Source organism: Aulostomus chinensis, chromosome 4, assembly GCF_037954235.1.
Source record: "Aulostomus chinensis isolate RoL2024-O1b breed Wild chromosome 4, RoL_Achi_v1.0, whole genome shotgun sequence".
NCBI lineage: Eukaryota > Metazoa > Chordata > Actinopteri > Syngnathiformes > Aulostomidae > Aulostomus > Aulostomus chinensis.
The window spans coordinates 26,250,898-26,321,769 of record NC_141323.1 but is presented as its reverse complement, the minus strand read 5'-3'; the positions used below and the strand labels follow the sequence as shown (position 1 = coordinate 26,321,769).

General features: G+C 45.0%; 3 protein-coding genes and 1 non-coding gene across 4 annotated transcripts; 1 reads left to right on the top strand and 3 right to left on the bottom strand.

The window, feature by feature from the left end:
- Positions 1–7,292: 7,292 nt before the first annotated feature.
- On the bottom strand, positions 7,293–17,284 carry LOC147264585 (uncharacterized). Its single transcript, XM_086202340.1, is given in 7 exon segments — positions 7,293–11,631; positions 11,633–16,206; positions 16,318–16,383; positions 16,496–16,564; positions 16,649–16,783; positions 16,893–17,108; positions 17,222–17,284. Coding segments are annotated over 7 exon segments (8,460 nt in total). The 5' UTR covers positions 17,273–17,284; the 3' UTR covers positions 7,293–8,282.
- A 43-nt stretch (positions 17,285–17,327) lies between these two features.
- On the bottom strand, positions 17,328–18,434 carry LOC147264584 (uncharacterized). Its single transcript, XM_086202346.1, has 5 exons — positions 18,186–18,434; positions 17,974–18,077; positions 17,616–17,888; positions 17,403–17,496; positions 17,328–17,350 (listed from the first exon to the last, which is right to left on the bottom strand). Exons 1-5 carry the CDS (start codon positions 18,286–18,288, stop codon positions 17,328–17,330), a joined length of 597 nt encoding a protein of 198 aa, XP_086058472.1. The 5' UTR covers positions 18,289–18,434.
- A 14,176-nt stretch (positions 18,435–32,610) lies between these two features.
- Positions 32,611–44,718, bottom strand: LOC147264583 (uncharacterized). The gene is made up of 11 exons (XM_086202339.1): positions 44,653–44,718; positions 43,473–43,965; positions 43,262–43,365; positions 42,905–43,177; positions 42,692–42,785; positions 42,520–42,587; positions 42,191–42,406; positions 41,947–42,081; positions 41,793–41,861; positions 41,616–41,681; positions 32,611–41,504 (listed from the first exon to the last, which is right to left on the bottom strand). The coding sequence occupies exons 2-11, from the start codon at positions 43,573–43,575 to the stop codon at positions 33,576–33,578; spliced, it is 9,057 nt and encodes a 3,018-aa protein (XP_086058465.1). The 5' UTR covers positions 43,576–43,965; positions 44,653–44,718; the 3' UTR covers positions 32,611–33,575.
- Positions 44,719–48,025: 3,307 nt separating this feature from the next.
- trnas-aga (transfer RNA serine (anticodon AGA)) lies at positions 48,026–48,107 on the top strand. Its single transcript has one exon. It is a non-coding gene; the product is annotated as a tRNA-Ser (tRNA).
- The last annotated feature ends 22,765 nt before the right edge of the window (positions 48,108–70,872 follow it).

The window sequence follows — 70,872 nt, the reverse complement described above, 5'->3', positions numbered from 1 at the left end:
CGCTATTGAGTTTTGGTGAAATTTTTTTTTAAAATATAAAATTTTTTGCCAGACCGGACGTGCGTGCAAAAATTCAGCGAATTTCATGCATGTTCAGGGGGTGAAATTAAGGTTTAAAGTGGCGGGGAAGAAAGAAAGAAAAATTAAAGCTGCAAGCAGCGTTGTTAGGGCCTGAGCCCCCGCCTAACCGCGGCCGGATCGCCGGCCCGAATCCACCGGTGTAATCGGCAAATCCCTAGGCCTTGTAGTTTAGGAGATACGAGCCTCAGTGCGCTGCACAGTGTGACTGCAGAGCTGAGAGCCGGCCCTTTAAGAGCCCCTCCCTTCTCTGCTCGCTCTCTGCCATCTCTGTCAGAGCTGAGAGCAGAGCTGAGAGCAGAGCTGCCAGCTGGTCCTTTAAGAACCCCTCCCCCGCTGCACTGTGTCTGATCTGTGCTGGAGTGGAGAGAGTGGAGGATTCAGAGAAATGTAGTGTGTAAAAGCTGAATAAGTCGGCATACGTTGGTCAAAAGTCACACAAAATACCATATTTTTGTAGGGATTTTTGTCAGGAATACAGTGGTGTGTTTTTAAAAGCTGTGGAATGTATGGTGTAGATGTGAGAAGCATTTGTTTGAGAGTATGTACCCTGAGAGGACACGCTCTCCCCATAGACTTCCATTGTAAGGCGAAAAGTGTCTCTCCCACTTTGACGGCTCATAAAATCCAAACCGAGCGCGTAGTATATTAGCCTTTAAAGATTTTTGAAGAGCACAGTTGGGAGAGTAATGTGTGAAAGTTTGGAAGCCCTGGCATTTACGGTTCAGGAGGAGATAGATTTTGTTCGGGGCGCAAAATTGTCCAAAATTAGACATTCCTGTCCAAATTGTGGACATCCTGTTACAGTTAGGTCAAGGGTGTGAGTGTATGATTTATCCGTCTTGATGAGACGAGTTCAATGGTGTTTGTCCCATGTCTGTAGGACATTCCTACAGTCTGTGGCGTGGATTTTTGTGTATGTAGGTGGCGCTATTGAGTAGAGCGCCTCTTTTTTTTTTAATTATCGAATTTTTCGCCGCACCCAATGTGCTTACCAAATTTGGTGAGTTTTCATGCATGTTTAGGGGGTCAAATTTACTTTTGAAGTGGCGAGTGTGACTTCGAAACATAATAGGGTCTTCGCCAGGGACTGGCTCAGGCCCTAATTAAAGCTGCAAGCAGCGTTGTTAGGGCCTGAGCCCCCGCCTAACCGCGGCCGGATCGCCGGCCCCAATCCAACGGTGTAATCGGCAAATCCCTAGGCCTTGTAGTTTAGGAGATACGAGCCTCAGTTCGCTGCACAGTGCGAGTGCAGAGCTGAGAGCCGGCCCTTTAAGAGCCCCTCCCTTCTCTGCTCGCTCTCGGCCATCTGTGTCAGAGCTGAGAGCAGAGGAGGATTTGGCAGTTTAACTGTGAAACACAGTCATAACTCAGCATATGTGGGTCAAAAGTGGAATGTAAAGACATCAGTGCGTAGAGTTTTTTGTCAGGAATTCAATGGTGTGCTTTTTGAAGGTGTGAGTGTTTTAGTTTAGAAGCTACAAGTGTTTGTTTGAGAGTATGTACATGAGGGCAGAGACCCTCCAATTGTGGTTTCCATGACTACAGTAAACAAATCTCTGCCATCTGTGCAGGAGTTGAGAGCAGCCGAAAAGTGTACATTTTTAGTGTGTGAAAATCAAATAACTCTGCATATGTTGCTTGGAAGTGGAATATAATACCATATTTTTGTAGAGATTTTTCTGAGGAATCCAGTGGTGTGTTTTGTGAAGCTGTGAGAGTTTTAGTTTAGACGTGAGAAGCGTTTGTTTGAGAGTATGTACCATGAGAGGACACGGCCTCCCCATTGACTTCCATTGTAAGCGTGAAAAGTGTCTCCCCCACTTTGACGGCCTATAAAATGGGAACCGAGCGCGTAGTAGATTAGCCTTTAAAGATTTTTGAAGAGCACAGTTGGGAGAGTCATGTGTGAAAGTTTGGAAGCGATGCCATTTACGGTTTAGGAGGAGATAGATTTTGTTCGGGCGTAAAAAAAGTCCTAATTTTGACAGTTTTGTCCAATTTGTGGACATTGTGTTGTAGATAGGTGAGAGGTCAGAGTGTATGAATTGTTGGTCTTGCTGAGACGAATGCAACGGTGTTGGTCCCATGTCTGTGGGACATTCGTGCAAGCAGTTATAGCGCTCCCAATTTTTTTTGAGTTTTTTTGCTCCCTAGGTGGCGCTATTGAGTTTTGGTGAAATTTTTTTTTAAAATATAAAATTTTTTGCCAGACCGGACGTGCGTGCAAAAATTCAGCGAATTTCATGCATGTTCAGGGGGTGAAATTAAGGTTTAAAGTGGCGGGGAAGAAAGAAAGAAAAATAATAATAAAAAAACTTTGCAATTTCAGATAAAATTTTTGCCACCATTGGTTTCAATGGGGGACCTCACCCCCCTGTCCCCCCCCGGACCCCCCTGTGATGTTTTTAGAGGCCTGTGATGCTCCTAAGTGTGTTTTTTTACTGCTTTTAGCGCTGACTTCGTGTCTCTCTGACTTCGAAACATAATAGGGTCTTCGCCCAGAAGTACCTTCTGGCTCAGGCCCTAATTAAAGCTGCAAGCAGCGTTGTTAGGGCCTGAGCCCCCGCCTAACCGCGGCCGGATCGCCGGCCCCAATCCAACGGTGTAATCGGCAAATCCCTAGGCCTTGTAGTTTCGGAGATACGTGCCTCAGTTCGCTGCACAGTGTGAGTGCAGAGCTGAGAGCCGGCCCTTTAAGAGCCCCTCCCTTCTCTGCTCGCTCTCTGCCATCTCTGTCAGAGTGGAGAGCAGAGGATGATTTGGCAGTTTTACTGACAAACACAGTCATAACTCTGCATATGTTGGTCAAAAGTGGAATGTAAAGACATCAGTGCGTAGAGTTTTTTCTCAGGAATTCAATGGTGTGTTTTTTGAAGGTGTGAGTGTTTTAGTTTAGAAGCTACAAGTGTTTGTTTGAGAGTATGTACATGAGGGCAGAGACCCTCCAATTGTGGTTTCCATGACTACAGTAAACAAATCTCTGCTATCTGTGCCTGAGTGGAGAGCAGCTAAAAAATGCACATTTTTAGTGTGTGAAAAGCAAATAACTCTGCATTTGTTGCTTGGAAGTGGAATATAATTCCATATTTTTGTAGAGATTTTTCTGAGGAATCCAGTGTGTGTTTTGTGAAGCTGTGTGAGGTTCAGTGTAGATGTGAGAAGCGTTTGTTTGAAAGTATGTACCATGAGAGGACACGGCCTCCCCATTGACTTCCATTGTAACGTAAAACGTGTCTCCCCGACTTTGACGGCTTATAAAATCCAAACCGAGCGCGTAGTATATTATTCTTACTGAACTTTTAATCAGCACAGTTGGGAGAGTAATGTGTGAAAGTCTGGAAGCGGTGCCATTTACGGTTTAGGAGGAGATAGATTTTGTTCGGGGAGGAGCAAAACTCCTCATTTTGACAGTTTTGTCCAATTTGTGGACATTCTGTTGTAGATAGGTCAGAGGTCAGAGCGTATGAATTGTTCGTCTTGATGAGACGAATGCAACGGTGTTGGTCCCGTGTGTGTGGGACATTCGTGCAAGCAGTTATAGCGCTCCAAATTTTTTGCGAGTTTTTTGGCTCCCTAGGTGGCGCTATTGAGTTTTTTCAAATTTTTTTTTTTAAATATAAAATTTTTCGCCGGACCGGACGTGCGTGCAAAATTTCAGCGAATTTCATGCATGTCTAGGGGGTCAAATTAAGCCTTAAAGCGCAGCGGAATAAAGAAAGAATAATAAGAAAAAAACGGAGCAATTTCAGATATAATTTTTGCCACCATAGGTTTCAATGGGGGACCTCACCCCCCTGTCCCCCCCCGGACCCTCCTGTGATGTTTTTAGAGGCCTGTGATGTTCCTAAGTGTGTTTTTTTACTGCTTTTAGCGCTGACTTCGTGTCTCTCTGACTTCGAAACATAATAGGGTCTTCGCCCAGAAGTACCTTCTGGCTCAGGCCCTAATTAAAGCTGCAAGCAGCGTTGTTAGGGCCTGAGCCCCCGCCTAACCGCGGCCGGATCGCCGGCCCCAATCCAACGGTGTAATCGGCAAATCCCTAGGCCTTGTAGTTTAGGAGATACGAGCCTCAGCGCGCTGCACAGTGTGACTGCAGAGCTGAGAGCCGGCCCTTTAAGAGCCCCTCCCTTCTCTGCTCGCTCTCTGCCATCTCTGTCAGAGCTGAGAGCAGAGGAGGATTTGGCAGTTTTACTGTGAAACACAGTCATAACTCAGCATATGTTGGTCAAAAGTTGAAAGTAAAGACATCAGTGCGTAGAGTTTTTTCTCAGGAATTCAATGGTGTGTTTTCTGAAGGTGTGAGTGTTTTAGTTTAGAAGCTACAAGTGTTTGTTTGAGAGTATGTACATGAGGGCAGAGACCCTCCAATTGTGGTTTCCATGACTACAGTAAACAAATCTCTGCCATCTGTGCTAGAGTGGAGAGCAGCTGAAAAATCCACATTTTCAGTGTGTGAAAAGCAAATAACTCTGCATATGTTGCTTCAAAGTGCAATGTAATCCCATATTTTTGTAGGGATTTTTCTGAGGAATCCAGTGGTGTGTTTTGTGAAGCTGTGAGAGTTTCAGTGTAGACGTGACAAGCGTTTGTTCGAGAGTATGTACCATGAGAGGACACGGCCTCCCCATTGACTTCCATTAAAACGTAAAACGTGTCTCCCCGACTTTGACGGCTTATAAAATCCAAACCGTGCAACTTATGTAAATTTTTTTCTCAACTTTTAATCAGCACAGTTGGGAGAGTAATGTGTGAAAGTTTGGAAGTGATGCCATTTACGGTTTAGGAGGAGATAGATTTTGTTCGGGGAGGAGCAAAAGTCCTCATTTTGACAGTTTTGTCCAATTTGTGGACATTCTGTTGCAGATAGGTGAGAGGTCAGAGCGTATGAAATTTTCGCCTTAATGAGACGAGTCCAACGGTCTTGGTCCCATGTCTGTGGGACATTCGTGCAAGCAGTTATAACGATTCAATTTTTGTTTTACTTTTGTAGTTCTGTAGGTGGCGCTATTGAGTTTTTCCAGATTTTTTTTTTTAAATATCGAATTTTTCGCCGGACCAGACGTGCGTGCCAAATTTCAGCGAATTTCATGCATGTTCAGGGGGTCAAATTAAGCGTTTAAGATGTCGCGGAAGAAAGAAAGAATAATTAAAGCTGCAAGCAGCGTTGTTAGGGCCTGAGCCCCCGCCTAGCCGCGGCCGGATCGCCGGCCCGAATCCAACGGTGTAATCGGCAAATCCCTAGGCCTTGTAGTTTAGGAGATACGAGCCTCAGTTCGCTGCACAGTGTGAGTGCAGAGCTGAGAGCCGGCCCTTTAAGAGCCCCTCCCTTCTCTGCTCGCTCTCTGCCATCTCTGTCAGAGCTGAGAGCAGAGCTGAGAGCAGAGCTGCCAGCTGGCCCTTTAAGAACCCCTCCCCCGCTGCACTGTGTCTGATCTGTGCTGGAGTGGAGAGAGTGGAGGATTCAGAGAAATGTAGTGTGTAAAAGCTGAATAAGTCGGCATACGTTGGTCAAAAGTCACACAAAATACCATATTTTTGTAGGGATTTTTGTCAGGAATACAGTGGTGTGTTTTTAAAAGCTGTGCGATGTATGGTATAGACGTGAGAAGCATTTGTTTGAGAGTATGTACCCTGAGAGGACACGCTCTCCCCATAGACTTCCATTGTAAGGCGAAAAGTGTCTCCCCCACTTTGACGGCTCATAAAATCCAAACCGAGCGCGTAGTATATTAACCTTGAACAACTTTCAATCAGCACAGTTGGGAGAGTAATGTGTGAAAGTTTGGAAGCCCTGGCATTTACGGTTTAGGAGGAGATAGATTTTGTTCGGGGCGCAAAATTGTCCAAAATTAGACATTCGTGTCCAAATTGTGGACATCCTGTTACAGTTAGGTCAGGGGTGTGAGTGTATGATTTATCCGTCTTGATGAGACGAGTTCAATGGTGTTTGTCCCATGTCTGTAGGACATTCCTACAGTCTGTGGCGTGGTTTTTTGTGTATGTAGGTGGCGCTATTGAGTAGAGCGCCTCTTTTTTTTTTAATTATCGAATTTTTCGCCGCACCCGATGTGCTTACCAAATTTGGTGAGTTTTCATGCATGTTTAGGGGGTCAAATTTACTTTTGAAGTGGCGAGTGTGACTTCGAAACATAATAGGGTCTTCGCCAGGGACTGGCTCAGGCCCTAATTAAAGCTGCAAGCAGCGTTGTTAGGGCCTGAGCCCCCGCCTAACCGCGGCCGGATCGCCGGCCCCAATCCAACGGTGTAATCGGCAAATCCCTAGGCCTTGTAGTTTAGGAGATACGAGCCTCAGTTTGCTGCACAGTGTGACTGCAGAGATGAGAGCCGGCCCTTTAAGAGCCCCTCCCTTCTCTGCTCGCTCTCTGCCATCTGTGTCAGAGTGGAGAGCAGAGGAGGATTTGGCAGTTTAACTGTGAAAACCAGTCATAACTCAGCATATGTTGGTCAAAAGTGGAATGTAAAGACATCAGTGCGTAGAGTTTTTTCTCAGGAATTCAATGGTGTATTTTCTGAAGGTGTGAGTGTTTTAGTTTAGAAGCTACAAGTGTTTGTTTGAGAGTATGTACATGAGGGCAGAGATGCTGCCTTTTGGTTTCCATGACAACAGATAACAAATCTCTACCATCTTTTTTAGACTGAAGGGCAGAGGAGGATTCTGCCAGTTTTACTGTGAAAAACAGTCATTAACTCTCCATATGTTGGCCAATAGTAATATTTAAGACCATCTTTTTCAGTTGTGACTCCAAGTGCTGAGCTGACAGCATTGATCCGTCTGCCTGTCATCTTCTGTCCTACCTTTGTCTAAGTTTGATGTGCTTCTCCTAGTGAAGGTGTTGAATGACATCATCAATCCCAGGGTGATGGAGAAGTGCTCCTCCATCCATGTTGGTATCAAAGTGGTGAGAGTTGAAGTTGAGGAGGTAGAAGCTCCAGTTGGACCCAAAGTGTGACTGCAGATGTGACAGCTTCATATTGACCCTTGTGTTCATCATTGTCTGTGCTACCTGTTGGCTGTCACTTTACTGTGGTTCTTCCAGTTCAGTTGCTGAATATCATCAAGCATGAATGTGGCAAAATCCAGCATTGAAAACAGGACATTTGACTGTGGATTAGAAAGTTCAACATTCATTGTCCATGTACACTGTTATTGTGACAATAAAAGACAGACATCAGCTGTGGTGAACATGTGAATTTATTAACTGATTAATTTGAACAAAACGTCAATTAGAGACAGTCACTGCATGTGTAACAAAATGTAAATTATAAATCTGAAGTCAAATAAAAATGCATTTAGAACATACAGTGAACATAATGAAAGTAATTTAGAACTTAAATGAAATTTCTCCCCGTTGGGGTTCAATGAACAAACTATTTACAAGTTTAGTGAAAGAAACCCAACATTCCCACATGAGCAAGCACTTGGCAACGGTGGTGAGGAAAAACTCCCTTTTACAGGAAGAAACCTCAGGCAGAACCAGGCTCAAAGTGGGCGGCCACCTGCCTGGACCGGTTGGGGTTGAGAGGGAGAGGGAGAGAGATGGGGCTGGGGTGGAGAGGGGAGATAGACTTGGGGGTGAGGGGCGGGGGCAGTGGGAGAAGAGGAGAGAGATACAGAGAGAGAGAGAGAGACAAAGAGGGAGGGGGCTGGGAGGAGAGACAACAGGCAAAAATACATACAGAATACATTTATAAAACATTCATAAGAGACCAACAGCAATAATGTGACAGACAGTGACTCACAACAACTATAAATGACCAACAACTATAAATATCAACAACAACAACAACGTGCTGTGACCCATGATTGTCACGCAGCACCAGTGGAACCATGATTCGTGGAGCTAAACTACCAACTCATAGTCACTACAAAACTGCAGTAAGTGCAGTGCGTGACAGTGGAATAAGTTAATAATAAATACATGAATAAATACCTTAAAAACCGTGCATGTCAAGACATGCACAGAATAAATAGCCAAAGTTAAAAAGGTTTAAAAAGTTAAAAGGTTAAAAAGGGCACAGAGAGGTGGAGTGGGACTTTCTACACTAACAAATGCCAACAGTCATGCCAGGCTTCCTATCAACAACAGGTCCGAGTCAACTTGTCCTACCAGCACACACAGAGCCAACTGAGCTGACATGAGGCTAGTATTTGACCTGGGACAGCCATGTAGCTTTGACACTCAGTCATCCTGGTGGTCAGAATCGCCCTGGAAATCCTCAAAGTCATCCAAGCTAAACAAACTGGCGAGGTCATCGAACTCCCCCTGATCATCTGAAACAGAAAACCTACACAGGATCCCTTCGTGATCGCTGAAGTAGGCTGGCCAGACTGCACATTCCACGTCGTACTGTGACGTTTTAACGTAAACGTGGTCAATTAGCGTCCCCTTTTCTGTGGTCTCTTGTGTCACGTGTTGGGTGAACCCTTTTTCTTCCATAAATTTACAAATTGATGACCCTTTCAAAATGTTCTCGTTAAAGTCTCCCATGACTACAACAGTGTTACTTGTCGGAGTTAACCAGTCAAGCAACCTCCCCACATTGCCTTTGAACAGCAAATTTGGATACGCTGGTGGACGGTAAATGACGGCCAGGGAAATGCTCAATTTTTTGTGCAGGCACACCAAGCACTCCAGATTGAAATCGGGTACCTGCAGAATGTCGACGTCCGAATGGGCTAAACTATACAGGCCGACGCCACCGCGTTCTAACTGCTGGAATTTGGAGAATGTGGGGTCAGCGGCGCTGTAACACAGAGACCGAGGACGACTGTGGAAATCGTAGCCAGAGATTTGCACACAGTCCAATGAGGACTGTGCAGTGAGCCATGTTTCTGTGACAGCAATGCAGTTAAGCTGCAAATGCTGCGTGCAGGACACCAAGTCTAGCAGGTGGCGACTTAAACTTTGTACGTTCATCAAATACACCGCGAACTGTGTATTTGATGAAGGCTGCTCAATCAAAAATGGAGGCATGCTAGCCATGGCCTCCTTAATGGTGTCCTTGCAGTAAATGGCCTTTTCTTCAAAGTCCTTGATGATCAGTCCCGACAAGGCCCTAACACGACTGAGAGCTACATACGCCTGCCCAGGTGCAAATACCTTCTTTAAACACACAACAGCCTGGTCTACAGTCAACCCCTGTACTTTGTGGACTGTACAAGCCCACGCTAGCCTGAGGGGAAACTGCACCCGCACACAACCGCGCTTCCTGGTCTTCTCCCTGTCTGGTTCAATAGCAGTAGAATGCCTGTATTCTACTGCTGCGTGTGGACGCTCTGTCCTCCTCTGTCTGCCAATGTTTTCGTCATCGAACTTGACGTAAATTCTCAGAGGAAATGTGGGGTCGGGGCCAAATTCAATGTAGGTGACAGTGCCACACGCGCCATTGACCAGACCGTCCTGGACGTCGACGTTACGACAGAGCATGACTCTGGCGTTTTTGGCCAAACACAATTTAGATTCCAAACACGTGCCCTGCCCCTTGCTAATGATTCCAGGTTCCAATTTGCCGGTTTTGCGGTTCGGCGTAAAGTCTTTAGCGTCAATTTCAACATAATCTGGGCACGTGCGGAACAACTGGTTCAAATTAAATTCTTCCACTTGCACATTTGTGGTGAAAATATGCAAGGCCGAGCTATCTTCCCCTGTCTCTCGCGATTTCAAAATTTGGACGTCGCCGTCTAACATGGGGGTTTTCTTGGAACGCACCCGAAGCCTGTTCAACATCTCAGCAAAGGAGCTGTCCTTCTGTCTGACGACAGTGGTCAGCTCCACCACGCTAAAGTGGCACCACAGGTCCACACCAACCTGACCAGCGTACAGCGGCTTCCCTTTAACGGGAGGCAACTGGTAGAAGTCACCGACGGCTATGACGCTAACATTACCAAATGGGGAAAAGTCACCGGTCTGTTTTAGCTGCCTCAACCTGCCGTGGACGTATGCCAACAGATTGTGATCAACCATGCTAATCTCATCAATGATGACAATTTGGAGGTCTCTAAATGTGGCCCTTAGAGAGTTCAGTTTGTCTTCTCCCAAGGGTGTGTAAGGCAAGCTGGAGTGTGTGCCAATACTCAGCGAGTGATGAATTGTTGCTGCATTTAAAGTGTATGCAGCTATGCCCGTGGAGGCCATTAACAGAACCGAAATGCTATCTGGTTGATGACAAAGTGTTGCCAGCAGTCTCCCGGCCTCGTACTGAATGGCCCTAATTAAGTGACTTTTCCCCGTCCCTGCACCGCCTGTCAAAAACACATGCAGAGGCTCTGGGTTCTTACCCATGGCCTTCTGCAGACACCACTGTCTAACTTTGTTGAAGACAGCCATTTGCGTCTCGTTCAGAGACCTAACTAAGGCCAAGCCGTCACTTCTGGGCAAAATGCTCCTGTTCCTCTCCAAAAACACATCTGTTTTTGGTTTGGCAGCCGCCAAATCGGGAACATTTTGTAAGGCGTCGGCCAAATGCTCATCAGCATTTTCGCCTTGCCTTTGCTCTTTCATCTCCTCTAAACACTCGATGCGTTCCGCTTCCAGCTCAGGACAGAGCTCCCCCCAAACATCCTCATCGACCTGACCTTGCTGAGCAATCTCCTCAGCGTGATCCAACTCAGGACAATCGACCTCAAACCTGGCCCTGTTCTCATCGACGACGCTTTGAACCGGCTTCAACGAACCGTCCCTGAACCTAACCTCTCCATCCTTATAGAACTGACTGAACAGATGAAACCCCTCAGGTTTCAGATCTGCGTCAATTCTGTAATGGAGATACATCTGAAGCAGACTCTGATAGTGTGCTTCCTCTTGCTTTTCTAAATCAAACCGCATGTAGCGCACAACAGCGAACTGAGACCGCGTTCTCCTCGAGATGAAGCCAAGTCCATTCTTCAGTTGAATCATGTTCTTGGACTTTTCATTCTTGCTGAGAAGACGATACTCAGACGCAAACGTAGCCATACACATGTCCTCGAACACCTGGTCATCTGGCCTGCTCCTATACCTATCAACGATATTTGGCATCCACATATCCTCTGACCTCATGTCACCACAAGCAGCTTTCTGCCTCAACACACTGAGGGGTAAACTCATCCTAACTACATTTGCCCCTGTTGGCACAAACACGACCTTTCTGGAACACTCCCTCAGATGCATGTTCGTTAGCCTGTACACCGACTCCTGGGCACAAACGTCCCTGTTGTGCAAATACACACTTCCTAGTTTTTTCAAAGCCTCTCTAGCAGAGAGATTTGATTGTTTGGATGCTTCTTTTTGTGCGTTGGCCAATAAAAGCCCAATTTCTCTCTCGGCTTTGGTTATATACGAAATGATATAAATGATTACTGCATAGGCATCGGTGACAAAGCTAATGTCCATGTTAGCATTCCAGCACTTCAACAATTTCTTATTATACTGGTTCACCCAGACGTCCTTTACCCCTCTTTTATAGACTACCCTAGTCTTTGTGTGCAGGCGCTTATAAGCCAGCTCAAAAATCTCCTGATTAATGCCCAGAGTCTGGAACAACTTCTCCTGCGTCCGCTTTTTTAACAGCCTTCTTCACGGCTTTCAAAATGGCGTGTGCCGTCTCCTTATTAATGGGATTCGTGTCTTGAAAACAATTACAGACCGGCACGCTTGTTGACTGAGGATTCTCTCTTGCCTTCGGATCACAGGTACAGGTTTTAATTTCCGTTTTACAAACAAAAGTTCGTGCCGAAACAACTTTTGGGAAATGGAAGCGACACGTTCCGTGTTTCAGACAGGATTTGGTGTGTCGCCTGGAGTGGGCTTGAACCGATGCCACGATAGCCGATAACGTGTCATCGTCAGGGTTTAAGTCGCAGGTGACATATTGGTCAATAAATGCCACCACCTCCTCATCTGTGTTCTTATCAATTTGGGGAGCCCCCTCAATCCAAAACAGACAGTGGACATGAGGGGAGCCGCGCTGCTGAAATTCTACCCTATAAAAGTAATCTGTGATTTTGCCAATCGGTTGTGAAGGAGACTTGAGAACCTCATTCAAGAAGCAATGCCACCTGTAGTCAAACATCCTCGCGGCTGTCACGGGGTTCCTCCGCAACAGCTCGCACCTGTCTGCCCACTCCAAATCCTCTACCGTCTGCGTTCTGCCCTCCTGCTTCAGGATACTGGTCAGGAGATTCTGCCAGCGCAGATCAGCAGACGAAAACGAACAGAACCACGTCGGAATCCCAAGCTGACGGACGCATGCTAACAGGTCCTTTTGAACAGACTGCCAAAAGGCAGGCGTTCCTCGAATGGGCTTCAGAAATCTGAAGCCCTCGTCGACCTGCAACATCTGCTTCAAAGTGTCCTCGTTCATCAGCATCGCTGCGCTAACCTTCTGGGACTTGTGACCTGCCCTACCCTTACGCCCTGCCACGGAAACTTTAGAGGACACTTGCTCAGTCTCAGACATGTACTGACTGAAAAAAATGTACTCAACGTTGCCGGAATAGCGGCCATCCGCATGCATAATCCGGTTGTTGAAGTACCGCGTCAATGTCAACGCTTGCGAGCGCCCGTCGTGAAATGTTTTCCTTCCCAGAGGAAACAAGACGGGGAAACACTTGGCCTCGTTCGTGTGGTCAGAAAGCAGCCTAACTGGACTATTCCCTTCCGCAGGCGCCACGTTGATGATGTCCTCGAAATACTGGTCTAATGCTTCCTGACCAATATCAACAGGCATAAGACAAGTGTCCTGAAACATGCAGTGCTGCTGTCTGTCATGCAACAGTTCATCTTGAATTATTTCTGTTGAATCATCTATCACGTCGTCTTGACCACCTGACGGAGCTGTCACAGCACCCTCTGAAACGACCTGCTTCTGCTCACAAGACTCTGCCCCATCTACGACAGCTCCGTCCTCACCGTCAGACTGAACCTCCTCAGTCTCGCCATCGTCCTGGCGACAAAAGTCATTGACCCAATCCTCATTGAAGTCAATGTCCTTGTAGAAAGGATTATTCCTTTTCAAAAAGTGCAGCGCCTGTCTTACTCGTGTACTGTCGACAAACTGATATCGATAATGGCCTTTGTAGGTCAACTTGCGTTTAAGTTTGACCTGCATCATGGACCCTTCCACGCTAGTCCTAGGCAACACATTGGTTGTCTGCACGACATTAGCCGGAACGCATGTTACCGGCCCATGTACTCCGTTCTGCCCCCCTTTGGGCAATGCCAACAATTTCATGAACGGAATATGCAGCGCAATCAAGTGTTGCTCCAAGCTATTCAAGCATCCCAGTTCCGGCGGAATGGGATCCGGTGTCAGGTTGTTGACCCAACACTCAGCTGGAATCTGCCCTTTGGAAATCTTACTGTGACACGTATGGCAGATCCAAAGTTCCCCTCTACAAGCTGCCAACACACAAGGAACAACACAATCACTACAACACCTATGCAAATACGTGTCACTTATGCATCGGTTAGCAACCGCTACTCTAGCAGAATTTCCAGCGTACATTTCGTAACTACAACCCAGCACCTGAGTTCTGAACAACAACCGATGACAGACACAACAAATGAACTCAGGGCCGTCTCTAACCTTCTCCAAGAATCGTTCCATGACAAAGTTGAAGTCTTGAGACTTTACAGCTGTTTCATTTCTACTCTGTCTAACCGTAGCAATAACTTTCTGCTTAAATTGTGGACTGTGATGGTACTTTCTCTTAATACTGTGGCTACTCCTGGCTCTAACTTTCTGTTTGTGCAGAATATTTTCGTTATATTTAATGAAACTCCTGTCTTTTACACATTGTCTATGTAGCATGTTTTCTCTATATTTTTGCACGCTCCTTGCTTTAACTTGCTGTCTATGTTGGACATTGTGTTTATATTTTTCCAAACTTTTTGATTTAACATGCTGTCTGTGCTTAATGTTTAGTCGATATTTTACCAGACTTTTGGCTTTACTTTTTTCCTTTACTTTCTGTCTATGCTGGGTGTTTTGCTTGTACTTTGTGATACTTGTAGTTTTACTCTTTTGTTTTACATTCTGTTTATGTTCTAAATGTGTGTGATACTTAATGCGATTTTGTAATTTTTTCCTTTCCCTATAGTGAACACTTTGAGAATATGGTTTTCTGCAAGTTGTGGTGTTTAGGTTCCTAATCATCATACTCAATTTTTGCTGTGTCCTTTTCTTTTCTGTCAAGTATTTTGATATCTTAGATGTAGTCTTAACTTTTATCCTCCTGTCATCTAACACAGCCTTATCAATGTCAAGACCTTTGTCGGAGACAACAATTGGAAAGTTACACTCTGTGGATGATATGCCAACAACATCCTGCATTCTAGTCCTCAAGGTGTAAGATGTTCCATCCACAACTTTACAACAACCATAACAGGTCTGTTGTCCAGGCTTAGACACACAGACCACATTCTCAAAATGCCTGTCCAGGATGTTTTGTAAATAAATGCACTGTGAGTGCAACAGGTCACTGGCACTGCTATACTTAATCCAACGTCCATCCACAAACGTACAAACACTAACTGCTAACAAATCTGCTGTGACCTGTATTTCCACCTCTGTGGCCCAAGTGTTCACATATTTCATCCTGGACTGCTGGAGGTACTGTGACACAGACGAATACTGTCTTCTCAAAAGAGAGACATATTTCTGAGCATTTCTCTCCAGCTCTTTACAAACAGCTGATCTAATCGTCCGATGGTGCTTCTGAGAGCCACTCACTGCCTGAGAGATGGCCCTGAAGAAGCAGTTCCCATCAGCAACGATCCTCTCATTCTTACATGGAGGACCGATCAATCCAACTTCTGAGGAGAGTGGAGGATTGACCTTGTCAAAGTCAATATTTAACTTATGACACACAGCCTGACAATTACGCACACCGAGAGGACAAAACAGCAGCGCGTCGTTTGTGACAGCGCTAATAAATTGTATGTCTGTTTTAAGGTTACAGTCTTCAAGCGTCTTTAATTTCTTTGACACGTGGGTGTCAGGAGAAATGTTGCGCTTTGTGCCATAAGTACCGTGTGGTCCTTCCTGTGACACAGTGCTGAGATTAGAAGACGAAGTCTGGTCAGCAATGTTAGACATAGCCAGACTTGTAGGTACAGTAACAAAACCATCGGACATGCTGGAGTCATGTACTTTTTTTTCAAAAGTAGACTGTGTTGCTTCACTTGCCTCAACAATACAAATTTGTCCAGATGGAACTGGATTTACATCCAGACACACAACAACACCACAGAGTTCAAAGAGTTTTTGGTTTGAACTGAGAGTCTCAGCCAAACAGCAGATGTAATGATACAGGTCCTCAAGACATGCAAAATGCAGAACCACACTGGTACCACGGCAATGTGACAAGCCACTATAATTACGTGAGTGACTGTCGACAACAGCAAACTGTCCATCCTGATGGATGATGGAAGTGGTGTTGCCACACAGTGTCATAAGACATGTGCTGTACTCACTGAAGATCCTGGCCAGTCCATCACGCAGACTGATAAAGACACCAAAGTCAACCAGGTCCCCTTCAGTCACACCAACTTCACCCAACAACACATCCCCAAAATGGAAACTGCATATCTGTCCATCAACTTCCAAGTGCTGTGGCAGATCAGGAACAGATAGCAGGTTTGAGGGATGTGTAAAAGAGCCACTGTCACGCAGGAAGGTGTATAACTGATCTCCTTCAATTAAGACCTGATCCAGATCACCTCTTTTCCAGGAGAAGACAGTGCTGTAAGTGTGTTTGGCTATGCTGACCAAAGCAATAGCCATACACTGCAGTCCTCCATACTTAAACTGCTCATGTCCCTGGTGAAATGAGCCCTTGACAACCTTGCCTACCTTAATCCCTCTGCTATTAGGAGCCACCATTGCCACATCATTGCCATTGGAATCTGCATTAGCTGCTTTCACATCATGCACAGAGAACATAGAGAAATCAAACTTAGCTTTGCCGGGCGTGTGCGTCGTCTGCGTTGGCTCCTGGACAGTCGCTTCCGTCAGCAAGGCAGGGCGAGCTGCGGCAACCTCCCTCTTCGAACCCTCTGGCACCACGGCAGCAGTCAGTGGCACCGCAGACTCCTCCACGCACGCCTTGGCTGCCGCCTCCCCCTGATAGAAGACGAAAACAGAATGTTAAATGTAAATGAAGTAGGAGAGGAAATGTTGGTGATTTGAATGAGCAAGAAGAAGTAAACTGTATGTAATTAAAGCAAGGCTAACCTGCTGCGCTGCTGGACGGGGCTTGGAGGCAGACACGGTCAGATGGGCAGGTGGTGTTGCCAGCACCTAAATAAAAGCAAAGGAGAGTCAGCACAAAAAAAGTGGATTCATAGGTTTAAGTAAAAATGCAGGTATAAGTTATATTGCAGTTATTGGAAGAAAAGATAAAAACACCAACCTGTCGCTTTCCTCCTTTGGGCTTTGAGGCAACACGTTGTCGCTGGCGCTTCCCGTACCCAGGGGAAGGCTGAACAAAGGAGAGAATTATTGTTTACAACATCTGATATGCATGTAGGCTTGAAACAGTACATGTAATGGGTGGTATAGTTACCTGGCCAGCTGGTGGAGCTGCAGTGCAGCCGGAGCCAGAAGAAGGTGAAACCTTCTCCATGGCATCCAGCATGTCACTGCTGAACCACACCGGGTTGGACGGGATGGGAGACTGTCGGGCCGGAGGTGTACCAGTCTTTCAAACAGAAATCAAAGAGGGGAAGGAGGACAAATATTAGTTGTTGTTGGTGACAAGAAGGTTTAAGAAATGTGCATTTGGATAATGTAGTAGTTTAATACATTACCGCGCATGCCCGTCCAACGAGGGTCCACTCCCGGGGGTCACGACGACGAGGCACAGGAACGTGTCCCGTCACGATCACCCTTGGAGACACCCTCACACGTGGCGATGTGCGGGGTGACACGGTGGGCTGTGGTGGAGGGGGGGCGAGCTGACGGACCGCGGCGTTCCACAGCAGGTCCACCACAACCGGCATGCCATCGGAGTCGCTGAGATGCACCTGAAAGACAGGAAAACATAGCAGATTTGAATGGCGTAGGGTCACGTAGCATGGGAGAAGAGGGCAGTTAAAGCACATGACATATGTAAACGACGACATAAAGCTGTACTTACACCGTCGTGGCACCACAGCTCCAACCGATGGACTGGGAGGTGCTCCGCCATAGACACGTATGGGATACCTAAAAGATGTGTAAGCATAAATATGTATGATAATGGTTCAATGCACATTCAATAGTAGAACTTTTAAGTATGAATGTGATTGGAGAAGGAGATGAGGAAAAGTTTAACATACCCATGCGCGCTGTGACACGGCGGTATTCCTGACGTAGCAGGTCCTGCAAGGCCGGATCGATGGTTAAGCGTGGAGGGAAATCCATCACTAACACCTTGAAGGGCAAAACGAAACAAATGTGATGTATGACTGTATAAAATGACATAAGTAACAAGTGTGACTGTGTAGGAGGGAAGTCATAATAGTAACAGTATATGACAAACAGAAGCTCACCGTCGGCCAGAGGCTGCTGACTGTGGTCAGGAGAGCACTGAAGTCCAACGCCGCCTCACCAACAGTCCTGCTGGCTGTGAGGTTGTTGCTGGGGGCCCCCACGCACACCAAGTCCGGGGTCCAGGGGAGGGCGGCATGCATGACCTCGGTCCTGAGGTCAGAGGCGGCTCCACCTGGAACAGATAAGAAGCCAAAAGTGAGAGAACCCTGCGGCATACTTACGAACCCGTCGACGATGGCACGCAGGTGGGAGTCTCCGAGGACGAACACCATCTGTCACAGAAGCACATGTTTAGAACAGACAGCAAGTATGAGTGCATAGATGTGTGCAATGATGTAGAATGAGAAAGATCAGTACCTTCTGGCCGGGGGACTGTGCAGGAGTGACCAACTTCACGGAGTGGTTGGTGTAGAGTGAAGTTGGCCATCTCCGCACGCGGTGGCGGCGTCCGGTACCGCGCCCTGTTAGGATGGAGATATGTTAGAATGAGAGGCAAAGGCAGACATGGTTTTTATAGCACATGTTAAGAGTAGCAGGAGTTTGGTACTTCAAAAAGTGTTGATACATACGAGCAACAAACTCGGGGACAGGTGGCCCAGGGGTCCAAGGCTCCCGCTGCGCCATCCTCCGCTTGGCCGCCTGGGCAAGCCGGTGGGACTTGGAACGGGGCATCTACAAAAGAGAAGTGTGCATTAATTAAGCATTCACAGGCAAAGTGCACAAGTATAGAATGGTAGTTGTACTCACAAACAGGAGGGACGTGATCTTCAGAAGTGGGTGAATTAAACAAGAAGTTAAACTTACCTTGGTTGTGGGAGATGAGCAACCAGTAAATGTAGAGTGAGTGTGTGTGTGTGTGTGTGTGTGTGTGTGTGTGTGTGTGTACCAAAGCAAAAGTGGTCAAGTAGACAAAAGTTATGTGTTTCAGTAAAGTATGTAGCTGTGTGTGTGTGTGGATTGTTCAAATTCGAGATTTCCTGAAGAAGAGTTGTTGTAGATGAAGGACAAAGCAGCAGAGCAGCAAGGGACAAGTATGGATCTGTAACATAAAGATGAAGGTGTTTGAATATAATTATAGCAATAATGTAATAGTAAATAATATATATTGTCATACATACTGTAAAGTATTACAAGTAGAAATAAGATGTAGATATAGAAAAGATGTGCAATACAAATATGTATACACACATGTAGGCACATATATACACATGTATACAGACAAAATATGTATGTATATACACAAAACCATATTTTTTCCATTTATATGTATACATATACATACATACACACATATATACACATACATACATACACACACACATACATACATACACACACATACATACATACACACATACATACGGAAAAAATTATGTAAATGACCAACGAGGAGCTAGCGGCCGAGTCGCGGTGATGCTAAATGACCGACGAGGAGCTAGCGGCCGAGTCGCGGTGATGCAAAATGGCCGACGAGGAGCCAGCGGCCGAGTCGCGGTGATGCAAAATGGCCGACGAGGAGCTAGCGGCCGAGTCGCGGTGATGCGAAATGGCCGACGAGGAGCTAGCGGCCGAGTCGCGGTGATGCGAAATGGCCGACGAGGAGCTAGCGGCCGAGTCGCGGTGATGCGAAATGGCCGACGAGGAGCTAGCGGCCGAGTCGCGGTGATGCGAAATGGCCGACGAGGAGCTAGCGGCCGAGTCCCGGTGATGTGAAATGGCCGAGCAGGAGCTTGCGTCTTTGTAGCATGAAGACTGCGGAGATAGGGGTTGTAAGTGCATGATAACATTACTGTATTAACGGAGCACATGTAAGTAGCGGAAATAGTGTCGAATAACCAAATGAAAATACTGAATTAATAGCAACCTGACTAAAGCTAACAATAAGTCATGCTACAGAGAAGACAGTACTTACCTCCAGTCGCGAGAGCAAGAGAAAATGGTGACCGCAGCCGTCAGCTTTTATCAGCTCGTATGAGGAGACGTCACCGAGTGCTCTGTGGCACAGCAACTGATTGGCAGAGAGGTGGCATGATGACACGTCATGAAGTGCATTGTAGCACAGCAACTGATTGGCAGAGAGCTGTCAGATCTGACCATTGAGGAGAGAGCTGAGACTTCACAGAGCCTTGTTGCTAGGGTTTGAGAGCCCCTCCCTTCTCTGCTCTCTCTCTGCCGTCTGTGTCAGAGTGGAGAGCAGAGGAGGATTTGGCAGTTTAACTGTGAAACACAGTCATGACTCAGCATATGTTGGTGAAAAGTGGAATGTGAGACCATATCTGCGTAGATTTTGTGAGGAAATAAATGGTGTGCTTTATAAAGGTATGGGGGTTGTATTGTAGATGTTGAAAGTGTTTGTTTGAGAGTATGTACCATTAGGGAAGATATGCTCCCCTTTTGGTTTACATGACAACTGACAACAAATGTCTGCCATCTGTGTCAGTGTGAAGAGCAGATGCGGATTTTGACATTTTTAGTGTGTGAAAAGCAAAGAGCTGTGCACATGTTGCTTAAAAGTCGAAACTTATACCACATTTGTAGATGGATGTTTTTCTGAAGACGTGTGATGTGTATTTGTGGGTTGTGAACTTGTGTTTGAGAGCATGTAGTTTATGGAGAAGTAGCCTCTGCCTTTCCTATCACAGGTGACAGCTGTTGCTGTAGATGCACCTCCCTGGCTGCTGTTAGTTATTTGTGTGAGAGTGGAGAGGATAGGTGCAGAGTGGAGGAGCAGCTGCACCTCCACTCTACTGCTCTCTGTTATTTGTGTGTGTGAGTGGAGATGTGAGATGTGTTTGTGAGCATGTAGTTTACGATGAGATAGCCTGTATGTATCCTAGCACAGGTGACAGCTGTCGCTGTAGCTGCACCTCCCCCTGCTGGTGTGTGTTATCTGTGTGAGAATGGAGAGGTGCAGAGTGGAGGTTTCCATAGCAACATAAAACAAATCTCTGTCATCTGTGTTAGAGTGAAGAGCAGATGAGAAATGGACATTGTTAGTGTGTGAAAATCAAATAAGTCTGCATATGTTGCTTCAAAGTGCGATGTAATACCATATTTTTGTGAGTGAGAATTGTGCAGTTTTGGACGGAGAGTGGAGAGCAGAGGAGGATTTTGGCAGTTTAACTGTGAAACACAGTCATAACTCAGCATATGTTGGTCAAAAGTGCAATGTAAAGACATCAGTGCGTAGAGTTTTTTGTCAGGAATTCAATGGTGTGTTTTTTGAAGGTGTGAGTGTTTTAGTTTAGAAGCTACAAGTGTTTGTTTGAGAGTATGTACATGAGGGCAGAGACCCTCCAATTGTGGTTTCCATGACTACAGTAAACAAATCTCTGCCATCTGTGCCTGAGTGGAGAGCAGCTGAAAAGTGTACATTTTTAGTGTGTGAAAAGTAAATAACTCTGCATTTGTTGCTTGGAAGTGGAATATAATACCATATTTTTGTGGAGATTTTTCTGAGGAATCGACTGGTGTGTTTTGTGAAGCTGTGACAGTTTTAGTTTAGACGTGAGAAGCGTTTGTTTGAGAGGATGTACCATGAGAGGACACGGCCTCCCCATTGACTTCCATTGTAAGCGTGAAACGTGTCTCCCCGACTTTGACGGCTTATAAAATGGGAACCGAGCGCGTAGTATATTAGCCTTTAAAGATTTTTGAAGAGCACAGTTGTGTGATTAATGTGTGAAAGTTTGGAAGCGATGCCATTTATGGTTTAGGAGGAGATAGATTTTGTTCGGGGAGTAGCAAAAGTCCTGATTTTGACAGTTTTGTCCAATTTGTGGACATTGTGTTGTAGATAGGTCAGAGGTCAGAGCATATGAAATGTTCGTCTTGATGAGACGAGTGCAACGGTGTTGGTCCCGTGTGTGTGGGACATTCGTGCAAGCAGTTATAGCGCTCCAAATTTTTTGCGAGTTTTTTGGCTCCCTAGGTGGCGCTATTGAGTTTTTGAAAAAATTTTTTTTTAAATATAAAATTTTTCGCCAGACCGGACGTGTGTGCAAAATTTCAGCGAATTTCATGCATGTTCAGGGGGTCAAATTAAGTGTTAAAGCGCAGCGGAATAAAGAAAGAATAATAAGAAAAAAACGGAGCAATTTCAGATAAAATTTTTGCCACCATTGGTTTCAATGGGGGACCTCACCCCCCTGTCCCCCCCCGGACCCTCCTGTGATGTTTTTAGAGGCCTGTGATGCTCCTAAGTGTGTGTTTTTACTGCTTTTAGCGCTGACTTCGTGTCTCTCTGACTTCGAAACATAATAGGGTCTTCGCCCAGAAGTACCTTCTGGCTCAGGCCCTAATTAAAGCTGCAAGCAGCGTTGTTAGGGCCTGAGCCCCCGCCTAACCGCGGCCGGATCGCCGGCCCGAATCCAACGGTGCAATCGGCAAATCCCTAGGCCTTGTAGTTCAGGAAATACGAGCCTCAGTTCGCTGCACAGTGCGAGTGCAGAGTTGAGAGCCGGCCCTTTAAGAGCCCCTCCCTTCTCTGCTCGCTCTCTGCCATCTGTGTCAGAGGGGAGAGCAGAGGAGGATTTGGCAGTTTAACTGTGAAACACTGTCATAACTCAGCATATGTTGGTCAAAAGTTGAATGTAAAGACATCAGTGCGTAGAGTTTTTTGTCAGGAATTCAATGGTGTGTTTTCTGAAGGTGTGAGTGTTTTAGTTTAGAAGCTACAAGTGTTTGTTTGAGAGTATGTACATGAGGGCAGAGACCCTCCAATTGTGGTTTCCATGACTACAGTAAACAAATCTCTGCCATCTGTGCTAGAGTGGAGAGCAACCGAAAAGTGTACATTTTTAGTGTGTGAAAAGCAAATAACTCCGCATATGTTGCTTGGAAGTGGGATATAATACCATATTTTTGTAGAGATTTTTCTGAGGAATCGACTGGTATGTTTTGTGAAGCTGTGAGAGTTTTAGTTTAGACGTGAGAAGCATTTGTTCGAGAGTTTGTACCATGAGAGGACACGGCCACCCCATTGACTTCCATTGTAAGCGTGAAACGTGTCTCCCCGACTTTGACGGCTTATAAAATCCAAACCGAACGCGTAGTATATTAGCCTTTAAAGATTTTTGAAGAGCACAGTTGGGAGAGAAATGTGTGAAAGTTTGGAAGCGATGCCATTTACGGTTTAGGAGGAGATAGATTTTGTTCGGGGAGTAAAAAATTCCTTTTTTTGACAGTTTTGTCCAATTTGTGGACATTGTGTTGTAGATAGGTGAGAGGTCAGAGTGTATGAATTTTTCGTCTTAATGAGACGATTCCAACGGTGTTGGTCCCATGTCTGTGGGACATTCGTGGAAGCAGTTATAGCGCTCCCAATTTTTTTTTAGTTTTTTTGCTCCCTAGGTGGCGCTATTGAGTTTTGGTGAAATTTTTTTTTAAAATATAAAATTTTTTGCCAGACCGGACGTGCGTGCCAAAATTCAGCGAATTTCATGCATGTTCAGTGGGTGTAATTAAGGGTTTTTTTGGCGGCGGAACCGGAAAGAATAATAATAAGAAGAAGAAGAAATTAAAGCTGCAAGCAGCGTTGTTAGGGCCTGAGCCCCCGCGCGGCCTACGGCCGCGTCCTTGACACCGGCCCCAATCCAACGGTGTAATCGGCAAATCCCTAGGCCTTGTAGTTTAGGAGATACGAGCCTCAGTGTGCTGCACAGTGTGAGTGCAGAGCTGAGAGCTGGCCCTTTAAGAGCCCCTCCCTTCTCTGCTCGCTCTCTGCCATCTGTGTCAGAGCTGAGAGCAGAGCTGAGAGCAGAGCTGAGAGCAGAGCTGAGAGCAGAGCTGCCAGCTGGCCCTTTAAGAACCCCTCCCCCGCTGCACTTTCTTTGATCTGTGCTAGAGTGGAGAGAGTGGAGGATTCAGAGAAATGTAGTGTGTAAAAGCTGAATAACTCGGCCTACGTTGGTCAAAAGTAACACAAAATACCATATTTTTGTAGGGATTTTTGTCAGGAATACAGTGGTGTGTTTTTAAAAGCTTTGCGATGTATATTGTAGACGTGAGAAGCATTTGTTCGAGAGTATGTACCCTGAGAGGACACGCTCTCCCCATAGACTTCCATTGTAAGCGTGAAATGTGTCTCCCCCACTTTGACGGCTCATAAAATCCAAACCGAGCGCGTAGTATTAAAACCTTTGACGATTTTTGAAGAGCACAGTTGGGAGAGTAATGTGTGAAAGTTTGGAAGCCCTGGCATTTACGGTTTAGGAGGAGATAGATTTTGTTCGGGGAGTAAAAAAAGTCCTGATTTTGACAGTTTTGTCCATTTTGTGGACATTCTGTTGGAGATAGGTGAGGGGTCAGAGTGTAAGAATTGTTCGTCTTGATGAGACGAGTCCAACGGTGTTGGTCCCATATCTGTGGGACATTCGTGCAAGCAGTTACAGTGCTCCAAATTTGTTGCGAGTTTGTTGGCTCCCTAGGTGGCGCTATTGAGTTTTTGCAAATTTTTTTTTTTAAATATAAAATTTTTCGCCAGACCGGACATGCGTGCCAAATTTCAACGAATTTCATGCATGTTTAAGGGGTGTAATTAAGCGTTAAAGTGCAGCGGAAGAAAGAAAGAATAATAATAATAATTAAAGCTGCAAGCAGCGTTGTTAGGGCCTGAGCCCCCGCGCGGCCTACGGCCGCGTCCTTGACACCGGCCCCAATCCAACGGTGTAATCGGCAAATCCCTAGGCCTTGTAGTTTAGGAGATACGAGCCTCAGTGCGCTGCACAGTGTGAGTGCAGAGCTGAGAGCCGGCCCTTTAAGAGCCCCTCCCTTCTCTGCTCGCTCTCTGCCATCTCTGTCAGAGCTGAGAGCAGAGCTGAGAGCAGAGCTGCCAGCTGGCTCATTAAAAACCCCTCCCCCGCTGCACTTTCTTTGATCTGTGCTAGAGTGGAGAGAGTGGAGGATTCAGAGAAATGTAGTGTGTAAAAGCTGAATAACTCGGCCTACGTTGGTCAAAAGTAACACAAAATACCATATTTTTGTAGGGATTTTTGTCAGGAATACAGTGGTGTGTTTTTAAAAGCTTTGCGATGTATATTGTAGACGTGAGAAGCATTTGTTCGAGAGTATGTACCCTGAGAGGACACGCTCTCCCCATAGACTTCCATTGTAAGCGTGAAATGTGTCTCCCCCACTTTGACGGCTCATAAAATCCAAACCGAGCGCGTAGTATTAAAACCTTTGACGATTTTTGAAGAGCACAGTTGGGAGAGTAATGTGTGAAAGTTTGGAAGCCCTGGCATTTACGGTTTAGGAGGAGATAGATTTTGTTCGGGGAGTAAAAAAAGTCCTGATTTTGACAGTTTTGTCCAATTTGTGGACATTCTGTTGGAGATAGGTGAGGGGTCAGAGTGTAAGAATTGTTCGTCTTGATGAGACGAGTCCAACGGTGTTGGTCCCATATCTGTGGGACATTCGTGCAAGCAGTTACAGTGCTCCAAATTTGTTGCGAGTTTGTTGGCTCCCTAGGTGGCGCTATTGAGTTTTTGCAAATTTTTTTTTTTAAATATAAAATTTTTCGCCAGACCGGACGTGCGTGCCAAATTTCAACGAATTTCATGCATGTTTAAGGGGTGTAATTAAGCGTTAAAGTGCAGCGGAAGAAAGAAAGAATAATAATAATAATTAAAGCTGCAAGCAGCGTTGTTAGGGCCTGAGCCCCCGCCTAACCGCGGCCGGATCGCCGGCCCCAATCCAACGGTGTAATCGGCAAATCCCTAGGCCTTGTAGTTTAGGAGATACGAGCCTCAGTGCGCTGCACAGTGCGAGTGCAGAGTTGAGAGCCGGCCCTTTAAGAGCCCCTCCCTTCTCTGCTCGCTCTCTGCCATCTGTGTCAGAGTGGAGAGCAGAGGAGGATTTGGCAGTTTTACTGTGAAAACCAGTCATAACTCAGCATATGTGGGTCAAAAGTGGAATGTAAAGACATCAGTGCGTAGAGTTTTTTCTCAGGAATTCAATGGTGTGTTTTCTGAAGGTGTAAGTGTTTTAGTTTAGAAGCTACAAATGTTTGTTTGAGAGTATGTACATGAGGGCAGAGAAGCTCCAATTGTGGTTTCCATGACTACAGTAAACAAATCTCTGCCATCTGTGCCTGAGTGGAGAGCAGCTAAAAAATGCACATTTTTAGTGTGTGAAAAGCAAATAACTCTGCATTTGTTGCTTGGAAGTGGAATATAATTCCATATTTTTGTAGAGATTTTTCTGAGGAATCGACTGGTGTGTTTTGTGAAGCTGTGAGAGTTTTAGTTTAGACGTGAGAAGCATTTGTTCGAGAGTTTGTACCATGAGAGGACACGGCCACCCCATTGACTTCCATTGTAAGCGTGAAACGTGTCTCCCCGACTTTGACGGCTTATAAAATCCAAACCGAGCGCGTAGTATATTATTCTTACTGAACTTTTAATCAGCACAGTTGGAAGAGTAATGTGTGAAAGTTTGGAAGCGGTGCCATTTACGGTTTAGGAGGAGATAGATTTTGTTCGGGAGTAAAAAAAGTCTAAATTTTGACAGTTTTGTCCAATTTGTGGACATTGTGTTGTAGATAGGTGAGAGGTCAGAGTGTATGAATTGTTCGTCTTGATGAGACGAGTGCAACGGTGTTGGTCCCATGTCTGTGGGACATTCGTGTTAGCAGTTATAGGGCTCCCAATTTTTTGCGAGTTTTTTGGCTCCCTAGGTGGCGCTATTGAGTTTTTGCGAATTTTTTTTTTTAAATATAAAATTTTTCGCCGGACCGGACGTGTGTGCCAAAATTCAGCGAATTTGATGCATGTTCAGGGGGTCAAATTAAGGTTTAAAGTGCAGCGGAAGAAAGAAAGAAAAAAAAGAATAATAAAACGCAGCAATTTCAGATATAATTTTTGCCACCATAGGTTTCAATGGGGGACCTCACCCCCCGTCCCCCCCCGGACCCTCCTGTGATGTTTTTAGAGGCCTGTGATGCTCCTAAGTGTGTGTTTTTACTGCTTTTAGCGCTGACTTCGTGTCTCTCTGACTTCGAAACATAATAGGGTCTTCGCCCAGAAGTACCTTCTGGCTCAGGCCCTAATTAAAGCTGCAAGCAGCGTTGTTAGGGCCTGAGCCCCCGCGTGGCCTACGGCCGCGTCCTTGACACTGGCCCCAATCCAACGGTGTAATCGGCAAATCCCTAGGCCTTGTAGTTTAGGAGATACGAGCCTCAGTGCGCTGCACAGTGTGAGAGCAGAGCTGAGAGCCGGCCCTTTAAGAACCCCTCCCTTCTCTGCTCGCTCTCTGCCATCTGTGTCAGAGCTGAGAGCAGAGCTGAGAGCAGAGCTGCCAGCTGGCCCTTTAAGAACCCCTCCCCCGCTGCACTGTGTCTGATCTGTGCTGGAGTGGAGAGAGTGGAGGATTCAGAGAAATGTAGTGTGTAAAAGCTGAATAAGTCGGCATACGTTGGTCAAAAGTCACACAAAATACCATATTTTTGTAGGGATTTTTGTCAGGAATACAGTGGTGTGTTTTTAAAAGCTGTGGAATGTATGGTGTAGATGTGAGAAGCATTTATTTGAGAGTATGTACCCTGAGAGGACACGCTCTCCCCATAGACTACCATTGTAAGGCGAAAAGTGTCTCCCCCACTTTGACGGCTCATAAAATCCAAACCGAGCGTGTAGTATATTAACCTTGAACAACTTTTAATCAGCACAGTTGGGAGAGTAATGTGTGAAAGTTTGGAAGCCCTGGCATTTACGGTTTAGGAGGAGATAGATTTTGTTCGGGGCGCAAAATTGTCCAAAATTAGACATTCGTGTCCAAATTGTGGACATCCTGTTACAGTTAGGTCAGGGGTGTGAGTGTATGATTTATCCGTCTTGATGAGACGAGTTCAATGGTGTTTGTCCCATGTCTGTAGGACATTCCTACAGTCTGTGGCGTGGTTTTTTGTGTATGTAGGTGGCGCTATTGAGTAGAGCGCCTCTTTTTTTTTTAATTATCGAATTTTTTGCCGCACCCGATGTGCTTACCAAATTTGGTGAGTTTTCATGCATGTTTAGGGGGTCAAATTTACTTTTGAAGTGGCGAATGTGACTTCGAAACATAATAGGGTCTTCGCCAGGGACTGGCTCAGGCCCTAATTAAAGCTGCAAGCAGCGTTGTTAGGGCCTGAGCCCCCGCCTAACCGCGGCCGGATCGCCGGCCCGAATCCAACGGTGTAATCGGCAAATCCCTAGGCCTTGTAGTTTAGGAGATACGAGCCTCAGTTCGCTGCACAGTGCGAGTGCAGAGCTGAGAGCCGGCCCTTTAAGAGCCCCTCCCTTCTCTGCTCGCTCTCTGCCATCTGTGTCAGAGCTGAGAGCAGAGGAGGATTTGGCAGTTTAACTGTGAAACACAGTCATAACTCAGCATATGTGGGTCAAAAGTGGAATGTAAAGACATCAGTGCGTAGAGTTTTTTGTCAGGAATTTAATGGTGTGCTTTTTGAAGGTGTGAGTGTTTTAGTTTAGAAGCTACAAGTGTTTGTTTGAGAGTATGTACATGAGGGCAGAGACCCTCCAATTGTGGTTTCCATGACTACAGTAAACAAATCTCTGCCATCTGTGCAGGAGTTGAGAGCAGCCGAAAAGTGTACATTTTTAGTGTGTGAAAATCAAATAACTCCGCATATGTTGCTTGGAAGTGGAATATAATACCATATTTTTGTAGAGATTTTTCTGAGGAATCCAGTGGTGTGTTTTGTGAAGCTGTGAGAGTTTTAGTTTAGACGTGAGAAGCATTTGTTTGAGAGTATGTACCATGAGAGGACACGGCCTCCCCATTGACTTCCATTGTAAGCGTGAAAAGTGTCTCCCCCACTTTGACGGCCTATAAAATGGGAACCGAGCGCGTAGTAGATTAGCCTTTAAAGATTTTTGAAGAGCACAGTTGGGAGAGTCATGTGTGAAAGTTTGGAAGCGATGCCATTTACGGTTTAGGAGGAGATAGATTTTGTTCGGGCGTAAAAAAAGTCCTAATTTTGACAGTTTTGTCCAATTTGTGGACATTGTGTTGTAGATAGGTGAGAGGTCAGAGTGTATGAATTGTTGGTCTTGCTGAGACGAATGCAACGGTGTTGGTCCCATGTCTGTGGGACATTCGTGCAAGCAGTTATAGCGCTCCCAATTTTTTTTGAGTTTTTTTGCTCCCTAGGTGGCGCTATTGAGTTTTGGTGAAATTTTTTTTTAAAATATAAAATTTTTTGCCAGACCGGACGTGCGTGCAAAAATTCAGCGAATTTCATGCATGTTCAGGGGGTGAAATTAAGGTTTAAAGTGGCGGGGAAGAAAGAAAGAAAAATTAAAGCTGCAAGCAGCGTTGTTAGGGCCTGAGCCCCCGCCTAACCGCGGCCGGATCGCCGGCCCGAATCCACCGGTGTAATCGGCAAATCCCTAGGCCTTGTAGTTTAGGAGATACGAGCCTCAGTGCGCTGCACAGTGTGACTGCAGAGCTGAGAGCCGGCCCTTTAAGAGCCCCTCCCTTCTCTGCTCGCTCTCTGCCATCTCTGTCAGAGCTGAGAGCAGAGCTGAGAGCAGAGCTGCCAGCTGGTCCTTTAAGAACCCCTCCCCCGCTGCACTGTGTCTGATCTGTGCTGGAGTGGAGAGAGTGGAGGATTCAGAGAAATGTAGTGTGTAAAAGCTGAATAAGTCGGCATACGTTGGTCAAAAGTCACACAAAATACCATATTTTTGTAGGGATTTTTGTCAGGAATACAGTGGTGTGTTTTTAAAAGCTGTGGAATGTATGGTGTAGATGTGAGAAGCATTTGTTTGAGAGTATGTACCCTGAGAGGACACGCTCTCCCCATAGACTTCCATTGTAAGGCGAAAAGTGTCTCTCCCACTTTGACGGCTCATAAAATCCAAACCGAGCGCGTAGTATATTAGCCTTTAAAGATTTTTGAAGAGCACAGTTGGGAGAGTAATGTGTGAAAGTTTGGAAGCCCTGGCATTTACGGTTCAGGAGGAGATAGATTTTGTTCGGGGCGCAAAATTGTCCAAAATTAGACATTCCTGTCCAAATTGTGGACATCCTGTTACAGTTAGGTCAAGGGTGTGAGTGTATGATTTATCCGTCTTGATGAGACGAGTTCAATGGTGTTTGTCCCATGTCTGTAGGACATTCCTACAGTCTGTGGCGTGGATTTTTGTGTATGTAGGTGGCGCTATTGAGTAGAGCGCCTCTTTTTTTTTTAATTATCGAATTTTTCGCCGCACCCAATGTGCTTACCAAATTTGGTGAGTTTTCATGCATGTTTAGGGGGTCAAATTTACTTTTGAAGTGGCGAGTGTGACTTCGAAACATAATAGGGTCTTCGCCAGGGACTGGCTCAGGCCCTAATTAAAGCTGCAAGCAGCGTTGTTAGGGCCTGAGCCCCCGCCTAACCGCGGCCGGATCGCCGGCCCCAATCCAACGGTGTAATCGGCAAATCCCTAGGCCTTGTAGTTTAGGAGATACGAGCCTCAGTTCGCTGCACAGTGCGAGTGCAGAGCTGAGAGCCGGCCCTTTAAGAGCCCCTCCCTTCTCTGCTCGCTCTCGGCCATCTGTGTCAGAGCTGAGAGCAGAGGAGGATTTGGCAGTTTAACTGTGAAACACAGTCATAACTCAGCATATGTGGGTCAAAAGTGGAATGTAAAGACATCAGTGCGTAGAGTTTTTTGTCAGGAATTCAATGGTGTGCTTTTTGAAGGTGTGAGTGTTTTAGTTTAGAAGCTACAAGTGTTTGTTTGAGAGTATGTACATGAGGGCAGAGACCCTCCAATTGTGGTTTCCATGACTACAGTAAACAAATCTCTGCCATCTGTGCAGGAGTTGAGAGCAGCCGAAAAGTGTACATTTTTAGTGTGTGAAAATCAAATAACTCTGCATATGTTGCTTGGAAGTGGAATATAATACCATATTTTTGTAGAGATTTTTCTGAGGAATCCAGTGGTGTGTTTTGTGAAGCTGTGAGAGTTTTAGTTTAGACGTGAGAAGCGTTTGTTTGAGAGTATGTACCATGAGAGGACACGGCCTCCCCATTGACTTCCATTGTAAGCGTGAAAAGTGTCTCCCCCACTTTGACGGCCTATAAAATGGGAACCGAGCGCGTAGTAGATTAGCCTTTAAAGATTTTTGAAGAGCACAGTTGGGAGAGTCATGTGTGAAAGTTTGGAAGCGATGCCATTTACGGTTTAGGAGGAGATAGATTTTGTTCGGGCGTAAAAAAAGTCCTAATTTTGACAGTTTTGTCCAATTTGTGGACATTGTGTTGTAGATAGGTGAGAGGTCAGAGTGTATGAATTGTTGGTCTTGCTGAGACGAATGCAACGGTGTTGGTCCCATGTCTGTGGGACATTCGTGCAAGCAGTTATAGCGCTCCCAATTTTTTTTGAGTTTTTTTGCTCCCTAGGTGGCGCTATTGAGTTTTGGTGAAATTTTTTTTTAAAATATAAAATTTTTTGCCAGACCGGACGTGCGTGCAAAAATTCAGCGAATTTCATGCATGTTCAGGGGGTGAAATTAAGGTTTAAAGTGGCGGGGAAGAAAGAAAGAAAAATAATAATAAAAAAACTTTGCAATTTCAGATAAAATTTTTGCCACCATTGGTTTCAATGGGGGACCTCACCCCCCTGTCCCCCCCCGGACCCCCCTGTGATGTTTTTAGAGGCCTGTGATGCTCCTAAGTGTGTTTTTTTACTGCTTTTAGCGCTGACTTCGTGTCTCTCTGACTTCGAAACATAATAGGGTCTTCGCCCAGAAGTACCTTCTGGCTCAGGCCCTAATAATAATAAAACGCAGCAATTTCAGATACAATTTGTGCCACCATTGTTTTCAATGGGAGACCTCACCCCCCTGTCCCCCCCCGGACCCCCCTGTGATGTTTTTAGAGGCCTGTGATGCTCCTAAGTGTGTGTTTTTACTGCTTTTAGCGCTGACTTCGTGTCTCTCTGACTTCGAAACATAATAGGGTCTTCGCCCAGAAGTACCTTCTGGCTCAGGCCCTAATTAAAGCTGCAAGCAGCGTTGTTAGGGCCTGAGCCCCCGCCTAACCGCGGCCGGATCGCCGGCCCCAATCCAACGGTGTCATCGGCAAATCCCTAGGCCTTGTAGTTTAGGAGATACGAGCCTCAGTTCGCTGCACAGTGTGAGAGCAGAGCTGAGAGCCGGCCCTTTAAGAGCCCCTCCCTTCTCTGCTCGCTCTCTGCCATCTGTGTCAGAGTGGAGAGCAGAGGAGGATTTGGCAGTTTAACTGTGAAACACAGTCATAACTCAGCATATGTTGGTCAAAAGTTGAAAGTAAAGACATCAGTGCGTAGAGTTTTTGAAGGTGTGGGTCTTTTAATTTAGAAGCTAGAAGTGTTTGAGAATATGTACCATGAGAGCAGAGATGCTCCCTTTCTGTTTCCATGACAACAGTAAACAAATCTCTACTATCTGTATTAGATTGAAGGGCAGAGGAGGACTTTGCCAGTTTTACTGTTAAAAACAGTCATTAACTCTCCATATGTTGGCCAATAGTAATATGTAAGGCCCTCTTTTTCAGTTGTGACTCCAAGTGCTGAGCTGACAGCATTGATCCGTCTGCCTGTCATCTTCTGTCCTACCTTTGTCTAAGTTTGATGTGCTTCTCCTAGTGAAGGTGTTGAATGACATCATCAATCCCAGGGTGATGGAGAAGTGCTCCTCCATCCATGTTGGTATCAAAGTGGTGAGAGTTGAAGTTGAGGAGGTAGAAGCTCCAGTTGGACCCAAAGTGTGACTGCAGATGTGACAGCGTCATATTGACCCTTGTGTTCATCATTGTCTGTGCTACCTGTTGGCTGTCACTTTACTGTGATTCTTCCAGTTAAGTTGCTGAGTATCATCAAGCATGAATGTGGCAAAATACAGCATTGAAAACAGGACATTTGACTGTGGATTAGAAAGTTCAACATTCATTGTCCATGTACAGTTATTGTGACAATAAAAGACAGAAATCAGCTGTGGTGAACATGGGAATTTATTAACTGATTAATTTGAACAAAAGGTCAATTAGAGACAGTCACTGCATGTGTAACAAAATGGAAATTATAAATCTGAAGTCAAATAAAAATGCATTTTTAACATACAGTGAACATAATTAATGAAAGTAATTTAGAACTTAAATGAAATTTCTCCCCGTTGGGGTTCAATGAACAAACTATTTACAAGTTTAGTGAAAGAAACCCAACATTCCCACATGAGCAAGCACTTGGCGACGGTGGTGAGGAAAAACTCCCTTTTACAGGAAGAAACCTCAGGCAGAACCAGGCTCAAAGTGGGCGGCCACCTGCCTGGACCGGTTGGGGTTGAGAGGGAGAGGGAGAGAGACGGGGCTGGGGTGGAGAGGGGAGATAGACTTGGGGGTGAGGGGCGGGGGCAGTGGGAGAAGAGGAGATACAGAGAGAGAGAGAGAGAGACAAAGAGGGAGGGGGCTGAGAGGAGAGACAACAGGCAAAAATACATACAGAATACATTTATAAAACATTCATAAGAGACCAACAGCAATAATGTGACAGACAGTGACTCACAACAACTATAAATAACAAACAAACACTATAAATATCAACAACAACAACGTGCTGTGACCCATGATTGTCACGCAGCACCAGTGGAACCATGATTCGTGGAGCTAAACTACCAACTCATAGTCACTACAAAACTGCAGTAAGTGCAGTGCGTGACAGTGGAATAAGTTAATAATAAATACATGAATAAATACCTTAAAAACCGTGCATGTCAAGACATGCACAGAATAAATAACCAAAGTTAAAAAGGTTTAAAAAGTTAAAAAGGGCACAGAGAGGTGGAGTGGGACTTTCTATTCTAACAAATGCCAACAATCATGCCAGGCTTCCTATCAACAACAGGTCCGAGTCAACTTGTCCTACCAGCACACACAGAGCCAACTGAGCTGACATGAGGCTAGTATTTGACCTGGGACAGCCATGTAGCTTTGACACTCAGTCATCCTGGTGGTCAGAATCGCCCTGGAAATCCTCAAAGTCATCCAAGCTAAACAAACTGGCGAGGTCATCTAACTCCCCCTGATCATCTGAAACAGAAAACCTACACAGGATCCCTTCGTGATCGCTGAAGTAGGCTGGCCAGACTGCACATTCCACGTCGTACTGTGACGTTTTAACGTAAACGTGGTCAATTAGCGTCCCCTTTTCTGTGGTCTCTTGTGTCACGTGTTGGGTGAACCCTTTTTCTTCCATAAATTTACAAATTGATGACCCTTTCAAAATGTTCTCATTAAAGTCTCCCATGACTACAACAGTGTTACTTGTTGGAGTTAACCAGTCAAGCAACCTCCCCACATTGCCTTTGAACAGCAAATTTGGATACGCTGGTGGACGGTAAATGACGGCCAGGGAAATGCTCAATTTTTTGTGCAGGCACACCAAGCACTCCAGATTGAAATCGGGTACCTGCAGAATGTCGACGTCCGAATGGGCTAAACTATACAGGCCGACGCCACCGCGTTCTAACTGCTGGAATTTGGAGAATGTGGGGTCAGCGGCGCTGTAACACAGAGACCGAGGACGACTGTGGAAATCGTAGCCAGAAATTTGCACACAGTCCAATGAGGACTGTGCAGTGAGCCATGTTTCTGTGACAGCAATGCAGTTAAGCTGCAAATGCTGCGTGCAGGACACCAAGTCTAGCAGGTGGCGACTTAAACTTTGTACGTTCATCAAATACACCGCGAACTGTGTATTTGATGAAGGCTGCTCAATCAAAAATGGAGGCATGCTAGCTATGGCCTCCTTAATGGTGTCCTTGCAGTAAATGGCCTTTTCTTCAAAGTCCTTGATGATCAGTCCCGACAAGGCCCTAACACGACTGAGAGCTACATACGCCTGCCCAGGTGCAAATACCTTCTTTAAAGACACAACAGCCTGGTCTACAGTCAACCCCTGTACTTTGTGGACTGTACAAGCCCACGCTAGCCTGAGGGGAAACTGCACCCGCACACAACCGCGCTTCCTGGTCTTCTCCCTGTCTGGTTCAATAGCAGTAGAATGCCTGTATTCTACTGCTGCGTGTGGACGCTCTGTCCTCCTCTGTCTGCCAATGTTTTCGTCATCGAACTTGACGTAAATTCTCAGAGGAAATGTGGGGTCGGGGCCAAATTCAATGTAGGTGACAGTGCCACACGCGCCATTGACCAGACCGTCCTGGACGTCGACGTTACGACAGAGCATGACTCTGGCGTTTTTGGCCAAACACAATTTAGATTCCAAACACGTGCCCTGCCCCTTGCTAATGATTCCAGGTTCCAATTTGCCGGTTTTGCGGTTCGGCGTAAAGTCTTTAGCGTCAATTTCAACATAATCTGGGCACGTGCGGAACAACTGGTTCAAATTAAATTCTTCCACTTGCACATTTGTGGTGAAAATATGCAAGGCCGAGCTATCTTCCCCTGTCTCTCGCGATTTCAAAATTTGGACGTCGCCGTCTAACATGGGGGTTTTCTTTGAACGCACCCGAAGCCTGTTCAACATCTCAGCAAAGGAGCTGTCCTTCTGTCTGACGACAGTAGTCAGCTCCACCACGCTAAAGTGGCACCACAGGTCCACACCAACCTGACCAGCGTACAGCGGCTTCCCTTTAACGGGAGGCAACTGGTAGAAGTCACCGACGGCTATGACGCTAACATTACCGAATGGGGAAAAGTCACCGGTCTGTTTTAACTGCCTCAACCTGCCGTGAACGTATGCCAACAGATTGTGATCAACCATGCTAATCTCATCAATGATGACAATTTGGAGGTCTCTAAATGTGGCCCTTAGAGAGTTCAGTTTGTCTTCTCCCAAGGGTGTGTAAGGCAAGCTGGAGTGTGTGCCAATACTCAGCGAGTGATGAATTGTTGCTGCATTTAAAGTGTATGCAGCTATGCCCGTGGAGGCCATTAACAGAACCGAAATGCTATCTGGTTGATGACAAAGTGTTGCCAGCAGTCTCCCGGCCTCGTACTGAATAGCCCTAATTAAGTGACTTTTCCCCGTCCCTGCACCGCCTGTCAAAAACACATGCAGAGGCTCTGGGTTCTTACCCATGGCCTTCTGCAGACACCACTGTCTAACTTTGTTGAAGACAGCCATTTGCGTCTCGTTCAGAGACCTAACTAAGGCCAAGCCGTCACTTCTGGGCAAAATGCTCCTGTTCCTCTCCAAAAACACATCTGTTTTTGGTTTGGCAGCCGCCAAATCGGGAACATTTTGTAAGGCGTCGGCCAAATGCTCATCAGCATTTTCGCCTTGCCTTTGCTCTTTCATTTCCTCTAAACACTCGAGGCGTTCCGCTTCCAGCTCAGGACAGAGCTCCCCCCAAACATCCTCATCGACCTGACCTTGCTGAGCAATCTCCTCAGCGTGATCCAACTCAGGACAATCGACCTCAAACCTGGCCCTGTTCTCATCGACGACACTTTGAACCGGCTTCAACGAACCGTCCCTAAACCTAACCTCTCCATCCTTATAGAACTGACTGAACAGATGAAACCCCTCAGGTTTCAGATCTGCGTCAATTCTGTAATGGAGATACATCTGAAGCAGACTCTGATAGTGTGCTTCCTCTTGCTTCTCTAAATCAAACCGCATGTAGCGCACAACAGCGAACTGAGACCGCGTTCTCCTCGAGATGAAGCCAAGTCCATTCTTCAGTTGAATCATGTTCTTGGACTTTTCATTCTTGCTGAGAAGACGATACTCAGACGCAAACGTAGCCATACACATGTCCTCGAACACCTGGTCATCTGGCCTGCTCCTATACCTATCGACTATATTTGGCATCCACATATCCTCTGACCTCATGTCACCACAAGCAGCTTTCTGCCTCAACACACTGAGGGGTAAACTCATCCTAACTACATTTGCCCCCGTTGGCACAAACACGACCTTCCTGGAACACTCCCTCAGATGCATGTTCGTTAGCCTGTACACCGACTCCTGGGCACAAACGTCCCTGTTGTGCAAATACACACTTCCTAATTTTTTCAAAGCCTCTCTAGCAGAGAGATTTGATTGTTTGGATGCTTCTTTTTGTGCGTTGGCCAATAAAAGCCCAATTTCTCTCTCGGCTTTGGTTATATACGAAATGATATAAATGATTACTGCATAGGCATCGGTGACAAAGCTAATGTCCATGTTAGCATTCCAGCACTTCAACAATTTCTTATTGTACTGGTTCACCCAGACGTCCTTTACCCCTCTTTTATAGACTACCCTAGTCTTTGTGTGCAGGCGCTTATAAGCCAGCTCAAAAATGTCCTGATTAATGCCCAGAGTCTGGAACAAGTGGTCCACGCTAGCATAGGCCACTTCTCCTGCGTCCGCTTTTTTAACAGCCTTCTTCACGGCTTTCAAAATGGCGTGTGCCGTCTCCTTATTAATGGGATTCGTGTCCTGAAAACAATTACAGACCGGCACGCTTGTTGACTGAGGATTCTCTCTGGCCTTCGGATCACAGGTACAGGTTTTAATTTCCGTTTTACAAACAAAAGTTCGTGCCGAAACAACTTTTGGGAAATGGAAGCGACACGTTCCGTGTTTCAGACAGGATTTGGTGTGTCGCCTGGAGTGGGCTTGAACCGATGCCACGATAGCCGATAACGTGTCATCGTCAGGGTTTAAGTCGCAGGTGACATATTGGTCAATAAATGCCACCACCTCCTCATCTGTGTTCTTATCAATTTGGGGAGCCCCCTCAATCCAAAACAGACAGTGGACATGAGGGGAGCCGCGCTGCTGAAATTCTACCCTATAAAAGTAATCTGTGATTTTGCCAATCGGTTGTGAAGGAGACTTGAGAACCTCATTCAAGAAGCAATGCCACCTGTAGTCAAACATCCTCGCGGCTGTCACGGGGTTCCTCCGCAACAGCTCGCACCTGTCTGCCCACTCCAAATCCTCTACCGTCTGCGTTCTGCCCTCCTGCTTCAGGATACTGGTCAGAAGATTCTGCCAGCGCAGATCAGCAGACGAAAACGAACAGAACCACGTCGGAATCCCCAGCTGACGGACGCATGCTAACAGGTCCTTCTGAACCGACTGCCAAAAGGCAGGCGTTCCTCGAATGGGCTTCAGAAATCTGAAGCCCTCGTCGACCTGCAACATCTGCTTCAAAGTGTCCTCGTTCATCAGCATCGCTGCGCTAACCTTCTGGGACTTGTGACCTGCCCTACCCTTACGCCCTGCCACGGAAACTTTAGAGGACACTTGCTCAGCCTCAGACATGTACTGACTGAAGAAAATGTACTCAACGTTGCCGGAATAGCGGCCATCCGCATGCATAATCCGGTTGTTGAAGTACCGCGTCAGAGTCAACGCTTGCGAGCGCCCGTCGTGAAATGTTTTCCTACCCAGAGGAAACAAGACGGGGAAACACTTGGCCTCGTTCGTCTGGTCAGAAAGCAGCCTAACTGGACTATTCCCTTCCGCAGGCGCCACGTTGATTATGTCCTCGAAATACTGGTCTAATGCTTCCTGACCAATATCAACAGGCATAAGACAAGTGTCCTGAAACATGCAGTGCTGCTGTCTGTCATGCAACAGTTCATCTTGAATTATTTCTGTTGAATCATCTATCACGTCGTCTTGACCACCTGACGGAGCTGTCACCGCACCCTCTGAAACGACCTGCTTCTGCTCACAAGACTCTGCCCCCTCTACGACAGCTCCGTCCTCACCGTCAGACTGAACCTCCTCAGTCTCGCCATCGTCCTGGCGACAAAAGTCATTGACCCAATCCTCATTGAAGTCAATGTTCTGGTAAAAAGGATTATTCCTTTTCAAAAAGTGTAGCGCCTGTCTTACTCGTGTACTATCGACAAACTGATATCGATAATGTCCTTTGTAGGTCAACTTGCGTTTAAGTTTGACCTGCATCATGGACCCTTCCACGCTAGTCCTAGGCAACACATTGGTTGTCTGCACGACATTAGCCGGAACGCATGTTACCGGCCCATGTACTCCGTTCTGCCCCCCTTTGGGCAATGCCAACAATTTCATGAACGGAATATGCAGCGCAATCAAGTGTTGCTCCAAGCTATTTAAGCATCCCAGTTCCGGCGGAATGGGATCTGGTGTCAGGTTGTTGACCCAACACTCAGCTGGAATCTGCCCTTTGGAAATTTTACTGTGACACGTATGGCAGATCCAAAGTTCCCCTCTACAAGCTGCCAACACACAAGGAACAACACAATCACTACAACACCTATGCAAATACGTGTCACTAATGCATCTGTTAGCAACGGCAACTCTAGCAGAATTTCCAGCGTACATTTCATAGCTACAACCCAGCACCTGAGTTCTGAACAACAACCGATGACAGACACAACAAATGAACTCAGGGCCGTCGCTAACCTTTTCCAAGAATCGTTCCATAACAAAATTGAAGTCTTGACACTTTTCAGCTGCGCTTTTTCTACTTAATTGAGCAGTGGAAATAACTTGCTGTTTAAATTTGGAGCTTTCATGATACTTCCTTTTCCCAATTTCCTTATTTTTGGCTCTGACTTGCATTCTATGTTTGACATTTGTTTGATATTTAAGGAGTTTTGTGTTTTTAAGTTTCTGTTGATGCTGTAAATTATTTTTAAACTTCAATAAACTTCTTGTTTTAATGTTTTCTCGATGGTGGATATTGTGTTTGTATTTAGCAACACTTTTGGATTTAACACTTTGTCTGTACTGGATGTTTAGTTTATACTTTATCATGCTGTTTACTTTACTTTTGTCCTTTACTTTCTGTCTGTGATCAGTGTTGTGATGGTAGTTTTTCAGACTCCTCGCTTTACTGTTTGCTTTTACATGCTGTTTATGTGCCAATACTGCATGATATTTAATCCGAGTCAGTAATTTTTTCCTTTCCCTATAGTGGATATTTTCTGAATACATATGTCTGTAAGACAATCTATGTTGCTTTCTGATCAACATATTCAATTTTTCACGTGTCCTTTTCTTTTGCGTCAAATATCGTGATGTACGAGAAGTAACATTAACTTTTACCTGATTATCATTTTGCACAACCTTATCAGTGTCAAGACCCTTGTCAGAAACCACAAATGGAAAGTTATATTCTACAGATTCTATGTCAACATCCTTCATTGTAGTCCTCAAGGTGTAAATTGGCACATCCACAAGTTTACAACAACCATAACATGTCTGTTGTCCAGGCTTAGACACACAGACCACATTCTCAAAATGCCTGTCCAGGATGTTTTGTACATAAATGCACTCAGGGTAAAAAAGGTCACTGGCACTGCTATATTTAATCCAACGTCCATGCAGAAAAGTGCAAACACTAACTCCTAACAAATCTGCCGTGACCTGTATTTCCACCTCAGTGGCCCAAGTATTAACATATTTCATCCTGGACTGCTGGAGGTACTGTGACACAGAGGAATATGGTCTTCTCAAAAGAGAGACATATTTCTGAGCATTTCTCTCCAGCTCTTTACAAACAGCTGATCTAATCGTCCGATGGTGCTTCTGAGAGCCACTCACTGCCTGAGAGATGGCTCTGAAGAAGCAGTTCCCATCAGCAACGATCCTCTCATTCTTACATGGAGGACCGATCAATCCAACTTCTGTGGAGAGTGGAGGATTGAACTTGTCAAAGTCAATGTTGAACTTTTGACACAAAACCTGACAAGTACGTACACCGAGAGGACAAAACAGCGTGTCATTTGTGACAGCGCTAAGAAATTCTACATCTGTTTTAAGCATACAGTCTTCAAGCGTCTTTAATTTCTTTGACACATGGGTGTCAGGAGAAATTGTGCGCTTTGTGTCATGAGTACCGTGTGGTCCTTCCTGTGACGCAGTGCTGACATTAAAAGATGACGCAATGTTAAACATGGCCAGACTTGTAGGTACAGTAGGAAGACATTCCGAGATGGTGGAGTCATCATGTACGGTTTTGTCAATAAAGATGGACTGTCTCGCTTCACTGGCCTCAACCATACAGCTCTCTCCAGATGGAACTGCATTCACATCTGAACACACAACAACACCACAGAGTTCGAAAAGCTTCTGGTTTGAACTGAGACTCTCAGCCAAACAGCAGATGTAGTGGTGCAGGTCATCAATACCTGCAAAATGCAGAACCACACTCGTACCACGGCAATGTGAGAAGCCACTATAATTCCGTGAGTGACTGTCGACAACAGCAAACTGTCCATCCTGATGGATGATAGAAGTGGTGTTTCCACACAGTGTCATAAGACATGTGCTGTACTCACTGAAGATCCTGGCCAGTCCATCACGCAGACTGATAAAGACACCAAAGTCCACCAGCTCACCTTCAGTCACACCAACTTCACCCAACAGTACATCCCCAAAATGGAAGCTGCATATCTGTCCATCAACTTCCAAGTGGTGTGGCAGATCAGGAACAGATAGCAGATTTGAGGGATGTGTAAAAGAGCCACTGTCACGCAGGAAGGTGTATAACTCGTCACCTTCATACAAGACACGATCTACATCACACCTCTTCCAGGAGAACACACTGCTGAAAGTGTGTTTGGCTATGCTGACCAAAGCAATAGCCATACACTGCAGTCCTCCATACTTAAACTGCTCATGTCCCTGGTGAAATGAGCCCTTCACAACCTTGCCTACCTTAATCCCTCTGCTATTAGGAGCCACCATTGCCACATCATTGCCATTGGAATCTCCATTAGCTGCTTTAACGTCATGCAAAGAGAACATAGAAAAGTTGGTCTTAGCTTTGGTGGTTGTCTGCGCTGGCTCCTGGACAGTCGATTCCGTCAGCAAGGCCGGGCAAGCTGCGGCAACCTCTCTCCTCCGACCCTCTGGCACCACGGCAGCAGTCAGTGGCACCGCAGACTCCTCCACGCACGCCTTGGCTGCCGCCTCCACCTGATAGAAGATGAAAAGAGAATGTTAAATGTAAATGAAGTAGGAGAGGAAATGTTGGTGATTTGAATGAGCCACAAGAAGTAAAGTGTATGTAATTAAAGCAAGGCGAACCTGCTGCGCTGCTGGACGGGGCTTGGAGGCGGACACGGTCAGATGGGCAGGTGGTGTTGCCAGCACCTAAAGAAAGAAAAGGAGTGCAAGTACAAAATAAGTGGATTTACATGTATAAGTCAAAATGCAGGTGTAAGTTTTATTGCAGTTATTGGAGGAAAAGATCCAAATACCAACCTGTCGCTTTCCTCCTTTGCGCTTTGAGGCAACACGTTGGCGCTGGCGCTTCCCGTGCCCAGGGGAAGGCTGAAGGAAGGAGAGAATTTTTTTTTTACAACATCTGATATGAATGTAGGCTTGAAACAGTACATGTGATGAGTGGTATAGTTACCTGGCCAGCTGGTGGAACAGCAGTGCAGCCAGAGCCAGAAGAAGGTGAAACCTTCTCCATGGCATCCAGCATGTCACTGCTGAACCACACCGGGTTGGAGGGGATGGCAGACCGTCGGGCCGGAGGTGTACCAGTCTTTCAAATAGAAAGCAAAGAGGGGAAGGAGGATATATATTAGATGTTGCTTATGACAAAAAGCGTAAGGAAATGTGCATTTGGATAATACAATAGTGAAATACATTACCGCGCATGCCCGTCCAACGAGGGTCCACTCCCGGGGGTCACGACGACGAGGCACAGGAACGTGTCCCGTCACGATCACCCTGGGAGACACCCTGACACGTGGCGATGTGCGGGGTGACACGGTGGGCTGTGGTGGAGGGGGGGCGAGCTGACGGACCGCGGCGTTCCACAGCAGGTCCACCACAACCGGCATGCCATCGGAGTCGCTGAGATGCACCTGAAAGATAGGAAAACAAAGCAGACTTTAATGGCGTAAGGTCACGTAGCATGGAAAGAGAGGGAAGGTAAAGCACACGACATATGTAAATGATAACATTAAGCTGTACTTACACCGTCGTGGCACCACAGCTCCAACCGATGGACTGGGAGGTGCTCCGCCATAGACACGTATGGGATACCTGAGAGATGTGGAAAGCAGAAATACCTAGTATAATGGTGTACTCTACATTAAATAGAAGTATGCAATTGATTGGACAAGAAAATGTGTAAAAGTTTAACGTACCCATGCGCGCTGCGACACGGCGGTATTCCTGACGCAGCAGGTCCTGCAAGGCCGGATCGATGGTTAAGCGTGGAGGGAAATCCATCACTAACACCTTGAAGGGCGAAATGAAACAAATGTTAAGTGTGAATGTAAATAATGACATAAGTAACAAGTGTGACTGTATAGGAGGGAAGACATAATAGTAACAGTATATAACGAACAGAAGCTCACCGTCGGCCAGAGGCTGCTGACTGTGGTCAGGAGAGCACTGAAGTCCAACGCCGCCTCACCAACAGTCCTGCTGGCTGTGAGGTTGTTGCTGGGGGCCCCCACGCACACCAAGTCCGGGGTCCAGGGGAGGGCGGCATGCATGACCTCGGTCCTGAGGTCAGAGGCGGCTCCACCTGGAACAGACAAGAAGCCGAAAGAGAGAGAACCCTGCGGCATACTCACAAAGCCGTCGACGATGGCGCGCAGGTGGGAGTCTCCGAGGACGAACACCATCTGTCACAAAAGCAATTTTTTAGAACACACACCAGCATGAGAGCATAGATGCATGCAATGATGTAGAATGAAAAAGATCAGTACCTTCTGGCCGGTGGTCTGTGCAGGAGTGACCAACTTCACGGAGTGGTTGGTGTAGAGTGAAGTTGGCCATCTCCGCACGCGGTGGCGGCGTCCGGTACCGCGCCCTGTTAGGATGGAGATATGTTAGAATGAGAGGCAAAGGCAGACATGGTTTTTGTAGCACATGTTAGAGTAGCAGGAGTTTGGTATTTAAAAAAGTGTTGATGCATACGAGCAACAAACTCGGGGACAGGTGGCCCAGGGGTCCAAGGCTCCCGCTGCGCCATCCTCCGCTTGGCCGCCTGGGCAAGCCGGTGGGACTTGGAACGGGGCATCTACTAAAGAGAAATTTTGAAACTAAGTGTTCACAGACAAAGCGTACAAGTATAGAATGGTAGTTGTACTCACAAACGGGAGGGCCGTGATCGTCAGAAGTGGGGGAATTAAAGAAGTGCAACTTACCTTGGTTGTGGGAGATGAGCAATCAGTAAATGTAGAGTGAGTGTGAGTGAGTGAGTGAGTGAGTGAGTGAGTGTGTGTGTGTGTGTCTGTGAGTTCGTGAGCGTGTGTGAACAAATGCAAAAGTGGTGAATGAGACAAAAGATGTGTTCAACAAATGTAAGTAACTATGTGTATGTGTGTATTTTTCAAAGTAGAGTTTTCCTGAAGACGAGTTGTAGATGTAGTAGCACAAAGCAGCAGAGCAGCAAGGGACAAGTGAAGATCTGTAAAGTAAACATGAAGGTGTTTTTACAACATAATAGTAGCACGAATGCAATGAATAATATTGTGACATATACTGTTAAGTATTAAAAGAAGAAATATGATGTAGATATAGAAAAGATGTGCAATACAAACATGTATACACACATACATGTAGGCACATACATGCAATCATACACATATATACATACTTACACAAATAAAAATACACAAAACCATATATGTAGATAGATTATGTAAAATGGCCGACGACGAGCTCGCGGCCGAGTCACGGTGATGCGAAATGGTCGAAGAAGAGCTAGCGGCCGAGTCGCGGTGATGCGAAATGGCCGACGAGGAGCTAGCGGCCGAGTCGCGGTGATGCGAAATGGCCGACGAGGAGCTAGCGGCCGAGTCGCGGTGATGCGAAATGGCCCGCGACGAGCTAGCGGCCCAGTCACGGTGATGCGAAATGGTCGGAGAGGAGCTAGCGGCCGAGTCGGGGTGATGCTAAATGGTGGAAGAGGAGCAAGCTTCATTGTAGTTAAGACGGCGGAGATAGGGGTTGTAAGTGCATGATAACATTACTGTATTAACGGAGCACATGTAAGTAGCGGAAATAGTGTCGAATAACCAAATGAAAATACTGAATTAATGGCAACATGGCTGAAGCTAACAATAAGTCTTGCAACAAAGAAGACAGTACTTACCTCCAGCCGAGAGAGCAAGAGAAAATGGTGACCGCAGCCCTCAGGTTTTATCAGCTCCTGTGAGGAGACGTCACTGAGTGCTCTGTGGCACAGCAACTGATTGGCAGAGAGGTGGCATGATGACACGTCATGAGTTGCATTGCAGCACAGCTACTGATTGGTAGAGAGCTGTCAGATCTGACCATAGAGGGGAGAGCTGAGACTTCACAGAGCCTTGTTGCTAGGGTTTGAGAGCCCCTCCCTTCTCTGCTCGCTCTCTGCCGTCTGTCAGAGTGGAGAGCAGAGGAGGATTTGGCAGTTTTACTGTGAAACACAGTCATAACTCAGCATATGTTGGTCAAAAGTGTAATGTAAAGACATCAGTGCGTAGAGTTTTTTCTCAGGAATTCAATGGTGTGTTTTTAAAGATGTGAGTGTTTTAGTTTAGAAGCTACAAGTGTTTGTTTGAGAGTATGTACATGAGGGCAGAGAAGCTCCAATTGTGGTTTCCATGACTACAGTAAACAAATCTCTGCCATCTGTGGCAGAGTGGAGAGCAGCTGAAAAATGCACATTTTTAGTGTGTGAAAAGCAAATAACTCTGCATTTGTTGCTTGGAAGTGGAATATCATACCATATTTTTGTAGAGATTTTTCTGAGGAATCGACTGATGTGTTTTGTGAAGCTGTGAGACTTTCAGTGTAGACGTGACAGGCGTTTGTTCGAGAGAATGTACCATGAGAGGACATGGCCTCCCCATTGACTTCCATTGTAAGCGTAAAACGTGTCTGCCCGACTTTGACGGCTTATAAAATCCAAACTGAGCGCGTAGTATATTAGCCTTTAAAGATTTTTGAAGAGCACAGTTGTGTGATTAATGTGTGAAAGTTTGGACGCGATGCTATTTACGGTTTATGAGGAGATAGATTTTGTTCGGGGAGGAGCAAAAGTCCTCATTTTGACAGTTTTGTCCAATTTGTGGACATTGTGTTGTAGATAGGTCAGAGGTCAGAGCATATGAATTTTTCGTCTTGATGAGACGAGTGCAACGGTGTTGGTCCCGTGTGTGTGGGACATTCGTGCAAGCAGTTATAGCGCTCCAAATTTTTTGTGAGTTTTTTGGCTCCCTAGGTGGCGCTATTGAGTTTTGGTGAAATTTTTTTTTAAAATATAAAATTTTTCGCCGGACCGGACGTGTGTGCAAAAATTCAGCGAATTTCATGCATGTTCAGGGGGTCAAATTCAGCGTTAAAGTCGCGGCGGAAGAAAGAAAGAATAATAGCCAAAAAAACGCAGCAATTTCAGATATAATTTTTGCCACCATAGGTTTCAATGGGAGACCTCACCCCCCTCTCCCCCCCCGGACCCCCCTGTGATGTTTTTAGAGGCCTGTGATGTTCCTAAGTGTGTGTTTTTACTGCTTTTAGCGCTGACTTCGTGTCTCTCTGACTTCGAAACATAATAGGGTCTTCGCCCAGAAGTACCTTCTGGCTCAGGCCCTAATAATAATAATAATAATAAAACGCAGCAATTTCAGATATAATTCTGCCACCATTGTTTTCAATGGGAGACCTCACCCCCCTGTCCCCCCCCGGACCCCCCTGTGATGTTTTTAGAGGCCTGTGATGCTCCTAAGTGTGTTTTTTTACTGCTTTTAGCGCTGACTTCGTGTCTCTCTGACTTCGAAACATAATAGGGTCTTCGCCCAGAAGTACCTTCTGGCTCAGGCCCTAACAAGAAAAACAAGACTCCCAACTGTCCCCTGACCAGAGAATTGTGACGAAGGCCCTCTGGTGGTTCGCACTATGTGCACTTGCAACTTCTCGGATGTTGTGTAAAGTTGCCATTTGCTCCACAAAAGCAGTGATTTTGCTCCAAAATAGAACCAAAACAATATTTTGTCTGTTGTTTTTTTGTTTTTTTTTTTTTTATAAGTAGTAAATTACCTCTTAACCAGCTCCATTTGTCTTCGTGTATGTCCTTTTTAACAGACACTTGTATTGATCATGTATATTTCAGGGCATCCTCTTCGTATGAAATACTTCACTTGATAAGGGCCCGTAGATCCGTCTCTGTGATGTTTGGCTGCTGTCTTCTCCCCCTCTGTCCCGTCATTATGGTCCAGCTGCCTTGCGCCATCACTCTCTGTAGTCTCTCGGTCTCGTCCTCCTCCTCCACCTGAATCCCCATATTCCTCAGCATGGGTGCAGCATCCATTAATGTGGCAAACGTCTTTGTCCCGTCTTCCAGAAAGACTTTCAGCTGTGCAGGATATGGAGATTGTGCCTTCACGTTCTTCTCCTTTAGTTTCTTTATAACTTCCCTTACTTGTTTCCTCTTTTTTTGTACTTCATTTGTGTAATCCTGGTTAAAGTAGACGTTACGTCCCTCATACGTGAGCTTTTTCTTCCATGCTTCTTGAATCAGCCGTTCTTTCACCCTGTAGTTGAGGAAGCGAACAATTATTGCTCGCGGGGGGGTCGTGTTTTCTCTCGGCTTCGTAGTCAGTGATCTGTGCGCTCTCTCGAAATGAACCGCCATTTTATCAGGGAAGTTCATTGAGGACTGAATAAAATGAGTCACAAATCCTATGGTGTCGTTTTTCTCAGCACCCTCTGGGATTCCGTGTATTCTTATGTTGTTTCTTCTTGATCTTGATTCCAAGTCCTCGCATTTCGCGGACAGCCTTGCCTCGTGTTGAAGTAGAAAAGTGACCATTCTTTCCAGCCTCGCCGTCCGGCCTTCCGTGTCGTTAATCCTCTCTTCCATCTCATCTGACCGCTGCTCCAACTGAGCCATTTTCTCCCCCATTTTAGCTATTTTAGCTTCTAGTCTTGCTAAGGCTCCTTTGTTTTCCGTCACCGCGTCTGCATGTTCTTGGCGTAGTTTACGGAGCTCCGCTAATATCATCGATACCTCGTCTCCGGACATCGCCATCCCCGGTGCGGCGCTCCGCGCTCCACCGGCGCCTGTATCATTCGCATTTTCTTTCTTAGCTGACTTCCCTTTTTTGTCCATTTTATTTCTCTTATCTTTAGTCTCTGATTATCCGCGTCCTCGACCCCTTTCTGCTGCTAATATCACGTTAAAGAGCTATTTTTACATTAGTTTTCTCTCGGAGCAATTCTCCCTCGTGTCTTCTACATCATGGCGTCACCGGAAGTCCCTTCACATGATTTTCATTCAGAAACAATAGAATTGTCAAAAACCACAACAGTTTTCAGCTTGCTGGTAAACAACACACACACACACACACACACACACACACACACACACACACACACACACACACACAAATAGTTTGTGTTTGTGAGAAGATAAAAAAAAATCTACTGTGCTTTGATGAAGATTAATTGTTGAATATCAATCCTCTACTCATGTGTGTGGGAGTGTAGTTGTTGTGGCCGAGTGGTTAAGGCGATGGACTAGAAATCCATTGGGGTCTCCCCGCGCAGGTTCGAGTCCTGCCAACAATGTTGAACTGCTGTTCCAGAGGAGACAACATCTGCTCCTACTGTAGGTCCATGTGTCAAAGGTTTTCTTTCAAGGGCTGTAGCAGCTGATGATGAGGGAGAGAGAGAGGATTGGTAGCATGTTGTCTTGTCTCAACCATTCTGGTGTTGACCAAAATCTTTGTTGATACTCCAGTGGTGGTGAAGGTGATGGAAATGTTCCAAGTGGGACGGTTCCATGTTCAACCAGTTTCATCTGGAACTGAGGTGGAGCTTAGGGTTACGTAGGAATAGGTTTGGTTTAGTCCCTGGGAATGTCAGTTGGTGTGTGTGTGTGTGTGTGTGTGTGTGTGTGTGTGTTTACTTGCAGACTTTCCCTTGTGACAGCTGATTTGGTTTGGAATCCATCTTAGTCAGGACATTTTGAGAAATTCTATCATGTAGTTGGAGTTACTTTGATTTACAACACTGGAAAAAAAATCCCCTCCCCTCCAAAAACCCTCCTCTTCAACTTTGTACCCAAGTTCTACAATTCTACAATTCTACAATTTCATTTAGCAGACGCTTTTGTCCAAAGCGACGTACAACACAAGCCAGAATTTAGACTTAATTAAGGAAAAGTCCATAGGAAGCGCAAAAGTGCTTCAGTTGTGATTTGGTCACAGGTACCGCCATCTAGTGGCAGAAGAAGTGTCGCCCCCCCCCCTCCCTTTTTTTTTTGTCTTTTTTTTGACAGACATACAACATCACACAACACAGTTAGTGCTACATAATCACTAAGTGCTGGGTCTTGGACCCTCTGACTTATTCTACCCCACAGCACAAAGAGGAGAAGAGTCAGGTCAAGTGCCTCGGTGCTCTCTGAACAATTGAGTCTTCAATTGTCTCTTAAAAGTAGAAAGGGACTCAGCAGAATGCATAGAGTTGGGTAGTTTGTTCCACCATTTGGGAACAACAGAAGAGAAGAGTCTGGCTAGAGATTTGGAGCAGCGTTGGGCTGGAAGCACCAGGCGTGCTGCTGCATTCTGGATCATCTGCAGAGGCTTGAATGAGCATGCAGGGAGGCCTGCCAGAAGAGAGTTGCAAGTTGTCTCCTCATCAGGCACCACAGGATCCAGTAGGTTCAGTTAAAACAAGTCATTAGAGATTTAAAAAAATGTCCATCAAACACAAAATAAGGCTTCAAATAGGTTTCCAATTTTACTTCATGTTGACACATTTTGTCCATTTAACATCAGGACTGCTCCCTGATCGTCTCCATGACCTCATCCCAGCACCAGAGACTTTGCTGTGACACAACAGCAGACAGCAACAAGGACTGCTGCAGTGCACTTGGTAATTGGATGCACTGAAGTCATCCATTCATGTCAGTGATGTCACTTGGCAGGACTGTCATTGCCGTCTCATTCTAGAAAAGAATCCAGACTCCACATGTGGCTCCCATGATAACTGATGGACCTCTGGTTGGAGGCTGGACGATGATGTTTGGTCTGGGGGGGTTAAGATGGTGGGGGCTGTTTCAGTTCTAGTGCTGAAGGCTTTCGCCATGACAGTCAGACTCTCAGCTGTCCCTCATGTTCCCTCAAATGTGCAGTGTGGACCTCACACTCTGAAATTAGCCTGAAAACTCTTCATGAAAAGCAGGAGACTCAGAGTCTCTGTGGCTCAATCGGTCAGCGTGCTTAGTTAGTCTTGGTTTTCAGAAATCATACAGCATACAAATAATAGCAGGTTGAAACACATTTATTTAAAAGAATTTAACATGGTCACACACACACACACACACACACACACACACACACACAGAGCCTGTCTTTGGTATAAAATGGTCTGTCACGTTCTCTCACATTGCACAACAACAAAACAAACAAAGACGGCCATGTCCAGTGTGGTCCTGGATATGACGACTGGACTGCAGGGTCCCAGTATCACTGTGACAATTCTTTTACTAGCTATGACCTTGGACAAGAACTTCTCAGGAGGAAACTTATCATGGTGGCACAGTGAAGAAAACTGGACCTGAGCTGCCTGCTGAAATCTTGCAGGTGAAGGACAGAGCTCCACCTCTTTGACAGACACCACCACTGTTGGCTCATGTTGTCAGTTTTTGACACACACGCATCTAAACACACACACACACACACACGCATCTAAACACACACACACACACACACACACACACACACACACACACATGCATGTTCTTGCACACAGAGACTTTTCCTCTGTTTTTGTTTTTTACTGGTTTTGAACCAGTAGTTGGTTTCTGTTGGTTTGATTTGCTTGACTGGTTGTTGTTTGTTTGACCTTGCAAATCCATATTTTGGGTTCTGGCTTGTTCTGCTTTTCATTTTGTGTTTGTATCATGTGAAAGTGACATAATTAAGACAAAAGACACTGTTAGAACAGAAAGATCCAGAAAACCCACCAACCAGAGGTTTGTCTGGTACAGATGTGGAATTATTGGCTCACACAATGTTGAGGCAACTGGGAAGAAGACAAAAAAAAAAGGCTTGTGTGATTCAGACATTCATCAAAAATGGTCCTGTCGAACTGTTCAATGTGTCATGACTTCAGAAGCTCAAATCCTCTCTAAGTTCTAGTGAGAGTGGAAGAGATTATAAAATGAGAGAAGCAGGGCCCTCACTCAGAGCTGAAACAGCTCAGTTGGGAGAGCGTTAGACTGAAGATCTAAAGGTCCCTGGTCCCATCCCAGGTTTCAGCAGAGGAACAGCATTGACTTTACTTTCCAGTGGAGGAACTGCAGACATGAAGGAAACTACCATCTTGTCCTGTGCATTCTTATGACATTAAAGACATTTTTGGAGCCTCTTGTTGGATTTTGCCACAGAGAATCAGAGCCAATCAAAAGCATGGTGGACTTTAACATGGAGGATTGAACAAGTCAAGAAAGCAGCAGTTTGACCTTCACAGGTGTTTCTTTTCCTGTCTAAATGCTGTAGAAAGAGCCTGAGTAGCTCAGACGGTAGAGCATCAGACTTTTAATGTGAGGGTCCAGGGTTCAAGTCCCTGTTCAGGTGCTGTGGATGTTCCAGTGTTTGACAACCTGGTAGTGGATGAAGTTTAGTGTTGAACAAACTGTCTTCATCAAAAGTAGAAGTGTTCTTGTCTTGCCACTGTGAGACTGTTGCTAGAAAAGTGACCAATAATAATTTCATGTGGCATGAAATTAACAAAAGACCCACATTAATGGTTGCAGGGGGGCTGGAGCCTATCCCAGCATCTACGGGCGAGAGGCAGGGTTCACCTGTGAGCTCTGTCAGGTATGAAGGAACCTGACTGTTGAGGACGTCAGACCTGCAAAGACACAAACACACCCACCAACAGGACCCTGCACACACAACGCTGCATAGGACCCAGGCCTGGGGCCGTCACCAGTGTTCCCATAGAAACCACCAGCGTAGTCCAACATTGGGAACATGAACTGTGTTATAATACTTTTCCAGACGTCTTATGGAAAAAGTCAACAGAACGACAAAAGTCATTTTAGCCAACCAGATATTTGCTTGGACACTGAGTTCATGTGAAATTTAAATGACAGCTGAGAATCACGCCAGAGGCCTGGATATTCAAAGTCTTCAACTTTTGCTTTTGTTGTTCCATCAAGAAAGCCAATGAGCCAGTTAGTTGACAACCAAGAATCAGGTCAAACGGAAAACAACATACGATATGAGGTTTTTCTTGTTTCTTGATGGGCAGCCAAAAATATTTTCAGCATTGGATCATTAAAGTCTGTTTCATTTCTGATGTCGTGTTCTAAAATAATTGCTCACCTAAGAGGATTCTAAAAAGTCAGACTTTCTCAGTGATATTCTCTTCTCAGGCTTTCAAATCTTTTAAATTTCCATTTTCCACAAGTGAGTAGAAAGTTGTTACTCTCTTTGAATCCAGGATTTAAATCTGTGGTTCATTTCATGAGGCTTGAACCCAGGATTAAAAGCACATCATTAAATGACTTGTAGTGATATTCTCCTGTTAACATTCCAAATTATTCATTGAGATTTGGACATTACGGAAACATTTTTCCAGATTTTGATGGGCCAGTACAGCAGGAACTGGGGCTCATTCATGTCGTGGTTTAAATTTGAGCCTGGGTTTCTTCCCCTGCAAGATAAATCTGGAAAGCATTTTGTTCAATTCAGAAACGGTTTTGAAGGCAATTTCTCCAGTTGGTCCTGGAACTAGAAAGAGATCTTGTGGTAGGACATTTGTTTTTACTCTATCAATCCTGTGACTCAGACTCAGAAAGGAAATGGAGTTCCATCTTCTTCTATCATCTTCAAGGAGTTCTGGCCCCAATCCAGGTGGAGGTTTTCCTCCATGTGTTCTGGAGGTGAGTGATTAAAGGTCAGAACCTGTGTTTTAGAATGGAGAATTAATATCCAGCAGAGCTTCCCAGTGTTTCAAAGAGTTTTATTAATGCAGCTCCTGTGTTAGGGGGCTCACTTCAATATTTGAAAACATCATCAGCGTCCAGCGCCACCTTGTGTTCTTCTCCATTTATGTAGACACCTTTAATATTTGTGGTCTCTCTCAACCACTGTACGAGGGGCTCGATATGAAGAGCTGGAAGCAGCAGGAACTGGGGGGTCATGTCTCATGGTCTCTCTTATTTTGATATCCCATTTGTGTCCTTTTCTTCCTGTTTTAGTTTGATGTCGAACCTCCCCTCTCATTTTCAGGTTACTTCACTTGCCCTTGTCTTCTGTTTGCCTGAGTCTCTCGGTGCATCTGAATAGACGTCAGGACTCTGACAGGGAACGACCTCAGCAGAGACTCCTCTATTTCGAGGAAAGGAGAGCTGAGAGAACACTTTTTTGACATCATTCAACATCCTCAGGGACGATCGTTTACAAAGTTCGATTCAATATAGGACACATAAAATCACACCACATGAAGCAGGCTAATGAATAATAAATCAAATATAAAAATGCTTTATTTTAAGATATAAAATATCTTGTGAATATCTGGAGCTTAATTCCAGAGGCAGACCTCCTCAGGTGATGGAATTTATATTTGACATGTTTACCATTAAATGAGACACATTTGCAGTCCATTGAAATCTACTTGTGTTCATGGTGAGTTGATTTCAAAACATGAGCTGACAGAATCTACGTTTAGGTAGGAACCACCATATCCAGGGGTCTGGACCTTTTTGTAGTCAGAGCCATCAAAGTAGCAGACTAAGCTAGCAGAAATTAGCATTGAGAAGAAACTGATACCTGGAGCCTACTTTTGGGTCTGGTCAAGTGATACCAAAATAATATGACATCATTGTCAGACTGACGCCTGCTCAACACTGACCAAACACCGCCCTATTGCATTGTGGGAAAATTCTGCTTGGTTTGTGTCCATCAATACACACAAGAAATTTGTCTCATGCTGCCGTAACCCGGAGTCAAACCAGGGTTGCTGAGGCCACAACACAGAGTACTAACCACTATACGATCACGGCCTCCTCAACACCAGATTGAGCTTCCATTTCTTTGTCTCAGATGAGATCAAAGAAAGAATTCTAAAACCAAACACAAAACTCTGAGATCAAAGGTTGATGTTCCCCAAGGTTCAATTTTAGCTCAGACCCTCTTCAAGGTGGAACCAGCAGAGGAGCTCAGTAGAGACAACTGGACAGCAGCAGGACAGAACAGAGGCTCTCCACAATGGCAGGAGACAGGAAACAGGTTTGGACCATCTGGGCTTCTGTCTACTTTGATGGTTTTTAAAACATTGAAGGAAATTGTAAAAATCAACATTGTGTTTAAATCATGATTTCTAGTTGAGTGTGTTTGCTCATCTGTTACAGAAGCTTCTTCTAGAGTTGACCCTGAATGAGTGGAGGGACCTTTTTGATCATCAGGACTGCTTTTTGATGCCCTGATGGTGCATCGGGGTCATCATGTTCCTCCACCATCTGCAGGGGTTCCAGGACTGTTGTGGTGTTTGTGGGAACTGCAGGGAGAAGCTGAGAACTGGAGAGGAAGTCCTGGACTCCAGCAGACCTCTCAACACCTGCAGCATTTTTTCAGCTCCACCAAACCCAACATTCACTGCCTCCTCATCATCTGGGCATCAAAAGCAGCTCAGACCTGCTGCAGCTCAGCAGACCTCAGCCATTTTTAGGATGTCTCCATGATTCTCCTTCACATGATTTTCATTCAGAAACAATAGAATTGTCAAATACCACAACAGTTTTCAGCTTGCTGGTAAACAGTATTTCAACTTCCATTCCACTGTGTAATGGCAGTGACTGATGTGTACTATATGCAGTACTAATCAAGTACAGCCCTGACTGAAACTTTATTTCCAATTATAGGAAGGATAAGAATGTTGAAATGGACCAAGCAGGAATAGAATCTCAAGTCATGTCAACTTTACTGAGCAGCACTCAGTTAATTTCAGGAAACACAAGACATTTTTACCACATGTCAATGAAGTAGTCAGCAAAATAAACATGACACTAAACAGTAGTTGAGGGAGAGCAGAGCTGGAAATAAGACATTACTGGGAGGGGAATAAATCTGAAACATGCAGAACCAGAACACAGCCACAGCTTTCTGTCATTTTCTGTCTCAAATACTTGACAAGTTTCAGCTTGGTCCAAAACCTGCTCACCTCTCTGGGTGTCAAGTGTGTCTGCACCGTCTGACCAAACTGCATCAATTGTATGAGTCTTATTTCCTGCAGATCAACTCTGGGCAGTGTTGATTGCAAGAAGAAAAAAAAGTGGAAAAATAATGGAGTCTTTGCCAGAAGTTCCTTCTGGCTCAGGCCCTAAAAAGTGCTGTCAAGTAACGTTAGAACCAAGCTCTTTTGTTCTCCTGCTGTCACTGTCAAGTGCCAGCTTAACATGTGAGAGGTAGCAGGATCCATGCATGTGTTCATGTTTACAGCAGACAAGGAGGAAACCTTGGAGGATTTCAGTGACTTTTAGCAGTGGTTCACACTTCAGGTGTGAAAGCTTCTCAGTATAAAGTTTTAAGTGAGCAAGCCAGGAGTTGAACCTAGAATCTTCTGACAGTAGTCAGTCACGCTATCCATTGCACCACCAGCCCTGTGAAAACCTCTTCATGTTCATGTGTACTTCATTTTAAAGGAAATCCAAACGATCTGGTGGCATTTTCAGGGGACACAATGATGCAGTGGTCAGCACTGTGGCCTCACAGCAAGAAGGTTCCAGATTCGAGCCCCAGCTGTGTGGAGTCTGCATGTTCTCCCTGTGTCTGTGTGGGTTCTCTCTGGTACTCCAGCTTCCTCCCACAGTCCAAAGACATCAAGAGGGGACGAGGCTGATTGATACTCTAAATTGACTGTCGGTGTGGCTGTGAGTGTGAATGGTTGTCTGTCTCTATGTGCTGGCCCTGTGATGGACTGGTGACACATCCAGGATGAACCCCGCCTCTTGTCCGAAGGCTGCTTGGATAGGCTCCACCCCCACACACAAACCTTGACATATAATCAGTGGAGAAAAGGAAATTTATCAACACTCATGACTTCATCTGTTTTGAGAAATGAACTGGATATAAACTCTGAGAATTCAGAGTAAGGACCAGGAGGATGGGACACAATAATAGATAGGAGGAAATGTGGAGTCTGGGTTCTTTTCTAAAATGTGATGGCAATGACAGTCCTGCCAAGTGACATCACTGACATGAATGGATGACTTCAGTCACATGACTGGATGACTTCAGTCACCTGACTGGATGACAGTGTAGATGCCAATGTAGAGGTTGGGGAAATAGTCTCTGAGAATCCAGCTTGAACCAACGCCCTCCTTGTTCTTCAAAAACCCAAACAGCGACCATCAGTCTCCCTTCAATCCTGTACTTGGGTTCAATGTTGCTGTTCCATTTAGCAGCAGTAGGTGTCGCTGTGATACCAGGTTCAGTTCAAGATTCCCAACTCCAGCTCATGTTGGTGACCTCAGTGGCAGGGGAAAATGGCGCTTCAGTGGATCATGTGGATCAACTCATGTCTGTCCTCACTGCTCCACAGGTCTGTCAAATGTTCTGTAAAATAGTTTGAGCACAGCAGAGATGCTAGATTAGGAGTTGATGGGAGTTGTTGCAGATACCAGTGTCCAAAGTCCAGCTTGAACCCAGTTTGTGCCACTTATTTGTCAAGCTAGCAGAGATTCTTTTCACTGCCAAGCTAAAGTGACTTCTGTCAACAAAGGTAAACATACAAAAGGATATTTCTACTGTCAGTTCAAGATTTTTATCAAACTCCTTTTTCATAGCTTCAACCTTCCTCTTGTGTTAGCTTTCTGTTCCCATCTCTTATGTGAACAGGCCGGTTTTGACCCACGTCTTCAATCAGCTTTCAAATAAACTAAAAACAATTTTCTATCATCCAAGTTGTTTCCCATCTCTTGGTTTCCTTGTTAGGCTTCCTTATCCATGGAAATATTGATTTGAATATTTTGTTGTGGGCCTCTGGACCTTTTTGTAGTCAGTAAACCCTCGATTTCAGTTTAAAAAAATGGTAAAATGAACCTCAAGAAAATCATAGAAATAAACAAAAGGTTGTTGTGTTTCCTGACCATTACTGAGGGGTGTTAGAACACATCTCTGACATGATTTGTTAGGGCCTGAGCCTGAAGGTACTTCAGGCGAAGACCCTATTATGTTTGCTCGTTTTCAGTCAATCAGTCAATAAACTCAGGCTCCGGAAAAGGAGACGAGTTCGTAATACGTATGAGTATGATTTATGTATGACACATACAGGAGGACAGAGAGGAGTAGAGAGAAGCCCAGTGCACCATGGGAGATCCCCCAGCAGCCTAAGCCTATAGCAGCATATCTAAGGGCCAGCCTAAGCAGCCCAACTATAAGCCTGATCAAAAAGGAAGGTCTTTAGTCTGTTCTTCTAGGTCGAGAGGGTGTCTGCATCCTGGACCGAAACTGGGAGACGGTTCCACAGGAGGGGAGCCTGATAGCTGAAGGCTCTGGCTCCCAGTGTACTTTTAGAACTCTAGGAACCACCAGTAACCCTGCATCCTGGGAGCGAAGGGTTCTAGCTGAATAATAGGGGACTAGGAGCTCTGTCAGGTATGAAGAAGCCTGACTGTTGAGGACTTTGTATGTTAGAAGGAGAATTTTGAATTCTCAAAGGCAAGGCAAAAGGCAGACAAAGGCATGGACTAGTTTTTCTGCATCTTTTTGAGACAGGATGTGTCTGATCTCAGCAATGTTTCACAAATGAAAGAAAGCAGTCCTAGAAATTTGCTTAATGTGGGCATTAAAGGACAGATCCTCATCAAAGAGAACTCCAAGGTTCCTTAGGGTCGTGCTGGGGGCCAAGGTGATACCTTCCAGGGTACCGATCTCAGTAGATAAACTTGTAAAGTGTCATGTGATAACTTCTGTTGTGATTTGGCATTTATAAATAAAATTGACTTGACTTGACTTGACTTTGAAGTTAGAATTAAATGTTAAGTAGAAAAATCTTCCCTCTTCAATCCTGTCACTCAGTGTGGTAAACTGTTTCAAACAAATTCTACTGTTCAACAGTTCAAGTGTTTCTGATGAAGCTGAATGTGCTCTCTTATACTTTCCTCAATTGTGTTTCTTTCATGTCCTCCTGAGATCAAAGACAGAATTTTAGGTACTGTCAAAGTCCTGATGACATCATCAGGAATTCTGACTTTGATCTGGAGACTCTTGCTTTAACCTGAATTTGATCTGACTAATCTTTTAGTTTAGGTTGCATGATACCGACCACCTCATTTCTCCTGATGGACTGGTGACCTGTCCAGGGTGAACCCTGCCTCTTGTCCAATGTCACCTGGGATCGCCCCCCCCCCCCGTGACCCTTAAAGGATAAGAATAGAAAGTGGATGGAGGGATGGACTTCACACTGAAATCAGCTGATCTGATCCACATTCTAATTGAAAAAGTAGTGTATATAATCATGTATATAAAATTTTGTAGTATCTTTCCAAAGCCTCACTTGCCTCCCCTGACCGCACGTCACTGACACACACACACACACACACACACACACACACACACACACACACACACACACACACACACACACACACACACAGCCGAGACATGCAGCAGCTCACAGTAACTGCCTCCGTCACACAGCAGATAGACTCCTTTCTATCATAAGATAAGAAGTAGAAAATGGATGGAAGTGATGGTTGAACTGATGAACAGGTGATTTGTCCAAAAGTCAACATCAGATTCATTTCCAATCTGTGGAAGCAGTTTCATCTTGAGGTTCCAGGTAAGAACAGCCAGCTGTGGGCTGACACAAATCTTTTCAGGAGCACTTCTATGCACCAGACCTACCAGGTTGAATTGTGTCTGTATTCTGAGGGCAGCAGGAGGACGGAGGAGTGAGGACACACACATTTGGGAACTGAGAGTAGCTGTGTGTGTGATTTCCCCTTCAAAGATAAAACCAGCTCCTTCATGCTGGCTTTGAAGGCTTACAGTCACACTGACTCTGGTGGTCTCAGTTGAGCTACAGAGGGTCCACCAAGACCACCAGACACCTCAGCTTCCCAAAGACAGTCCACCCCCAGGATCTTGCCCCCTCTCTGCCCAACTCAGCCCTCCATTCATAACGTGACTTTGTCTCAGTCTCTTCACAATGCCAGTCACTGAAACACTGACGATGTGATGGGGGCTTCCTGTCTTTATTGCATTTTCTTCAAAGGATCCCGTGTGTCTTCTTTCTCTCTGTCTGTACTGAAGTGTGGTATCAGGCCCAGCTTGAATGGGTGACTGTGTCTGAGTGGCTCAGCTCAACTGAGACCACAGTCATTGTGTATCATCTCTGTTGTTGGAGAGCTCTGTGTGGTCCCTGATGGTCTAGTGGCTAGGATTTGGCGCTTTCACTGCCGCGGCCCGGGTTTGATTCCCGGTCAGGGAATGAGTTCTTTAGAGGTTGAAACTGGATACAGGAAAGGTGGTCCACATTATGGTGGAGGTGATGAACTGTGAATCCATCGTTGGCTCCACTCTCACCCCCATTGCCAGTGTTCTTGGTTCACTCTGCCATGGCCCCAAGTTGAAGGGGAACTGTCACATTCAGATTCAACCCTTTGTTAGACACTATTAAGTCACTGACTCCTGCAAGGACAAACTCTGTAATCCTCCTTAGTAGCTTTGGTTCCTTCTCAGCACAGAAAGTGTGTTCACTGATGTAGGAACAGAAAAACTTAGAGCTCCAGTCCTTCGTTCCTTCCTCCACTGAGCAGAACAAACACAGAACAGTGAGGCAAGGCAAGGCAAGGCAAGTTTGTTTGTACAGCACATTTCAGCAACAGGACAATTCAACGTGCTTTACATAAAACAAACATAAAAAGACATTCAACATAATTAGAGAAAGTAAAGACAGAGAAAGACATTCAACACAATTAGAAGAGTTACATTGCAGCTTAAGTAAAGTTAGAGATAGAAGCTAAACAGGCAGATAGAAGTTACAGTGCAGTGTGAGATACTGATCAGAGGCCTCAAGTTTGATTTAATAATAGGCCACGGTAAACATATGGGTTTTTAGCTGTGATTGAAAAGAACTGAGAGTTTCAGCAGACCTACAGTTTTCTGGGAGTTTGTTCCAGATATGTGGAGCGTAGAAACTAAATGCTGCTTCTCCGCGTTTGGTTCTGACTCTGGGGACAGAAAGCAGACCTGTTCCTGACGACCTGAGAGGTCTGGATGGTTCAAAACGTACCAGAAGATCAGAAATGAATTTTGGTCCTAAACCATTCAGTGCTTTATAAACCAGCAGTAGTCTTTTAAAATCAATTCTTTGGCAGACAGGAAGCCAGTGTAAAGACCTGAGAACTGGAGTGATATGATCTACTTTCCTGGTCTTCGTGTGGACTCGAGCAGCAGCATTCTGAGTCAGTTGGAGCTGTCTGATGGATTTTTTAGGGAGACCTGTGAAGACACTTTTACAGGAGTCGAGTTTATTGAAGATAAACGCATGGACAAGCTTTTTTCAAATCCTGTTGGGACATCAGTCCTTTAACCCTTGATATGTTCTTCAGGTGATAGTAGGCTGACTTTGTAATTGTCTTTATGTGGCTGTTAAGATTCAGGTCTGCGTCCATGACTACACCAAGATTTCTGGTTTGGTTTGTGCTTTTAACATTACTGATTGAAGCTGAGCTCTGACTTTTAATCGCTCTTCTTCAACTCCAAAAACAATTATTTCAGTTTTATCTTTGTTCAGCTGAAGAAAATTCTGGCACATCCAATGGTTGATTTGTTCAATGCACTAACTTAGTGTTTGTATTGGGTTATTGTATCCGGCCAAGGAAGCAACGGTGCTTCAAGCAAAAGGACCAGAGATCAGCAGCCATGTTGCCTCAGCAGCTTGAAGGTGACTCTTGTAGGGAGACCATTTCATTTCTTGTTCACTCTCCCAATGAAGCTGATGTGTTTCAAAAGATCAAGTTAGGAAGCAGCAAAATGCACCGAGTGACCTCAAGTTAATTTTAGGTTGGAGGAGCAGAGCTCTGGTTCCGCTGGTATCAGCCCGGTCCAGTGTTGTGGATTTCTCTCTCTTCTCTCCAACATTGTAGACCAGCAAAAGCAAGTTAAGAGCAAAAACAGGTTTCTATCAGGTCGTCTCTCTAAATGCTGCACGTCTGTGCTGATAAACGTCTCATGATTGTGGTTTGTCTCCACCGGCCTCCCCCCTCCTCTCTATCAGCCTCTGACTCTCACTTTCACCCAATGTCCTCCCCTTCCTCCTGCTTCTACGGCTGAACAAAGATTTGTAGATTTGACACAAAAATACAAGCCTGTGGTGCAACGCTGCTTCTCACACAGAAATACATGGAAACACTTGGCCCTCAATCTGCTGGTCTGACCAACACATTCACTTGCAGGGTTCTTTTAACAGGCCTGAAATCACCAGTTCAGTTTCCCTGCTTTGAAATATGTGGTGACAATGTGTGAACATGACCAAGTTAAAGGTTGAAGTACTGCAGTTACTACAAGATAAGAAGTACCTGGATGATGAAGCCTCTTCAAGATATTAAAGCAAGTCCAGTTGCTTTTATCCTTTAAACTCAAATCTGATCCAGGATCAGTGAGTTGACACTCAAAACTATCATTAAAGTGAATTAACTTTTTTCCTGTCTGTTCTATTTATGATTTGTCTGGCAGGTTTGTTATTAATATTCCAGGAATGTGTGTCAGTTTTCAGTCTTTTTTTCCTGTTTCCTTCACAAACATGGGGGATGAAGTCCTGAGTGACGATCAAGAAACTCCCTAAAAATGAGAAGTAACGACAGCAAGGAAATCACCTGAAGTCAGTAAAAGTGTCATTTTGATAAATGGATTTAAAAGTCAGATCAGAGATTTTGTCAGAGTTTACTTTTATTAAATGCCTGGGAAAAGCTTGCTTTCATCCTGAGCTCAGGAGGGTTCACTGTTTTGTTGTGCAGTGTTGTGTTTTTGCCTCTGGAATGAAATTTCATTCTTATGTACACTGCTTGTTCGATCTACCCATCTATCTTTATTCTCTCTCTCTCTCTCTCTCTCTCTCTCTCTCTCTCTCTCTCTCTCCTCTGACCTTCATTAGCAGTCCAGTGAAACTCAGCTAATTTATCTGAGGACTTCACTTTGAAACCCTCTGTTTCAGACACGCTGTCGTCTGCCTCCTCAGATGCTGAAACTGTCAGAGGTCCTAAAAAATGTCTGGAGAATCATGGATGAGATTCACCTCTAGTAGGATTTAACAAAACATCTCTGTGTTGTTAAATGCAGTTGACATGAAATGTGTTAAGTTGGTCAGGCTTGTTTTATGAAGTAGGTGTCGTTTTATATCAGGAAACAGGAGATGTGGTGCTGACAATCTGGTGCGTCTGCAGCAGTGAAGGAGAGGAAACTGCTCATCTGATCAGAAGATCATGAGTGTCACAACTCTGATGTGGATGACGTGTCCGACCCTCAGCTTTATCTTTGTATCACTTCAGCACATCAGGAGCTGTTGACACGGACATGAAAAGCTGCACTTAAGAGTCCTGATGAGGAAATAAGAGTGAAGAAACTAGTAGCAGACGATCGGAGGAGCTTGACACTGGACATGGATGGCAGGGTGCTGCTGGTGCTGCTGGTGCTGCTGGTGCTGCTGGTGCTGTGGAGCTCAGGTAGGCTTCCTGTTGGAGGTGTTGTTGATCTGCATGGTTCAGATAGACGTGTGTTTGAAACGGCTCAAATCAACTGGCTCATGTCCTGGAGGCAGCAGCTGCATTTCTGGATTGACTCCCTCACTGTTTGCTCCAGTCGGCCCTCAACTGCTCTGATGTTCTGTGTTCCGTATGTCAAGAAGTCAAATAAATGGACTGTTCTCCAGTTGTAGTGTGCTGGTACAAACACAGTTGTTCAATCACATGAGGTGGCTGAGCTGCTGCTAAACCCAGAGAGTGTCGGTCCACCACAGTCTAACTAGTCTCAGCTTAGTTTCAGATCAACTTGAAAAATATTCTTTTAATTTACATGAAGCAGGAGAGACAAGATAACAGGAAAGCTGAGAAAAGACTGAGTGTCAACAACTGAACCATGAAATAAGAAACTAGAATCAAAGAAACTGAAGCCACATTTACAGAAATTGTGTGTGTGTGTGTGTGTGTGTGTGTGTGTGTGTGTGTGTGTGTGTGTGTGTGTGTGTGTGTGTGTGTGTGTGTGTGTGTGTGTGTTTGGGGAGGGGGGGTTAGAACCAGAAAAGACTTTATTGCCAATGTTGTGCGTTGAGGAGCGATTTGGTCAAAATTATAATTGTCAATAATTATGAATATAATTTTTGATTATTGAATTAAATACTAATTCATATTGAATATTAATCAATTGGGGCACCACCCTGATGAGTTCAGGGAAACTAAAATTTTGACCAAATTTGGAAAAATTGTCAGTCTCAAACAGAGTTTATCCACTAAACAGTCAATATTCTGTAATATCAACTAAACAGGGACAACTCTGATCTTAGAAGGGTGAGATCAGAGCGCTGCCTATCACTGAGACACGTGACCACAGTTTTGGACACAAAAGACACTGCGACTTCTCTCTTATGATTAAAAATGTTTATTAAACACAATGCATCAATCAATCAGCAACACGTTGGTATAACAGTTCAATCGAACCAAAAGATACAAAGTGATAACGTGTGTGTGTATGTGTGTGTATGTGTGTGTGTGTGTGTGTGTGTGTGTGTGTGAGTGTGTGTGTGTGTGTATGTATGAGTGTCCCAAAGAGAGAAGGAGGAGGGGGGAACCTGTCCAGTCAGCATCAGCAGCAGAGGCTCACAGCTGAGGCTGGCTAGCCACTAGTTAGCAGCGTCGGGTGTGGAACCAAACGAAAGGAGGAAGCTGCTGATGGAAGCCACCAGCCGCTATTCCATCTCCTCCCAGTTCAACCCCCAGACCCAATGTCAGGGCGTCTGCTCATGACATATTTGTCTCATTTATTTATTATTCATTTATTCAAGTAGTTGAGCAATCGGACGGTTGAAAGTCATTTTGTGTGTTTTCTCTTTAAAGAGGACTGGACAAACTGGAAAGGGAGAGGCAGGAAATTGGAGGAAACAATGAACAAGATTAATTCATGAATTGAAATGCTAAAATTAAAAGAATTATCTGGGGGGAAAAAGAAACTAAAAATAATTTTAACAAATCAATAATTCATTAATAATGAGAGACTAATATTGTGTCAGTGTTGTGTGTAAATTGATGGTGTGTGTGTTGTGTTCATTATCTTTGTATCTCAATCATATTAATAATGAATGATGAATATCTATCATGGTAGGCTGATGAATGACATCTGAAGAAGATCATTGTAAAAAGAAATAGAATAAATGAATGGGTAGAGAAATAAATCCTACTTTAAGGCCTTTTAACATTTGTAATTGAGAACCTCTGGTTTCTATCATACAGAAATATCAATAAAATATAATTCCACAATCATTTTGTAAAGCAAAGAATAAACAAACACATAGGAGACAAAGAGTAGAAATATGTAATTAATGACTATCACCATAATAAGAAAAACAATAACCATAGTTGTGATATTAATATAAAGGTGATGTCATCATTAAAAACGTTGTTAATGCCAGAACAATAATAGCAAGAGTAGTGATGAGAACCAGAAAACAGTGATGCCACAAAAACAGTGATAATAATAATAATAATAATAATAATGAGAGAGAAGTGTCACATTTCATTAATAACTTGTGTTTGGTAATAATAATGGTGAATGAGGATAAATTGTTCATCTCTGGTTTGCTGTTCCTATTTTTTCCTCCTCCACTTGCAGTGATTCCTCATACAGGATTTGTAGCATTTCTGCTGTCAAAAAACTTATAAACAAGCAAGTGGACGAGGAGAAAGAGACCAGAACATAGTTATAATGTCTGAAATGATACATTATTAATAATAAAATAGAACAAAATATTGATTGAGTGAGAGTATTAATAATAATAACAATAATAATAATTTCATCATGCAGTAATTCTGTATTATTCAGAATCAATGGTATCCTTTTCAATGCTTTTGTTGTTATCACCACGATCAGTAGAAATGTTTCTAATACAGCAACAATAATATCAAATATAATATGATTATGATATTGTAATGAAAACAATAAATGTATGAACAAATAAAGACATTTGAAAAAGAATAAAGGGTGAATGGAGCTGGTGTGTGTGTGTGTGTGTGTGTGTGTGTGTGTGTGTGTGTGTGTGTGTGTGTGTGTATTGAATGTGTTGGGTGTTTGTGTGTTCAATGTCACTTTGAGGGTTGGAGGTCAGGCATCTCAGAGGTTCATTTATTGATGGTAGTGGACCAGGTTTTACTGAAGTTGGTGGTTTCATGGCTGATGGATGCAGACATTTTTCCAGGGATTTCTGCTCATCAGCAGCTTCTTCCACTGTAGGATGTTGAGGTTGTTTGGAGGTTTCCAGTCTAACAGGATGGACTTCTGGGTGATAGTGAGTGCTGGAGGGGAATGCTGGAAGATGGATGATGGAATGGTCGTTGCCTCCTGGCTCCAGTTTGAACTCTTCTCCAGTGCGACCTCCATCATTTTTCTGTCCTCAGTAACTGTGATAATTGTGTGTACGTGTGAGCATTTGACACCAGAAAAGACCACTGAGGCAGGTTTACTGGTCACCAGCACCTCTCCTCTCCTGTGACAGGTCTCCTGCTCCTCTCCTCCTCCACTGAGGGAGGGGGGAGGGGGGAGGGGGGGCACAGCTCCCTTCTATTTCCTTTAAGTTGGCTCATAGCACCGTAATTGAAAAGGCCCTTGAAACTCATCATGACACAGTTGTTAATCCAGGTCTGAGTGAACATGACCCTCTCAGAGTCTTGATACTCCAGTCTGGAATTTCAGTTTCTTTTTGGAGTCCTTTCTCTATAAACCCATCATGATACTGGTCCTCTTTGGTGATGTAACAGACTTAAATACTCTTGTAACTGTCATGTCCATTCATGTAGTGGTGTTCTTTGTTTGCCATGTGTCTATGTTGTGTCATGACGTCCTGTTTTATTTTGAAATTTAACCATCCTCCCAGTTTCTGGTAACTTCCACTTCCCCGTGGTGGATTTCCCACCAGTCTGATTGTCTTCCCCACCCCGACTGTGTCCTCCTGTTTCCGTCACCTCATGAGTTTATGTCGTCTGCATTTCTCTTTGTCTGGTGCGAGTTTGTCTTTTCCGTCAGTTCCAAACGTGCTACGTCATTTAATGCCTCATCAAGTTTGTGTTTTTGTTGAATCTTTGTCTAGTCAGGTTTTGTTCTCCATGCCATGCTCCTTACCTGATCTAACTTTGAGTTTCTTTGTCACTTTGTCGAGTCAGGTTCTCCTCAGTCGAGTGAGTTTGAGTTTTTGTAGTTTAGGCTTTTTTCCTCATAAGAGTGGTTTTGATTTGTACTTTAGTAATAAACTTTCTTCATCTGGCACCTTGCCTGGGAGTCGTGGCTTTGGGTTCTCGTCCAAGCTCAAGTCATGACAGGAACAAAGATAAAGTGTGCACTTGATTTATTAGGTGGTACATAATTATTGAAGTGGTAAAATTGTTAAAATGTCAATAATCATATCATAAATCAAAATAATTCTTGGATAATATATCCTGGGAGACATGGTTGTGCAGTGGTCAGCACTGTTGCCTCACAGCGAAAAGGTTCCAGGTTTGAGCCCAAACTTGAGCACAGGATCTTTCTTTGTGGAGTCTCCATGTTCTCCCTGTGTCTGTGTGGGTTCTCTCTGGTACTCCAGCTTCCTCCCACAGTCCAAAGACATCAAGAGGGGACGAGGCTGATTGATACTCTAAATTGTCCGTAGGTGTGGCTTTGAGTGTGAATGGTTGTCTGTCTCTATGTGTTGGCCCTGTGATGGACTGGTGACCTGTCCAGGTTGAACCTGGCCTCTCACAGGAAGGCTGCTGTGATAGGCTCCAGCCCCCCGCCACCCTGAACAAGATAAGAGGTACGAAATTGATGGGATACATCAACTAACATAACGTGTTACTGTGACAGGCCTAATATACACTCGTAATTTTAGGAGGTGCACTTGTTCACCTGGTGCAATAAAAACATTTTCCACTGAATACGTACAAATAGCCTCGATGATGTATATTAAACATCAATTATAGATTCAAATTTGTCATTGTTCAGAGTACAAGTACTGACATGCAGCTAGCATCCAACCAGAAGTGCAAATCAACTGGAACGTGCAGATGAATCCAAGTATAAATGTGGAATAATGTTGTATTATACAGTTTAGGCAGGAGTGTCATGAGAATCACACCATTAACTTGCTGTGTACATGAGGTTAGATCACATATAAACAAAGCTAGTATGTTTACTTCAAACCAGAGGTGCTGCCTGGAAATGTAGCATCAGTCTTTATGTATTTAGCTGCTTCTCAAGCACATTTTCTTCTCCCTCCCTGTCGGCTCCACCCTTCTCCAATTGCAGTACTTTTGAGTCCCAAAATGCTGAGGCAGGTGAAGGAAAAGTGCTCTCACTTGACTGGACCTGCAGTGAGCAGTAGAAAGTAAAATGTAAAACTTATCCAGGAAGGCCAATTAGAGGTTGGACTTTTTGGACCAGCAGAGTCTCCATTCTGGGCTCAGGTGTTCCAGTGTGAGGGCCATGAATCTTCCCTCCTGGACTGTGGACGCTCAGGGTCTGGAAACACCTGCTCACCTGGCAAATCAGTTGGACTCATCTGCTCAGGTGCAGCTTTGGTTCAGGTCCTCCTCCGTCCTGTTGCATATTCATGTATTAATGATCCTCTTGTCTCTGCTCAGATGCTGATGATGTCAGGTTGGTGGGAGGAGCAAACCACTGTGCTGGTAGACTGGAGGTGAAACACCTGGGAGAGTGGAGAGCAGCAGAGACAGACTGGTCCTGGACCCTGAAGGAAACAGCTGTGATATGTAGACGGCTGGACTGTGGTTCTGCTGTCTCAACACAGCAGAGAGACGAGTCCTCAGAACGACTCATGTGGTTCATCAACTCTGAGTGTGTTCAGTATACATCAACACTGAAGGAGTGTGTGAGATCATGGAACTCTTCTGGTTCCACCATCCAGGAAATCACCTGCTCAGGTAACATTATTGACACTAACAGTCATGTGACTGAGATCCAGGACAAGTTGTCTTTGGCTGTTTACATGAACACAAATGTTCCTCTATGATTCTGACAATAACATAACAATTTTTTTAACCTTCATCTCGCCAGAAGACTCTCACTGCGTGTTTTCTCAATCGCATACTTCTATACTGCATACTTAAAATTTTGAGTCTACTCAACTCAAAATGGAAAAACGTATGGATAGTTTTCAAAAATTGAGAATGCAAAAGTTCCCGGATGACGTACTCCAATCAGTTAAGATTTTGAGTGTGCAACTGTGGACACTTGCTGTGGTGAGAGTCGGCCAACACTGACTTGTATAGAGTCATCTTTACATGAAATAACAGGAACAAGTAGGAAATTCTGTGTGGACACGGGTTTGAAAAGATAAAATCACTTGTCACCAAAATGTTGTGCTAAATAAATCACACAATTAAACTCTACAGACCGTTGCTTCTTCAGCCAGTAGAAGGAGGACATCGTGTTGTTGGTGCCTATTGTGGTGTAACAATGTGCGATGACCCTCCATTTTGCTTTTTTACTGCTTCAGAAATTGACAAACAAGCACAGGCAAAAGGAGGCGGTAATTAGCTGATGCTGATGCGGTGCTCGCCAGTCACAAATCTGTGTAGAAGAAGAAGACACCACGTCATCATTTTGAAGAGTGCACCGCACGGCAGGATGTGGTTTGGGACAGCACTGCACCCTCGAAACACGCGCACTGCGCGATTGAGTACATACTTTGCTTAGAATACTCAGTTTGAAAATTTTACATATGCAGTATGGAAGTATGTGATTTGGTACACAGTAATGCAGTCATGTTACTGTGATCCAGTACAAGTGACTTTGTTTTTTTACATGCACACAAATATTCACAAAACTCCAGTGTTTTTATTTTTTTACCTTTATTTAGTCCAAGGAAACTCACTGAGAGTGACTCACATTTGCAGGAGCACCCTGATCACATTCACAGTCATAGAACAGCAGCTGCTCAGTACCACCTCTGAGAGCCTTGCTCAAGGGCATCTTGGTGGTGTTAATGAGTGTGGCTGCTTCCTCCTACCAGTCCTGAGGATTGAACCAACAACCTTTTAGTTTCAAGTTCACTTCTCTGTCCTTCAGGCATGTGGTTGTCTAACTCTTGAAGCAAGTACCTCCATGATGACCATGGAACAGTGTCATAGCGCCTCTGTTCAGCTGCGTCAGAGGTGGACAGCATGTTTTCTCAGAGTCAGAGTGAGTCAGAGGCCAACCATCAGACAACCATAGAGAAACATGAAACACTGGAATATTTTATGAATCTGAACTTGTTTTCAAGTGTGTGTGTCAATCTGGTGAACTCTGAGGTTCTGAGGTGAAAAGATCCACTTGTTGCCAATTACTGCTATAAATGATGCATTGATCCCTGATGAAATACAGTAAATTATATTAGAAATAGTGTTTGAGAATATTTGAAAGTAAGGAGCTGGGCAGTGTCTTTGGTATCAGTGCTCTGATGCAGCAGTCAGCTGGAGCCTCTGTTGGAATCACCTTTGATAGCAATACACACTGAGCACAGGTTCCAATAGAAGACCCAGTGTGTGCTGCTCAGGGTCCAGCACAGGTAGGCCAACACACTGTTGCTGTTTGACTGAGATGCACACCAGACAGTTGTAGAATCACACACATCAGAATGTATCTTAGCATCAATCAGGGAAACGCTGGCTCTGGTTCTTCTGTGGAGGCGAGCAGCAGTGACGTGAGTTCATCCTCAGGACAACACAGGAGTTGGGAATCATTCAGCTCCTCCAGGAGCTGTGGCCTCATGACGATCTCTTCCAGGGTTTTCACACTGAACAACGCCAGGGCCGGCTTTTCCTTCATCACCATTGTTATGATTTGCAGTTCCCTCCTGTCAGATCACCTGCTATTGAGCTACTGGTGTAGCAGATGTTTGTTTTTATTTCCTGACACTCTGACTATTTCCCGTTCATCAGACTGAAAGCCTGAGGGTAGAAACTGTTTTTAGCCTGGGGGTCTCAGCATCCAGGGCTCTGTAGCATCTTCCAGAGGGGAGGGGATCAAACAGTTTGTGACTGGGGTGTGATGGGTCAGCAGAGATGGTGCCTGTCCGTTTCCTGACCCTGGACCGATAAAGGTCCTGGATGACAGGTAGGTCGGCCCCCATGATTCTCTCTGCTGACCCGATTGTTCGTTGCAGTCTGATCCTGTCTTGTTTGGTGGCCGATCCAAACCAGAGTGATGGCTGTGAACAGGACAGACTGAATGATTGTAGTATAGAAGATGATCAGCAGCTCCTGTGGCAGGTTCAACTTCCGGAGCTGTCACAGGAAGTCCAACCTCTGCTGAGCTTTTTTTCTGGACAGTGTCCATGTTAGAGGTGGACTTCAGGTTCTTGGAGATTGTGGTTCCCAGGAACTTGAACATGTCCTCAGGAGACACTGTGTTGTTGAGGATGGTGAGGGGGGAGAGTGTGGGTGGGCTTCTCCTGAAGTCCACTGTCATCTCCACATTCTTGAGCAGGTTCAGCTCCAGGTGGTTCAGACTGCCCCAGTGGACCAGCTGCTCCACCTCCTGTCTGAAAGCAGACTTGGAACCATCCTTGATTGATACAGATATGTATTTTCTTTCAAAATTGTTTGCTATTTTTTCTATAGTATTCATTGTTTCAAAACAATTTTGACTTGTTTAACTTTCCAAAAGATATTTGGGTTTTCCACAGTTTGAGAATCACAACTTTAGGCTGCCACTGCTAGGATCTGAAAATGGTGGTGATGATAACGTAAACTAGAGATTCCAGTTGTGTTCTCTGGTATCCACATGTGGGATATTAGATGGTTTAGGGAGGAAAGAGCAGGAATCATGATTCCCAGCTTCAATAATCACATGAATTATTTCAAAGAGGATAAATTCCTTCCAATTCTATATTTTCCTTCTCACTCTCAGGATAAATTCCTTGGAAATCTGTGTTTTCCTGTCTCATTTCCAGGGTTTGCTAGTTAACATGTCAGAGGCATGAACAGGTGAGTTCATGTTAACATGAATTCATTCTCATCATGAATCTGCCTCTTGTTGTCTTTTTCAGAGTCTGTCAGGCTGGTGGACGGGTCGAACCTTTGCTCTGGCAGACTGGAGGTGAAATCTAACCAGCTGTGGTCCTCGGTGTG

Excerpts from the sequence above, each read along its gene's own strand:
- LOC147264584 (XM_086202346.1), bottom strand. The coding sequence starts at position 18,288 with ATGCCCCGTTCCAAGTCCCACCGGCTTGCCCAGGCGGCCAAGCGGAGG. Across the intron at positions 18,078-18,185 it reads TGTCCCCGAGTTTGTTGCTC|GGCGCGGTACCGGACGCCGC; the intron begins GTATGTATCAAC and ends CCATCCTAACAG. Across the intron at positions 17,497-17,615 it reads TCAGCAGCCTCTGGCCGACG|GTGTTAGTGATGGATTTCCC; the intron begins GTGAGCTTCTGT and ends TTGCCCTTCAAG.
- LOC147264583 (XM_086202339.1), bottom strand. The coding sequence starts at position 43,575 with ATGCCCCGTTCCAAGTCCCACCGGCTTGCCCAGGCGGCCAAGCGGAGG. Across the intron at positions 43,178-43,261 it reads CACAGACCACCGGCCAGAAG|ATGGTGTTCGTCCTCGGAGA; the intron begins GTACTGATCTTT and ends CTTTTGTGACAG. Across the intron at positions 42,082-42,190 it reads TCGTTGGACGGGCATGCGCG|ACTGGTACACCTCCGGCCCG; the intron begins GTAATGTATTTC and ends TCTATTTGAAAG.